Raw genomic sequence first — 72,089 nt, forward strand, 5'->3', positions numbered from 1 at the left:
TTTGCAAAATTTTTACTCCTCAAATAGACAGCCCTGAACTTCCAACCAAGCCGTGCTGTATTTTTATATAGTCTTTATTAGCATAACTATATTTTTATTCCGTTATGTCGCACTGTTTTCCTCGCTGTATCTCTCATACCGCGTACGTTGTCTGCACTAAGCAAACTAATGATGAACCGTGTAGTATTTCAGTGCTTACAGTTCTCAGAAAAACAGACTGTAACAAATTATAAACTTTGTGATGTATAATGTTATTAATGTTATATATTTTATTAAGGTTTGTATAAAATAGATTGGATTTTTATTTTTTATTATTCAAATAGTAAGGCAGACTAGCAAATGCGCCACCAACCTTGGGAACTAAGATGTTATGTCCCTTGTGCCTGTAGTTACACTGGCTCGCTGACCCTCAAACCACAAAAATACTACGTATTTGTGTTTGGCAAAATAATATTTGATGAGTCGGTGGTACCCAGACGGACTTGCACAAAGCCCTACCATCACGTTCTGTCCACATTGGTTTGTTCGTTTTAATTAAATAATTAAAATATAAATTTAGACTAACTTATAATTAATTATAAAAATGGACATCAGGTACATTTGAGAGTCGATTTTGAAGAAAATAATTATAAAAAATTATCTATTTCGAAGTACTGTACAATGGAATACTCCCTATTATCATTCAATTTCATATCTATTTTGAGTATAGCCCCGAACAAATATAGAGAAATATAAAAATAATAGTTGATTAGGTTTTGATAACATACAATACAAGAAAGAAATCATATGAAGTCACTACAATTTTATTTATTTGTATAGAGTAGATATATTTATTCTTTATTATCCTACACCTGAATTTTTTGATTAAATTCGTAGCTGCAAGAAATATATTGCCTGAAAACGGGTTATTCCAACACGGGACACGAGAGCCAAAGTCGCCTTTTGAAGTATGCCTTTGGGGATATTTTTGTGAAAATTCGAACCGATTTCTTTGAATGTTAAGACGACTAAAACTCTTCAACACTAAGTTACATGTAATTTAACAAATATTATTAGAAATGATACACTTGTAGGAAATATTGAACATAGAATTAATATTTTTTTATACATTTATTATATTAAGTATTTTTTTTACATTTATTATAGGTGGCTTGGCAAATGGGGCACTTGATAATAAGTCTGCCCACGGACATTGTCGCTGGAAGATCGCCAATGCATTACCAACCTTGGAAACTAAGAAATTTTATTGGACAGCACAAATACTTACACTTACATAAGTGATGCGGATTGGTGTGGAAGATGGTTGGATTATTGTAAGTTACAAAGTCAGCGCGTGTAATTGTGCAAAAAATATGGGTGAAGTATGACGTATTATAGTAGAATGTGACCTCGGTAATATAAGAAATATATGTATAAAAAACTAATAGCTTGCAAGTAAGTAACAAAATAATAATTATATATCATGTGCCTGTGATTACACTGCATCCAGAATAATACTGTAGTACTGTGTAGCGGTAGAACAAGTGGATGGTACCTTCCCCGTAAAGCCTTTACAAAGCCTTACCACCAAGTACATTCTAAGGTTACCATATCACAATAATATTGTTGTTATTATATAACCTTTATTCAGGTCTAGATATAAACAGATTAAAATTGTAAGTAGTGTTGAATTGTGGCAAGTATACACATGTTGAAATGCAATTCCGATCGGTGACAGAATGAAAAATGTACCAATTTAAAGAAAGAAGGCAGATCCTTTACGAATTATTAACTACAAAAGACACAAATATATTATTATTGTACAGATAGTATTTACCCGCCGCGACACTTTCCCATAAGCAAGTTCCAGAGATAGTGTTAATATATCAATGCTTGTGTTTATATAAATTAGTTTTTACTAACATTTTAAAATGGCTATATCATTGTATAATCAAGTTATTGATATTCATATTAAAGTAACCCAAAAAGGGAAACTCAGCCTCTCTAGATACTTGTCTAGCAGATATCGAACATTTTTGTTGACGAATAATTTCGCAATATGTGTTATAGATTTCATACATAATATTTTAGTTTCTATCTGCGATCATACCATTTTATTATTTTGCTCAACGCAACGTTTCGGTAGGTTAGTAAGATAACGAACTCTTTTTAGGGAGCTTGTTAAACAGGCAAATATTTACGCCAATACTCATTGTTTGTGTTTGTTTTTGTTTTATATAACAGGGGCTGTTTTTAAACACTTACATCGCTTTAAATATTGATTAATTATATATATATATATATATATATTGATTAATTATATCTATATAAATTCTAGATCGTACTCAATTAGTTGGGGCAGATATAATCCCGTAACTCGATTATATATCGGTCCGCGCGAAGTAAAATATTAGCGATATTATTTTGTAAAGCCTCTCAGTACTGGGATTATTCGATACTTACCTACATATGGTCTGGAGCGAGAAAATTGAATTAATATCATTTCTATCTGGTGCCAAGGTTGTAGTATTAGTTGTTCATATAAATGGAGCCGTTGCCAAGTGGTTAAAACACATGCTGAACTGAAGAATTGCGGCTTCAAGTCCAGGCAAACACTGTTTTCATGTTCATCGCATGATTTTGATTCATAACGTTCTCAGCGGTAAACGTGACGGTAAAGAAACTTGCACATGTTGAATGAAATCGGTCACGTGTGTAACTACCGACTAGGATTGGCAAAGTGCTATAAGCTCCAAATCTTCTTTACAATATAAGGCATTTGCCCTGCAATGAGATGGCTTACAATAAAACAAATGCCAATAATAAATCCATGATTTAGCAGTTATTGATAAGTAGTTAATGATAAGCAAAAAACATTCGTATTGACCATTTCGCCATTTTAGGTATTGCTGAACGTGGCTTGCGTGTAACACGCTATTCATGATAAAATCTAAATGATTTGCTTTATATGTTACACATTGAATTCAAATAAAAGTTTTATTAACACTATCATTAATGGATCCACTAAATATAAAAGTAATTATAGGTTTTTAAGACGTCATTACAGTAATAGAAAAACGAGAGAGGAATGGACTTAAGCAAATGTATTATTGTATTCAGGCTATATATGTATATTACTGCAATATTTACACTATCTGCATATTACTGCAAAGCAGCAGAACTTGATATTGTTGTGCTACAGTTTGCAGGGTGGTGATCACTTTTTTTTTCTTTTTTTTTTATAGAATAGGAAGGCGGACGAGCATATGGGCCACCTGATGGTAAGTGGTCACCAACGCTCTTAGACATTAGCATTGTAAGAAATGTCAACCATCGCTTACATATCCAATGCGCCACCAACCTTGGGAACTAAGATTTTATGTCTCTTGTGCCTGTAATTACACTGTCTCACTCACCCTTCAAACCGGAACACAACAATATCAAGTATTACTTACCATCAGGTGGCCCATATTCTCGGCCGCCTTCCAATTCTATAAAAAAAATCTACAGCACGGATTAGCCGCACTACTACAGTGTGGTGGAATAATTTACAAACTTTCTTTAGAGAACAGAAGGTGCTTGTCCCGCTGTGGGTCATAAACTGACTTTGAATAAAATTGCTATTCATAGCTACAAAATTTGTTTATTTAGCCAGACAGTCTTAAAAATATATATATTAATATCAACTTCTTTCTATTAGACTCTTGAGAGAACGTTTGAATAGTCATGTTGCAAGATTAAATTAAATTTTAAAGTGTCGGTTCGTAATGTAGATTTTACATATATTTTTCACGGCTTCTTTATTATTTTATATATATAACATTGTCTGCACTGTGTACTCAATTATACTAAAAAATTGACACTTAATCTCGATTTAATCGAAACGTAATCGTTGCCGTTTAAACGTTTTTCTGTTCTATTATTAATATAATTATAATAACTTAATTTAATAGTGCAAAACTTTTATTAACAATATCATACCTTGTCTTGTTGCCTGTACTTGTGACAGGAGAACTGATTCGTTTTTCACCCAGAGGATCGGGACTGCGATTCAAAGGGCTATGAAATGGATTGGTGGCAAAAATGCTGCTAGCATTTTTGCCACGATTCCATTTCATACTTTGTACAGTAGCTATTTTTTTCTATTTATTAGAAATTAGTAGATATAGCTCTCTGGTTTATATACATTTTCTATCTTTCTTTTGAGAGCAACCAGCATTATTTTCAGTTGTTATACTTCTCAAACAATAAAACCTAGGTATGTTATAAATTCATCTATTTATTGATTATCTTTATTGCACACAATTTATAAACATTATACAAAAGAACAGGTAGATTATAAAATATGCAAAGGTTGTTATCACTTACGGTATAATATCTTCCAGACGACCTCTATAAAAAGAAAGCTATGTTTTAAGTTTAATTATTATGTAAATGTAATATAGTAAGCCGAATTATATTATATTTATATTATTGTCTTTCACCTTTATACAGTTACGCGAAAAATAAAACGCGTCCCAGCACTATATAAATTATAATAACCCCCTCCATTAAGTGGACTTGTATAGAACACAAACAGAGTCAATTTTATTGGACGTCAAGTGTACTAGCGTTTAAAAATTCTAGTACGGTACGTGTATGGGTTGTTCTAAAAATGTCATTGAAAAAGAGGGTTGTAATGTAGTATAGGAGTTTGACTTATACTTTGAGTGAAACTCCCTTACGTTTCGTTACCGAAGAATTTTAGTTTTGTTGTTTATCGATATCAACACATAGTTAGAGCAGTAGTAACACATAACCTATTGTGATTTCATACTCTCTTGACACGATGCTCGTACTTGACAAAAGATATTACGACGATGATGAATATGACTTTGAATAAGATGAAGATGTCGATGACATTGACATTGACTATTACGCTGTCGATGTCAATATCGATGTTGACATAGACTATTATGCTGACGATGACGATGACGATGTCGATGACATTGACATTGATTATTATACTGTCGATATCCATGCCGACGTTGACATTGACTATAACGATGACGATGACGATGTCGATGACATTGACATTGACTATGACTATTATAATGTCGATTTCCATGTCGACGTTGACATTGACTATTACGCTGTCGATGACATTGACATTGACTATTATAACGTCGATTTCCATGTCGACGTTGACATTGACTATTACGATGACGATGACGATGTCGATGACGTTGACATTGACTATTATAATGTCGATTTCCATATCGACGTTGACATTGACTATTATGCTGTCGATGACATTGACATTGACTATTATAATGTCGATTTCCATGTCGACGTTGACATTGACTATTACGCTGTCGATGACGTTGACATTGACTATTATAATGTCGATTCCCATGTCGACGTTGACATTGACTATTACGATGACGATAACGATGTCGATGACATTGACATTGACTACTGCGCTGTAAGTTACAAAGGAAAGCGAGTTTCAATTAATATTTATCCGGTTCTCAATATGAACTTTAATAACGCTAAGCCGGAGAAATGTTATGTTTATATAGTATGTATGTATGTATTATTTGTGTGTTGAAAACGTTTCAATTAGAACTTGGTGAAATTAATCGTTTTATCTTAACTAGTTACGAGATCTTTCGTTCCGTGTTATTGTATATTTGGTAAGTTGACCTTTCGTTATTGACGGATTTGTAAGTAATCAGTAAACTTGACAATCCGATTTGGTTGAAATAAAAACCAAATCTAACTAAATCTTAGCTTGATATAATATTTGTATGATAAAATACTTAAAGATTACATGACAATAATGTTAATTTTTATATCAAATATAATAAATTATCTTTAGTATTATTAAACATATAATTACTCATAATTTTTACTGTCATTACTAAACATCACTTCTGATATTTTATAATCGTGGATCTGTTGTGGTTTCAAGTTTGTACTTACAGAATAAATAATACTTTAATCCCGATTGATAACAATTTCACTTAAATCGATAAAATAATTAAAAAAATATATTTCTTTTATATTTTATTGAGACCTTGTGTGTGTGTGTATGTGAATAGAAAATTGAATTGCTATAGAGTAAATATATCTACATTTAAAAATCTACGATTCTTTTTCAAATTTGTGGCCAAATTTCTGGTAATGTAGATTATTTTTTTTTATTTTTATTTTTTTTTTATATTCGCCGGGGGGGCAAATGACTCTACTCCACCTGATGGTAAGTGGTAGTAGAGTCCAAACGCGACGACGGCCAGTACAGACGGGAAAAACGTTCTGCACTAGCCGCCTTCGCCTTGCCGGCCCGCAAGATGCCTCTTCACGCCTCGTTTGAAGGAACCCGGGTTGTAAGAGGAGGGGAACACGTGAGCTGGTAAGGAATTCCATTTTTTGGAAGTGCGACAAAGAAAGGAGTTGCCAAATTTCTTTGTTCGCGATGGAATTGATGTCACAGTCAGGCGGTGACATCGAGAACCAGCTCGCGTGGACTTAAGAAGGAAGGGGGAAGCAGGAAGTAGAGAGAATAATTCCTCAGAGCACTCGCCGTGATACAGTCGATAGAAAGCGCTCAGTGCTGCTATCTCACGACGCAATTGTAAATGAATTGGTTCAAGGGTGTTTGTGACCTTTACGCCGCCAATAATGCGTACGGCACGTCGCTGCAACCGGTCCAAGGCCTCCAGTAGGTACTTAGCGGAGCCATCCCAAAGGTGCGAGCAATATTCCACGCAAGACCGTACCTGTGTTTTGTACAGCAGGCACAGTTGTTGTGGCGTGAAAAAACGCCGCACCTTGTTCAGAACTCCGAGTTTCCGTGAAGCTGTTTTTATAACAGCCTCGATGTAATCCCTTGGACTAAGGTCGCAGCGAACGTCAATCCCCAGCATGGCGATTTTACTTTGTATCACCAGCGGAGTACCACAGAGGGAGGGAAGAGGGGAAAATGCTGACTTTTTCGCTGTGAGAGCGCATACCTGTGTTTTCTTGGCATTAAACTCAACAAGATTATCAGAGCCCCATTTGGCGACGAGCTCTAATGTCCTATCGAGTTCAATGACAAGATCCTTCCGCCTCTCCTCAATTTCCGCTCGCCCAGCCACTGCGCGTCCGTGGTATCCACCATGCACTGTACTATCGTCTGCATAGCAATGTATGTTCCCAAGAGAGAGCATATCATTGATATGCAAAAGAAAGAGTGACGGAGATAGCACAGAGCCCTGGGGGACCCCAGCATTCACTACATAGAATTGTGAAGCGCAACCATCAACTAAAACATGAAGGCTACGCTTGTGTAGAAAGCTGGCAATCCAGGTGCATAGCTGAGCAGGCAGACCATATGCCGGCAGCGTGGAGAGAAGACTTCTGTACCAGACCCTGTCGAAAGCCTTGGAGATATCGAGGCTGACAGCCAACGATTCTCCATACTTGTCGATAGCTTCACCCCAGAGGTGTGTTACGTACGCTAGAAGATCACCTGTGGACCATTTTGGTCGAAACCCGTACTGACGATCATTAATTAGACAGTGATCTTCTAGGTAATGGATCAGTTGGTTGTTTAAAATCCGTTCCATCACCTTACAAAGTACTGAGGTGATAGCTATTGGCCGATAATTTGCCGGGTCAGACCGATCCCCTTTTTTGGGAACCGCTTGCACATTAGCTCTTCTCCAAGCATCATACGTCCCGCACATCCGGCACAGGAAACAGCTCCGCTGCGCACTTCTTCAGCACTATGGCTGGTATTCCATCGGGACCGCTAGCTTTCCGTACATCAAGTGATTGCAGCTCCGCACGCACATCACGTTGCCTGATTTTGATGTCAGGCATCGTATGGCCACATGAAAATGTTGTAGGTGGCAGCGCACTACAATCATCGATGACGGAATTATCGGCAAAGAGCTTAGCCAGGAGAGCTTGCTCTTGCGGACTATGAGCTAGCGATCCGTCCGGATTTCTGAGCGGTGGCAGCGAAGGTTGGCAGAAATTGTTTTGCACAGACTTGGTCAGACGCCAGAAGCTACGGGAGCCCCTAGGATACGAAACAAGGTCACGACCAATCTGTACAATGCGCTGTGCATCCGCTCTCATGTATGCCTTTCTACAGGACTTGGAATTCTTATTGTAGTTTGCAATAAATAAAATATATGTCACCTGCTTAGATGATACAGCATCGGTACATTCAGGTATTTCTGGCCGTTTGCATTTTACACCGTGGCACAGGAGCCGAATAATTAGTTATTAGTTACGCTGTCCTTAAATAAGAAACTGAAGAAAAATATACTAAGTAAGCCTGTATATAGTGTCAGATAAAAAAGGCCACGTGTGTATCCTTTTCTTTAAAATGGAGCGGAGGCCTTCCCATTCTTGGAACTTTTTATCAAGATCCCAAATCACGAAAGGCGAAACATCTCAAGCGACCCGTCAACGCGTTATGTGCCAACTTAATTGCCAACTCGTCTGGAAACTTGCTGCGAATGAATAATCCGTAAATTTATGTTGTGTCGAGTTAACTGTCATTACTCATAATTTGTTTGTATAATACAAAAGGTCAACATTAACTCCGTTAGGGTCATGAATAACTTATGTATGTAATACAAACAAACGATAAGTAAGACAAACGATAATTTAATATATTAAACTAAACTATAGTTCTAATATAATCTGCGACAATCATTGTATAAGCGAAAAGTAATAAGATCCTCCAGACCGATTTCGGCCACGGTGGCCAATCTCAAGAGAGATTAGCCAACTGCGCAGGAGATATTATAGTACACAAGTGTGTGCGCAAACACGGGTGCACTCTCTTTTCCCTCACTCTCATAATTCGATGGGACGACAATCCAACATGACCGGAAAGAGTTCAGATGCAGGACCAATGGCTTTACGTGCTTTTCGAGGCACGGAGTGTACACACTTCTAACTTCCAGACTCCGGGATGCTACTGAGAATTTTTTGACAGAATATCCCAGTAACTTTTTATTGGCCAGACCTGGGAAATGACCTCCGGCGTGAAAAGCACCAACCTACCAACTACACCAAACAGCCCGTCAAAATGTCTGCAATATGTGTTAATGTCAATTTTTTTTTTTCTAAGACACGGGAGTAATAATACAGTCAACTTCCACACATCGTGCCGCTACCGAGAATTTCTTAACAAAAAAACTCAGTAACTATTTATTCATTTTATTGTTAAGTAATTTTATATTTGAACCTGTCCCAACTTCGTACGTGTATATTTCATAAATAAGTATTTATTCCCTTCCCCCGCCCCCTGTTTAAGGTTAAAATCAGTAACAGTCTGTGAATGACCCACTGCTGGGCTAAGGCCTCCTCTCCCTTTTTGAGGAGAAGGATTTGGAGCTTATTAAGGTCAAAATATCAAAAAAAATATGGATGCTTACGTTATATATATAACCAAATATATTCCAAATTTAACCTTTAAGACTCACGCAAAATATAATACATATTGTGCGTTGATAATCATCAGTCAGAATAAACGATTTTATAAGCATAGATGAAAATTTTAGTAATAATAACAGAATATCAGAAGCGTATAGTGCTACACAACTCCTGTCAAGTTCCAAGACATCCAATTAAAACCAGAACCAACTGAGACAACATTCGTTCAATCTCTAATTCAGATCCAATTTTAGTCCTCGGACATCTTGTATTGGATCTCGCCTAAGCTTAACTAGTTTAGTACACAATAAGCAAAGATGGCGTCTAAGCCAAATTAACTTAGTATGAATTGGAAACATTTCTTAGTTTTGGAATAAAATAGGACAAGTGTTTTAAAGTATTTATTTTTTTATTATATTGTTTACCCAATTTTACCGAATTTTTAACGGAAAATTTTCATGCAAATCCGCTATTAAATGTTTAAAGTTTCTTGTACGGATAGGGCTTGTTGTGATGGGAATATAGCTAAGATAAAAATGCTTTATTAATCCGTCTCATTAATAAATTATTTATATCAATTATATATTTAAGTAGAAAATTTCTAATAAAAATTTAAGATTCTACCTGTTATTGTTTTAGCAGTTGGGTTGGGACCTGCCCTTTTATCGTACGTCTACGTAGATATAAAAAATCTCAAACAATAGACTTTTATATTCGTCCTTAAGCTCAACGACAAAAGTAAAACACTTACCTCCTTAAAATATTTGTATCAATATATATACATATATACTACATATTTATGTTAAGTCTCATAAGCTATTGCAAATCATACTAGTGTAGCAAAAGTAATTAAAATGTTATATTAAAACTCCCATGTGTGTATTTGATAACATACAGACGTATGCCCCGCAAATTACGCTGCGCCCCAAGGGCTTGAATAGCTCAAACAAATTATGTTCACGTGCTTCTGGGGCTTAGGAGTCACTGGAAGTGCTTTGGTAAAACTTCGTTAATTAATCTTGTTAATAGAGGATACCTCTATATAGAGATAGTTGGAAAGCACTTGTTTATGATGGAATCATTGCTATGTTGCAAGATGAACTTTGAGTAGAATACGATGGAACTCGGGATAAGCTAACGACTCTTAATATTATAAGTCAAGCGCAATTATGACTGAATATGACAATAATATACAATTTAGTGAAACACACGATAAATAATTCAACATCTAAATCAATAAAACTTCAAAGGAGTTTGTATTTCTTTCTTCTTCCTTAAAAATGTTTTATGTTATAAGTACATATATAAAACAAAGCTTTTCCATTTGAACTGCCAGACAGTCCTGACTTCGAACCGCTGATTGGTATAATAAAATGTTTTTCTGTTGAAGATTGTCAGTCTCGGGTGTGAAGTTGGAAAATACACGAAAAAAATACTAGATTATAAACATGAAATCTATTTATATTTCTGATATTTGGTATTATTTTGGCATCGTTTACTTGGAAGACACCCAGACCGAATCGATTCTCGATTAACGGAAGTTATATAACAGACTATAATACACGTTACTGGTGGTGGAGCTTTGTGCAAGCTCGTCTGGGTAGGTACCACCCACTCATCAGATATTCTACCGCAAAACAGCAGTACTTGGTATTGTTGTGTGTGTCAGTGTAATTACAGGCACAAGGGACGTAACATCTTAGTTCCCAAGGTTGGTGGCGCATTGGTGATGTAAACGATGGTTAACATTTCTTACAATGCCAATGTCTATGTGCGTTGGTGACCACTTAACATCAGGTGGCCCATATGCTCGTCCGCCTTCCTATTCTATAAAAAAACTATATTGATGGAGGATAATATATCTAATTTAAAAAAAAATGCAAATAGCTTGAGGTTAAAATTGATGGCGATTTGATTGATGCCTTCCGTAAAATAATAAATAAATTATTTAAATTGATAAGTAAGGCTCATTTATGCCCAGTTCCTATATTTAAGAGGTATTGCACCAGTCGTTCCTATAGTTTTTTATAAGGTCACTGTTGAACTACGCCTTATACAATATTGTATCATTTTTTAGCAAAATTAATCGTTATTAATAATAATAGGCCGAGATGGCCCTGTGGTAAGAACGCGTGAATCTTAAGCGATGATCGTGGGTTCAAACCCGGGCAAGCACCACTGAATTTTCATGTGCTTAATTTGTGATTATAATTCATCTCGTGCTTTACGGTGAAGGAAAACATCGTGAGGAAACCTGCATGTGTCTAATTTCACTGAAGTTCTGCCACATGTGAATTCTACCAACCCGCATTGGAGCAGCGTGGTGGAATAAGCTCCAAACCTTCTCCTCAAAAAGAGGAGAGGAGGCCTTTAGCCCAGCAGTGGGACATTCACAGGCTGTTACGAAAAAAAAAAAAAAAAAAAATCGTTATTATGTATAGTAGCCAGATAAGTCATGTGACAATATATCACATAAAATTACGAATTAGTAATTATAAGAAAATTATCTTCGAATATGTTCGTTTGTTATGCTATGTACTCACTACGTGGCTTATGATATAGTTTCACGTTGAACAACAAGTTCGCATACTCATAGAACATTCTCTATTATATATTTATTTATTATATCAACATCAACAAGAAGTACACTAATAAATACAATTGAGTCTTTAAACATGACGTTATACAAATCAAGTGTCTCCTAAATTATAGGTGTTGCAAAATATATCACATTTCGAGTTAACAAAAAATAATAATTTTAAAAATCAAAATATTTGTAACAAATAGAAGACATTAACAATTAAATTATTATAAAATTATCACTTGATTGGTATAAAATGAGTAAAATATAAATATCGGAGAACATTTAAATTTTTTGAATATTAATTATTTGATTAAAATCTGAAGTGGAGACCACGCCTTGGCAAACGTAGCGTAGGACGCCCTCCAGCTAGCAGCTCCAGCAGCAGTGGAGTGACGATATACGCAAGGTGGCTGGCAGCGGTTGGAGATTAAGAGCTGAAAATCGAGCTCAGTGGCGTGCCATTAGAGAGACCTATGTCCAGCAGTGGACGCGAAAAGGGTGATGGTGATAAGCAAACAAAATTAGGAGGTACATTAATACATAAAAAAAGATGGTAAAAACAAAAATTTATACAATATTTTACACATTATTATTAAGGAAAAAAAAAATATATTTTTTTACGAAACTGATTCAAATTGTCATTAAAAATATCAATTTTAAGAGCTTCGTTTGACACTTTTTTATTGAGCATTTTGTAAATATTATTATAATCGATGATTAGCCTGTTAATTGGAGAGTAGCGCCCCTGACGGGAGTGAGTAAGTTTTTCAACGAAGGGAGTATACACAGATGGTCTAGTGGTCTTTTTAGGAGCACGAATCATAATTTTAGAAAGGAGGTAACTACAGTCGATAGTTCCGTTCAATAACTTATTTAGGAAAATGTTATCGAGGACGCGTCTACGATCGTAAAGAGAAAGAAGCTTAATATGTGAGAGTCTATCTTCGTAACTTGGCAGCTTTTTAGCTAAATTTTGACTATAAGATAAATGCCATAAGAACCTTATTTATACACTTTCAAGTCTATTGTTGTAAATATCGTAGTGAGGATTCCATACAATGCTACCGTATTCTAAAATACTGCGAACTAAAGCAGTGTATAAAGTAATTTTAGTCTTAGCTTTTTAAAATTCCTACAATATCGCAAGACAAAATCCAAAACTCTGAAAGTCTTAATGACTATAGTGTCCACATGAAGATGAAATCGCAGTTTAGAGTCTAAAATGATGCTTAAATCACCCACATTGTCTACCTCTGCAAGCAAATGTCCGTTATTGGAGTACAATCTAACGAAAGTGGTTTTTTTCCTACTGAACCGTATAACGAAACATTTTTCAGTGTTTAGGCTCATATCGTTTATGTGACACCATGAGGCCAAACTATTTAAATCTCTCTGCAGAAGTATGGTATCTGAAATAGTGGATACGGGTCTAAACAACTTGAGTTCGTCAGCGAATAAATAGCATTTAGTATGTTTGAAACATGAACAAATGTCATTGAAGAGGATCGCAGCTTAACCACCAATTAAAAACTCCGGCAGACTTTAAAAGTTATTTATTGTGACAAGTCAACAATGTTTGCATTAGAGCGCACAGTAAAAATAGTTGAAATAATTAATTTATTAAAAATAAACAACAACAACAGTACTTATATAGGCATTCCCCTCTCACGATGACCACCACGCGTGCTTGCCACTTTTGGGACCTCCTCCTAGGCGAAAACAAAAGCGATGCATGCGGCCATCTTGCTGGGGGTGTGGTCAAGCGTGTGACGTCGCTGCGAGGACAATAGATGCGCATGCGACCATATTGCCGAAGGGGCGTATCCATACGTGTGACGACATACATCAGACCACTGCAACATCACCTGATCCATGACGTGGTTGATCAGGTGATGTTTGTGCTGCGTTTAGACGCATTGTGCACTCGCCACACTACTCCCCCGCCGAGACCGTGACTACGGGCGATAGTAGTTTGGGAATCTGACCACTCTACCACTCCTGGTTTTACTGGCAGGGATGGCATCAGACTTCTCCTGAACTTTGATATTCTGGTCTGTCTGGTCCTCAGCGAGTATGTAAGCTGGTTTCAGTCTGTCTATGCTGATTCGCTGCGTTTTGCCTTGTACGTCGATGTCAAAGGTTTTCTCCTCGCGTCGCAGCACCCTGTATGGACCTGAATAAGGTGCTTGAAGGGGTTTCCGATGGGGACCCTGCCGGATAAATACGTGCGAGGTAAGCATAAGGTCTTTTGGTATGTAAAAAGTTTGATTAGAACTTGTGTGCCAAGATGATGGTTGTGGCCTTAATTTATTGACATGTGTTCGGATTCTACCAATGAATTCGGTGATGTCCTCGATGGTTGGGGGTGCTGATGAGAAGAACTGTCCAGGTAACCGCAGTGGTTCCCCGTAGACAAGTTCGGCAGTTGAAGCTTTAATGTCATCCTTGTATGCGCTGCGTATACCTAGTAATACCCACGGTAACACTTCTACCCAGTTCGGAGTAGAATGACAGGCAATTGCGGCTTTTAATTGACGGTGTAGTCTTTCTACCATACCATTAGCTGTCGGATGATATGCCGTTGTGGTATGATGGTTGGCACCGATGAGCTTGACCAGTTCTTTGAAAGCGCCCGACTCAAACTGCCGGCCACGGTCAGTGGTGATGTGTTCGGGGCACCCGAACCGTGATATCCAACCACTGGAAAGGGCAGCAATGCAGCTTTCGGCGGTGATGTCTTGTAGTGGGTAGACTTCTGGCCACCTTGTGTAGCGGTCCACGATGGTTAGGCAGTACCTGTAACCTAAACATAAAGGTAAAGGACCTATCAAATCCAAGTGGATGTGTCGAAAACGTGCGGAAGGGCTTTCGAAGGCTTGTAGCGGAGCTTGAGTGTGTCTGGTCACTTTGCTTTGCTGACATTGTTGACACTCCTTTACCCATTGTCGACAGTCTTTGCGGATACCAGGCCAAATGTAGCGCTCTGTAACTAACTTGACCGTAGGCTTGGCTCCTGGATGGCTTAAATTGTGGAGCGAATCGAATACCTGCTTGCGATATGAAGGTGTGATGAATGGTCGAGGATTACTTTGAGAGACATCGCAGTATACCAGAAGAGCTGGCTCTGACTCTAATCGTATTTTCTTCAACCTAAGCGCAGACCCATTTTTCAGCAGGTCCTGTAGCTCGCTGTCCGCCTCTTGTGCTTTGACCAGGGAGTGGTAATCTAAGGGTATAGAAACTGCCTCGATACGCGAAAGGGCATCTGCAACAATATTGTCTTTACCAGCTACATATCTGAAGTCTGTGGTGAATTGGCTTATAAAGTCCAAGTAGCGAAACTGGCGTGGCGAACTGTTCTCTCGGTGATTAGCAAAGACAAACGTAAGTGGTTTATGGTCCGTGATGATACAAAATGTCCGAGCTTCCACCATAAATCTGAAATGTTTAATTGCGTCATACACTGCCAATAACTCTCGGTCATATGGGCTGTACTTTTTCTGTGATGGACTTAGCTTCCTCGAAAAGAATGCTAAGGGTTGCCATTCATTGTTCTTGAACTGTTGCAGCACAGCACCTATTGCTGTATCTGAAGCGTCCGTCTGTATGGACAGTTCTGCTTGAGGATCTGGGTGGACCAAAAGCGTAGCTTCTGAAAGTTGCTTTTTAGACAGTTCGAAAGACTCTAATAGGGCAGGCGTCATGTTAATAGGCTGCGATCCCTTTGTTTTAGGCCCAACGAGGAGTTGGTTGAGCGGTGCCTGAACTTTTGCAGCATTAGGTATAAAACGGCGATAAAAATTGATCATACCTAAAAATCTTCGTAATTCTTTTAGCGTCTTGGGTACCGGGAAGTTCTGAATGGCTTCAACCTTCGATTCTAACGGCTGTATTCCTGCTGCTGACACGTTGTGGCCCAGGAACTGGACTTGCGTTTTGCCGAAAGTACATTTGTTGGTATTTATTAGAACTCCATATTCTGCTAGTCTTTGGAACAACAACTTGAGATGCTCTTGATGAAGGGTACTGCTGCTGCTGAAGACTAGAATGTCATCCAGGTACCCATAACAAAAATCTAAGCCCCGCAGTACCTCGTCCATGAATCTTTGAAAGGTCTGTGCGGCGTTACGAAGACCGAACGTCATGAACGGGAATTCGTAAAGCCCGAAAGGAGTGGCGATAGCGGTTTTCGGAATGTCGTCTTCGTATACTGGTATCTGATGATAAGCTTTAACCAGGTCTATGGTTGAAAAGACCGTACTGCCTGTCAACTGGCACGTAAAATCATGCAAGTGCCTGATAGGGTACTTATCGGGAATTGTACGGGCGTTTAGGGCTCTGTAATCGCCGCACGGTCGCCAACCGTCGTTTTTCTTCTTAGTTAAATGTAGCGGTGATGACCATGGGCTGTCAGATCTTCTTGCTGTGCCACTCTGTAACATCTCATCGAACTCTTGCTTAGCAATTTTTAGTCTTTCCGGGTCTAACCGTCGCGGGCGGCTAGATACCGGTGGTCCATCGGTGGTACGGATATGGTGCACCGTAGAGTGTTTGGTGATGTGCGGCTTTCCAGCAGGGCGAGTGATTTCTGGGAATTCTCTAAGCAGGCGATGATAAGATGTATCCTCTAAAGTCGTACGGACTGAGGAAATTGTTTCCGTAGAACGTTGTTTCGGGAGTGCAACAGCAAGTGTGGTAACACCGTCAACGAGGCGCTGGTTGCGACAGTCGACTAGCAGGTTGTAGTAACTTAAAAAGTCGACGCCGATGATGGGCTTTGAGACGTCTGCTACGACGAAACGCCACGTGAAAGCGCGCCTAAGTCCTAGATCCAGCGTTAAGGGGAGGAAGCCATATGTGTAAATGATAGTCCCATTTGCAGCGAACAATTCGTATCCCATTTTGTTTCTAGGTTCCCGAACAGCGGATCTTGGAAAGACACAGAGGTCTGAACCGGTGTCAACTAAATATTGCACTTTGGTCTTGCGATCCGTGATGAACAGGCGGCCCGAAATTGTAAGGCAGTCGTCTACCGCCACTACTGGCTGCCTTGAGAGTTTCCCATCTTCTTGTAGCTACACGGTTGAATACATTTGCGTGCGCGCTCGCCGAATCTATAATGGTACCAACAGTACGGGTAGTTATTTGTTTGTGAGCGGGAACGTGCGCGGGAATGTCGTCGCGATCTGTCTATGTCGAATCGTGAGCGGGATCGTGGCTGTCTTCGGTTAAGTTGCATGCTAAGTATCTCCATCTGCTTGCTCAGCTCAGCTACGGTCTGATTCAGGCTTTCGAAACTAGTACTTGGTACTCCTAGAGTGGAACTAGATGCACTGGCTACTTGCCCGGCTACTCGACCGGCTACTGGCACGGCTACTTGCTCGGACACTTGCAATGTTGCTGGAACGATTTCGTTGATACGGTCGGCAAGCTCTGCCATGTCTTCAAGGCTCATCTTCGTATGCTGCGCTGCTATACACGTCTGCAAATGCGTTGGGAGTCGACTTGACCAGATGGTACGGATAAAATCGGTTGGAACAGTTGGCCCAGCTAGGTGTTGTAGATGCCGTAAAAATTGTGTGGGCTTTCTATCACCGAGTTCCTCGTGCATTAGCAGTTGTTTTATTTTACGCTCTTGTGAAGCTGACAGCCTCCGTATTAATTCGGCTTTTAATTTGTCGTACCTGCCGGTGGAAGGTGGAGCTACGACCAGGTCTCTTATTTCCGCCGTGTGCTGTGGTTCCAGTTGCGCTAGTACGTAATAGAACTTCGTGGAGTCTTCTCGGATGCCGGACAGGGTGAATTGGCCTTCGAGCTGTGCGAACCATAATTCTGGATCATCTGGGTTGAATACAGGTACTCTCACTCCAACTCGCATCGTTTCTCCAGTGGCCGGAAGGGCGGTAACAGCTGTGGCGTCACGTGATAATGGAGCGTCCGGCATTGACATCTTGAAAGGTCTTCTTCTTCTTCGTTCTTCAAACGTCGGGGTCACCAGTGAAGAGGATCACAGCTTAACCACCAATTAAAAACTCCGGCAGACTTTAAAAGTTATTTATTGTGACAAGTCAACAATGTTTGCATTAGAGCGCACAGTAAAAATAGTTGAAATAATTAATTTATTAAAAATAAACAACAACAACAGTACTTATATAGGCATTCCCCTCTCACGATGACCACCACGCGTGCTTGCCACTTTTGGGACCTCCTCCTAGGCGAAAACAAAAGCGATGCATGCGGCCATCTTGCTGGGGGTGTGGTCAAGCGTGTGACGTCGCTGCGAGGACAATAGATGCGCATGCGACCATATTGCCGAAGGGGCGTATCCATACGTGTGACGACATACATCAGACCACTGCAACATCACCTGATCCATGACGTGGTTGATCAGGTGATGTTTGTGCTGCGTTTAGACGCATTGTGCACTCGCCACATCATTAATAAAGATGTTAAGCAGTAAAGGTCCCAGGTGGGATCCCTGAGGTACTCAAGAGTAAGATATGAAGGGGTTAGATGCGTAACCATTAATAACCACATTTGATTTGCGATCGTTGAGATAAGACCCACACCAGTTAAGAAGAGTGCCCGTTATACTAATCGATTCAAGTTTTTGCAACAGCTTATGATGATTAACTTTATCAAAGGCCTTACTAAAGTCGGTATAAATAGCATCAATGGAATTGCCACTATCCACCGCCTCAGTAAGGTCTTCAACAAACGAAACAAGGTTAGTTGTGGTAGAACGGGCCCTCAAAAAACCGTGTTGTTGCGGTACAATGGTCTACTTTAGTTGTGATAAGATACACGGGTATACAAGAACTTCGAATATTTTACCAAACGCTGAGATTACAGATATCGGTCTATAATTTTGTACACAAGCCCTATCGCCTTTTTATGCAATGTTATAACTAAGGCTTCCTTCCAAGCTGAAGGGTAGACACCCGTACTCATTGATCGGTTGATGATTAAGGTAAGTGGCTTGACTAATTCATCAGTACACTATGTAACAAATAATGCTGCTATACCATCCGCACCAGGCCCCTTTTAAAGAGTCTAGACCTTTTAAAACTTTAAGGATTTAGCCGAAGGAGAATGATAGAGAGTAAAGGCAACTATTAACGGTTAAGGCCTTAACAGGATTAGGCTGAGTTGAAATAGATACAGACCGATTAAAGACTGAGGAAAAGTGTTTAGCAAAGAGATTACATATGTCTTCACCCTGGGTAGCCACATGAGAATTGCAATTTAATTTAGTTGGGTATGTGTTAATTGCCATTTTTCAGTTTAACATAGGACCAAATAAGCTTAGGATTAGACCTTAATGATAACTCAAGACGCTCCAAGTACTTTGAGTAGGAATCCTTTAAAAGTTTATTGCATCTTTTTTTTAATAAATCGAACGTTAGAATCACGTGGATTATTATATTTACGAATTTTGACTCTGCATTTATATTTTTTTTAATGCAGTTAATTAGCCCGTAACTAAACCAGAATGGATATTTATTACTACGATGACTTGATTTAGGTACATGTTTCCGAATTAGAACTTATAATTGTTCATAAAATACTTTATACAATTGATATTATTTAAATCATCTTGAATTTTAGAGTAAACGGCTCTGTTAAAAAACGGTACTTATTGATATTTTCATTGGGAGATAGGTTTGATGATGGTGTGCTTTCTAGAAAAATTTGAAAAGGGGGATGAAGCAAGTCAACTTTTATAAGAAGATTTGTGCTCGCAGATAGATTATGAATTAATTTGTTGCTAAGAATTAAATCCAGTATTTTATTTTTGTTATTTAATATGTTATTATACTGAGTTAAGTCGTTTAAAGAAAGACAATCTGACAACATATTATTTAACAAGCTGCTGGAATTACTCACCATTAGAGAGTTCTGAGGGCCCATAGTCCAAGGAATGTTACTCAAATTAAAGTCACCCAACACAAGTGAGGTGACAGTAAACGATTCCAAAGCTCGGTTAGTCTTGTTTATAAAATGCTCCAGTATATGGCTTTGTACTGGAGGAGGGATGTTAATAATATATATGTTAATAATATATATATATATTATTGTTAACTATTACAAACTAAGATAGCCCAGTGGTAAGAACGCGTGAATTTTAACCGATGATCATGCGTTAAAACCCGGGCATGCACCACTAAGAAAAAGGCACATGATGCATAATGTGTTATATTAATAATTATTTAATAATTATAATTCATCTCGTGCTATACCGCGAAGGAAAACATCGTGATGAAACCTGCATGTGTCTAATTTCACTAAAATTCTGCCACATGTGTATTCCATCAACCCGCATTGGAGCAGTATGGTGGAATAAGCTCCATACCTTCTCTTCAAAGAGGGAGAGGAGGCATTAGCCCAGGAGTGGGACATTTACAGGCTGTTACTACATACATCTCTCTCTCTCTCTCTCTCTTAATGCGCCTGATATCCAGTCATGTTGGCTTGGGAGTGGAATTTTGTTTTTCCTTGTACACTGAGTCCAAAACCTTCAGGAGCACATCATCACTATAATGGCATGGTTACTATAAATTTCCTAGATATCATAAATTTAAAGAATTAATAATATCTAAATATATAAATTTTCTGTAAACAATTATGAACCATTATATATATTATATTTTTATTCATATTCAAGCTGCATAAACGGTGCATTTTATTTACTTTGACATTGCATGTGGGAATAAAGTCTAAGTCAATGGAAATGAAGGCAGAACGTGAAAATTATCTGAATTTGTTTGAAATTCAAATGTGAGGCAAATTTTGCTAAGAATTTTTGAATTTAACCAGAAGATAAATAAAAAGGCTAAATATTCTTTGAGATATTTAAAGTTTCATGGCAAAAATAGCTGAAATTGTGCTAAGAAAAAATACGTTTACCACTTCAAAGGGAGATGCAAATTTTGGTCCCACCTCCAATAGCGATGAGTAATACATCGTTGGATAGGTATTTTTGAGCTGACCAAAAGTTCCTATTGTTGCAAGTTTTAAATATTAGTTCGTTCAGAGTTATGCATTACTAAACACATCAGTTTAACTATAGTCAAATATAATATTTTTCCCCAATACAATGCATTATTTTAATTAATGCTAGTATATTTACTTGGTGGTAGGGCTTTGTGTGAGATCGTCTAAATAAGTGTTCTGAAAAATCTGTTTATGAGAAGTATATGTATTATAAATCAGATATTCTATACAACCATTACTATTATGCAACACTATCACTACATCTTATAAAACAAAGTACCCCTACCGCGTCTGTCTGTCGGCTTGTTTAAACGCGGTAAAGTCAAAAACTTCCAAACGGTTTTCACCAGTAAACGGAATGATTCATGAGAAAAGTTTAGGGGTAAAATGCATTAATGTTTTGTATAACTTTGCTGAAATATGATTGTAGAAGGTGTCAAAAGAAATCATGGTGACTGGAAGCCTTACTTCGTGTGCCACACAAACCAATAGAGGTATATGTATGTATAATATTACTATATAAACGTTTCATATAGACATTTATTCAGTATTTAGTACAACTACTCGTATGAATAAAATTCGAGATAAATTATAAAAACAAATCAAGCTCATTAAAACGTGACAGTGAACGTATGACCTTCAGTTAACATCCACGTGTTTTATCCACTGAGCTCTTGCATATATTTAAATTTATGTTCAATAGTAAGAAATATTTTATTATAAAATATATTTGAAACTCCATAAACCTGAAGTACAAATCAAATACCGTTCTCGATCAAATTTTCGGCTCGGTAAATCTTTCCGCGCGAAATCCTACAAGCGTAGATTGTTTCAACTATTTCCAGTTCTTTTTCGGAAATCTATTGAAAATCAAACGTTGTTTTTTTATTTATTTTTTGTTCGAGAACTCGAACGCGCTTAGGATTTGTTGATATTCAACATTTAGCCGCACGGGATATTCGCATCGATGGCTCTTCCGTGTTATGCGTGAACATTTTTGTTCTATGTTAAAAGTGAATTATTTTTTTTACCGATGTAACTGAATTGCATTTTTTTTATATATTCGGGGAAATATTTCATAAATCAATATATAACTATTACCAGAACAATAATTTAGATTATTTCTATTCAATTTGATTATATAGTAGTATTTTATTATACCATAATAAAATATTTACGAGTCTTCTTCTTCTTCGTCGTGTCACTCTTGTCAGAGCGGTCGTGGTCGCCATGAAGTATTATAAATTATCCGGCGCAGATGTTATTCGCCTCACAAGCCTGCGCCATATGTCCCTGTTAGTGGTAAGCCTCGTGCATTCATGCAAAGGACCGCCAACAGTAACAGTAACAGCCTGTTAATGTCCCACTGCTGGGCTAAGGCCTCCTCTCCCTTTTTGAGGAGAAGGTTTGGAGCTTATTCCACCACGCTGCTCCAATGCGGGTTGGTAGAATACACATGTGGCAGAATTTCAATGAAATTAGACACATGCAGGTTTCCTCACGATGTTTTCCTTCACCGTTAAGCACGAGATGAATTATAAACACAAATTAAGCACATGAAAATTCAGTGGTGCTTGCCCGGGTTTGAACCCACGATCATCGGTTAAGATTCACGCGTTCTTACCACTAGGCCATCTCGGCTTTTAGGCCATCTCGGCTTTTAGGCCATCTCGGCTTTTATTATATATTAAAAAGGACCGCCAACAGTTGTTTTTATTTGGTCGGTCCATCGCATGGGCGTCCTTCCACGTGGTCTGATGCCATCCACCTTGCCTTGAATAACAAGGCGTTCAATGGAGTCATTTCCTTGCCGGGAGACGTGTCCAAAAAATGTTAATATGCGCTTTCGAACCAGCGCCGAAAGACGCTGTTTGATGCCGAGTTCTTGAAGAATGGAGATATTGGTGCGAAATTCGGTCCACGAAACTCTTAACATTCGTCTCCAGCACCACATCTAAAGAGCATCGATCTTCTTTTATACGTGTGATATATACGAGATATTTACGAGTGCAATATATATATTTATATACTATTAAGTATATGTATAACTTTGTAAAAAAGTGTGTATGTAAGTACCCAGATAATGTATTAAAATGTATCTCTCTCAGATCGGAGTGTTTAGAAGAAATAGCTAACTAAGCATTCGACCGCCGGCTGCATAGATATTAACAAAACTAATTTTTGTTAGTTTCAAGAAATTTCTTGTATTGCAACATTATATTATGTAATAAAAATTATAAAGATAAAATAATTAATGTTTGTATTTAAAGGTAAAAAAAATGTATTTCTAATACTTTTTTATTTACTTGGTGGCATAGCTTTGTGCAAGCCCGTCTGGGTATGTACCATCCTCATTACATTACTCATTACATATTCAACCGCCAAAAAGCAATACGTAGTATTGCTGCGTTCCGGTTGGAAGGGTGAGTGAGCCAGTGTAAATAGTTTAGATGTAAGGGAGATATCTTAGTTCGCAAGGTTGATGGCGTATTGGCAATGTAAGTGATGGTTAACATTTCTTACAATATCAATGTCTATGGACGTTGGTGACCACTTTCCACCAGGTAGCACATATGCTCGTCCTCCTACGTATTCCATAAAAAAATATCATATTTTAAGTATATTGGAATGGTAGAGACGAATACTAAATATACATTTCTGAATTAGGGCGCAAGTTCAAAGTAATAAATCGTATTAATTTTCACATAAGTATAAGTTTAAAACTTGAGCCAACGAATAACGTTGAAAATGGCAATTTATCAAGTCTTATCCAAAGCACTGAATTAAATTTAAATATAAAGGTAATTTAAAAATTTTAAATTGAGATAAATTTTGTAATTAACTTAACATTACAAAAATGCAAGAAAAATATAATTTCCAATATTGGAAAATTGTAACTTCGACTACTGAATCAATACTCAGACATTAATGTTACGACTATCATAATAATCTTTTTGAAAAACAAAATTATAATTCCCAAAATTTCAATTGTTTTCACCTTTGGGTAGAAAAAACTTTTTAGTCAAATAACTTTATTTTAAAATATCAACTTATAAGGAATATAATGAATCCTTTAGATTACAGGCTGTTTCTTGATTTCTCATTACTTTGCCCTATAATTTAGTTCAGAACAAAACAACAAACATACAAGTAAAGTTCCTTAACAGTAGAATTAATTATTCCTAAAGTGCCATCTACAAGGATATAGAGTACATCGCTTAGAACAAACTTGAAATTCGCGTTAAGGTTGGGTGAGTCAGTGTAATTAGAAGTGCAAGAGATGTAACATATTACTCATGGTTGGCAGCGCATTTATTTATTTCAGGGTTTCTCGATCAATATTATTCACATCTAACGAGCTATTCGCCGCGACGCGTCAAATTATTTTCATACATTATTTCTTATGTACATGATTAGGTTCGAAGTCGTGGGTTTTATTATATTGTTTATACTCTTAACGTGAAACCGAGCCGGACGAGCCGGTTTTCGTGGTTAGTAGATACTTGGCTTTCACGCCGAAGGTTGTGGGTTCGATTCCCAGCCAGGACAGACATTTGTGTGACATGTCTGTTTGTCCTGAGTATGGGTGTAATTATCTGTATAAGTATGTATTTTCAAAAGAAAAGTAGTATATTTAGTATATCAGTTGTCTGATTTCCATAGCACAAGCTTTGTACAAGCTTAATTTGGGATCAGACGGTCTCGTGTGAAAAATGTCCAAAAAAAAAAAACCGTTGGTACGCCTAAACTATTTCTGGTAACGTTGGGTTTTTTCATCTAACGGATTATGAGAGTAAAGAAATAAAGAGTGCATTTATTTTTGCACACAAATTTTTGTGTAGTCTCCCATGAATAAGACCCCCGCATTTAAATTCAGAAGACGTCTAGACTCTGAGACAAATTTAATAAGTTTCAGTTAAGTGAATTAATAATTACGATCAGGCGAAAAAGAGAGAGAGAGAGAGACAAGAGCTGCTTTCGCATTTATAATATCAGTGTACTTCAGTTTTTTTTATTAATACCTACTCTGTGTAATACAATATTCTCGTGTTAATTTATCTTTCCAGTAGGTATGAGATACGTGTAGTGCAATATGGACACAGCTGCGGTCAGGAACTTAAACGATATCTTAAAGCCACTACGGAACACGCAGCATGTGTCTCCCAATGTACTGTAGAAATTAACTTCGGTGTAGTGGAATGCTTCGTGTTATGAAGAATTTCATTTATTAAAACTTTAGATTAATTATAATTCAAACAAATTATATACCTAATGAAAATAATAATTGTATTTTTAAACAAAAAAATGTGATCATAACGGGACGCCACCTGGATATAAAAAATATCTAAATAAATAGTTATTATTTAAAATATGTATTCTTAAATGAAAACAATAAATAACTCAATATTTTTATTATTGTTTTAATAAATTACAGCATCCCCAAGCATTCACCAAGTAGTAGAGAGAGGTAGCGGAGTGGTGTTTAACCTTCGGATCAAGAGGAGAGAAAGCCTTTTGCAAGCAGTGGGCCATTAACGGTTTGTTTATTTAAGTTAAGAATATTGTTAAAAGGTTTGACGTTATTTTTAAATTCTAGTAAAATAGCTTTGTATACAATTAAAATTCATTGTACTAACAATTTGATAATAGTAATATCCACTGTAAATATTCGAATGCTAGCTCAAATTTAAAACACCCAATTTACGCTCAGCAAATTCTAATTCCAAAACTTAAAAGCAATATTTCCAAATTAATGTAATCCCTTTCAAGTTTTACTGGTGGTAGGGCTTTGTGCAAGCTCGTCTGGGTAGGTACCACCCACTCATCAGATATTCTACCGCAAAACAGCAATACTTGATATTGTTGTGTTCCGGTTTGAAGGGTGAGTGAGCCACTGTAATTACAGGCACAAGGGACATAAAATCTTAGTTCCCAAGGTTGGTGGCGCATTGGATATGTAAGCGATGGTTGACATTTCTTACAATGCCAATGTCTAAGAGCGTTGGTGACCACTTACCATCAGGTGGCCCATATGCTCGTCCGCCTTCCTATTCTATAAAAAAAAAAGTGAAGTTTCCCTATATTATTTAGTATTATATTTCAATAGAAACATTTGTTTCTAAATATCGACTTCAAAGCCGAAAGATCGAGAATTATGAGGTCTACTCTCCGACCTACCATGCTCCAAGCTGCTCAAGGCTCCGAAAATTTCCAAATGGAACTTCAAAATCAATTCACCGCGTTGGAAACCGTAAGCAGCATTGATGAGAAAACCGACACGCTGGTCAAAATACTGCAAAACACATCCCGCAAGTGTTTTCCGCCACAGAGAAGAGACAACGCACCAAAACTCTCTGCTGAGACACTCGAGCTCATGAGAAAACGACGAGAACTACCATCGTTTTTGTCAGATAAGGCCTTAAATCGAACAATAAAAACGCTGACGCGACGCGATCTCCGACGCTCCAATACCCGTGCCATCAAGGCTGCGATTGAGCAAAATCGGGGATCGAAGTGTTCGCTCGCAAGTTTGGAAGGCCGCATCTGACAAAACTTAAAACTGAAAATGGTAGGGTCGTTACCTCTAGGCCTGAGATTGTCGGAGAAGTAGAGAGGTTTTATGGGCAGTTGTTCTCTTCAAGATCGGATAAACCCGTGGGAATCAGTATTGATGACCAGCGCGCCCCTCTTACGCGCCATTACTCCGAGGAGCTCCCGGTCGTTGACCAAAGCGAGATTAGGGCGGCTCTAGAACAGCTTAAAAACAACAAAGCTCCGGAAGATGACGGAATCACAATAGAGTTACTTAAGGCAGCCGGGACTCGGTCCTGAAAGAGCTAGCAAGCCTCTTTAATTCCGTCATCCAACATGGCAAGACCCCGGAAACGTGGAGCGGGAGTGAGGTGGTACTGTTTTTCAAGAAAGGTGATAAAACCCTCTTGAAAAACTACAGACCAATCTCCCTCCTGAGTCACGTGTATAAGCTGTTCTCAAGAGTCGTCACGAACCCTCTCGCCAGTTGAATTGACGAGTTCAAGCCCCCAGAGCAAGCCGGCTTTTGATCAGGCTACAGCACCGTGGACCACATCCATACTGTTCGGCAGATTATGCAGAAGACCGAGGAGTACAATCAGCCGCTGTGTATGGCATTTGTGGACTACGAGAAAGCCTTCGACTCCATCGAAACCTGGGCAGCGCTCGACTCATTGCAGAGATGTCATATCGATTGGAGATATATCCAGTTACTGAGATGTCTGTACAACGCCGCTACAATGACTGTCCACATCCAGGACTGTAAGACGAAGGCGATCCAACTGCGCGAGGGGTGAGACAGGGGGATGTAATATCCCCGAAACTGTTCACCAACGCGTTGGAAGACGTTTTCAAGACGCTGGATTGGACTGGGTATGGAGTCAATGTAAACGGCGAGTACATTTCACACCTTCGATTTGCTGACGATATCGTCATCATAGCAGAGTCGCTGAAACAACTCACCGAAATGCTGCGTATCCTAGGCGAGTCTTCCTGGTGTGTCGGTCTCGGTATAAACTTGGACAAGACCAAGGTCATGTTCAATAGGCATGTCGTGCCGGGACCGATATACGTCGAGGGGAATAAGAAAGTTGTTAGTGAATATACCTACCTAGGACAGATAATACAAGTCGGTAGGAACAACTTCGAGAAGGAAGCCGATCGAAGAATTCGCTTGGGATGGATAGCATTTGGCAACCTTCGTCAAGTCCTCAAGTCATCTATACCGCAATGTTTGAAGACGAAAGTTTTCAACCAATGCGTCTTACCTGCCATGACATACGGTGCCGAAACGTGGACACTAACTGCGGGACTAGTCCACAAATTCAAAGTCACTCAGCGTGCTATGGAGCGAGCTATGCTCGGAGTATCTTTGAAGGATAAGATCAGAAATGAGATTATCCGGAAAAGAACCGGAGTCACCGACATAGCTTGCAAAATTAGCAGGCTGAAGTGGCAGTGGGCTGGTCACGTATGTCGTAGGACCGATGGCCGTTGGAGCAGACGAGTTCTAGAGTGGAGACCGTGAATCGGCGAGCGCAGCGTAGGGCGCCCTCCAGCCAGGTGGACCAACGACCTTAAGATAAGATCAAGATAAGGTGGCGGGTACCAACTGGATGCGGAAGGCGGAGGACAGGGAGCTTTGGCGCACCTTGGGAGAGGCCTATGTTCAGCTGTGGACAACGATTGGCTGTTGATTTGATTTGATTTGTTTCTATTATCTCATTACTTTTTGCTCTGTTTGAACTATACTTTTGTTAAAATTTCTGACTACGCAGGAAGTAAAAATCCCATAGCTGTGCCATCCTTAAGAAGAACGCATGGACCACGCTGAACAGCGTGGTCCAGTGGATACATATGTAGAAGATATAAGTCTTATCCATTAAACCATTAATTTGGGTGTTTTTACAATATAAAACAATTATTCAAAAATAGTAATATTTAGTGAACGCAAGAAATAGGCTTACAATACAATACATTAGCGCTTCATTTCACGGTAAATGTCAACAAAATAACAAGTAAGCTTGAAGAGGAGAATGAGAAAAAATTACTAGTAGAAATGTTTTCATTAATCTTTTGTTCGTCTTCTCTGCGCAAAAGCTTTATCGCTTAAAAGTATTTTTAAAGCAAAATTGTTTATAAAAACTAGTCTTAAGCACAAAGGTCCAGTCTACGACAGTGCTTATAAAAATTCAAAGTTACATTGTTAGTTAAATAATAAAAGCGTCGTTGAAACCTTTTGTCCACAGACTTAACCAAAGATGAAGCAACGCTTTCCGAGATGAGATACGGTTGGATTCATGTTATTATTACAGAAAATGATTAATTAATAGTAATATTTACCTTTTTTATTAAACGATGGACTAGCAAATTGGCCATCTGATGGTAAATGGTCATCATGGTACAGGCATTGTTATGTCCCTTGTGACTGTCGTTACACTTCTATGCAATACTAAATATTTCTAAATTATTATATATTATGTAAATAAAAAAATTGCGAACAAATTTCATTTGAGATGAATAGACTTTGACCGTTTGGCCAGTTACCTGGACAGAAGTCAGAAACCTGTATAAATCATTGATATTTTTTTTAAATATCCTCTTTGTTGTAATTCACCGCTAGTTGGCGATGCAGCACATTCACTACTTCCTTTCAACCGATTGCGATGACAAGTATTATATATAAATTGATTCATATTTGTATTAGTAAGTACTTATTATACAAGTAGTAGCAGTAACAAGTTTTGTATGTATCAGTGACGGAATAAAACTCATTATTCTTAACCGTTCGTAAATAACATTATCATGATGCGATTTTGTCTAACATATCTCACAATTCTGTTTTAAAGTCGAAAGATTTCATTAAAAAAGTTTGATTTATTAAGTAGCTATCACCCGCGTCAAATAAACGATTTATAATTACTTTTTCTAAATGTTTTTTGAATTTGTTTTATATTAAAAAATGACGATTTGCTTATTGGTGAATGTTGGTGGTGACTAAAGTGGTTAATTAGTAAATACAACTAATTCAAACTGGTAATGTAGAAAAGTTGAAAAGAACTTTTAGGACTTTGATTCTATGATATCACCAGACACGAGACTTTGAAGATGTTAAGTCTATGCGTCTGGACACTGTACATACAGGACTTCGTCCCCATTTTTTTTCTAACTTATGGTAGTTATAATTTTTACTGTAAGGACATAAGTTTCTCAAATTAATTATTGAATTTAATTTGCTTAATGACTTTTAGAAACCTTTGCGATTTTCCTGGTAATATGAATGTAATATAAAGTGTTCATTTATTCCTTTTGATTTATGCTTTGGGTGCTTTATAAATGGAGCATAGAAATAATTGCTAGCTTTTGACATAATCTTGCAAAATGTCAATTAAAGTGCTAGTAGGGGTCTTCTTGAATAAAGCATATTTCAATCAATAAGTAAGTGTGTGTACGCTTTTATATTGAATACAGATTTTTAACTTTATTTTTAACTTTGATTTTTGTCAAAAGATGATTGAAGTTTCAATGAAATGAAATAATAATTATCAGTTTAATAAGATGATCGTTAATATAATTATTCGTCTTAATTCTTGAAAAAATTAAAAAAAAGATGTGATGTGCAAATACGTAATTAAAAATAGTAATTTATAATAATATCCTATAATATCCTGGAACATTATTCACACACGGCCATCTGATCCCAAACTAAGCAGGGTTGGAATCGAACCCACAACCTTCGGCATGAAAGGCAAGTATCCACCAACCACGCCAACCGGCTCATCAAACATCGCTTTAATAATCTCCAGTCAGCAACATCTGAATCGTGGTAGCGACTTAATCATAGCTCAATGTACAGTCATGACCTGCACGAATCGGTGATTCTTAATACCTTATAAATAAGGTTTAAAATAAATTAATGTTCGGGGAATTGTACGATATATTTTTCGTATTTCGTTTGCTCGTTTTCTCCAATATGATCTTTTGTTTCCTTTATGATAACGTTCGCGTTTACAAAGACTACAAAGAACGAACGGTATAATTTCATAATACAAAATCATTGAGCGGATAATGTACTTAAGTTTTTTTTGTGAAACGAATAAAGAAATATGAAAAATAATAATGTTACAAATTGAAAATACATATGAAGAAAACTAACACGAACAGTTCACGAAGATTATCGTGAACTGTAGAAGTGATGTATTAATCAAATGATAAAAAAGATAGGTGACAAAAGTTAAATGCGTTTTGTTACGTGGCGATTGAAAACCAGCGTTAAGATAGCATCCTCAATATTGGTATCGATATTCGATTTGTTGCAACACATTATATATGAAATATTAACCATCCATTAGATCTCCAATACACCATCGACCTTGGGACCTTAGATGTTCTTTCCCTTATGCGTGTAGTTACACTGCCTAACCACCTTTCAAACCGGAACACAACAATACTTAATATTGCTGCTTGGCGGCATATGTGATGAGTAAGTGCTAAATACGCAGATAGGCTTGTACAATACCAGATAGCCCTTCCAAGTAGAACAGTATGTATAACAGTTACCGTAACAGCCTGTGAATGTCCCACTGCTGGGCTAAAGACCTCCTCTCCTCTTTTTGAGGAGAAGGTTTGGAGCTTATTCCACCACGCTGCTTCAATGCGGGTTGGTGGAATACACATGTGGCAGAATTTCAGTGAAATTAGACACATGCAGGTTTCCTCACGATGTTTTCCTTCACCGTAAAGCACGAGATGAATTATAATCACAAATTAAGCACATGAAAATTCAGTGGTGCTTGCCCGGGTTTGAACCCACGATCATCGGTTAAGATTCACGCGTTCTTACCACTGGGCCATCTCGGCTCAGTTAAAACAGTCATAATTATTATAATAATTATAAATGCATTGAATATTATTTAACATCGGTCCCCTATTGTTTAACATTTTCATTAATGATATACTAAAAAATTTTCAAAATCCTGACATACTTCTATATGCCGATGATACAAAACTATTCAAAATCATAAAAAGAAGTGATGACTGCTCAAACTTGCAATATGATTTGGATATTTTAGTGCAATATTGTTCATCTAATGGCCTACATCTTAACTTTGAAAAATGCAATGTAATAATATTTTCTAGAAAAAAAAAATCCAATTTTATTTGATTACACAATTTCCAATCATTTAATTAAGAGGGTAACCGAGGTTAGGGACCTAGGAGTGCTTCTAGATTCTAATTTATTATTTGACAGGCATGTGAATAAAATTATCGCAAAAGCTTACAGTATGATGGGTTTCATATTTCGCCAGGGAAGAGACTTTAAGCATATCAATACATATAATGTGTTGTATAACTCGTATGTAAGATCTAATTTGGAATTCGCTTCAACGGTTTGGAATCCACAATACTCTAAGTATGTTATGGCTATCGAAAATGTTCAGAATAAATTTATTAGAAGATTAACGCGTAAATTTGGGTCCAATGCTATTAATAAGCTTAATATTTTGTCGCTTGAGAAACGCAGGGAATGCAAAGATCAGGTTTTTCTTTACAAAATTGTAAATAATTTTGTCGATTCAATGTACTTAGTCAACAACATTTATATCAAGTGCTCACATTCCATTGCCCGTTCAAAACATACCTTTTATGTCCCAATGTGTAGAACGAACTATGCTAAAAATCGCTTTTTAGTAAGAGCATGTGACAATCATAATAAACGCTACACTAGTATAGATATATTTAACGAAAATTTATTTAAGTTCAAAGAAGCTCTAAAAAACTGTATTTGTCAGTAATATACTTATCGTTTTTTTTTTTTTTTTTCTGTTTTAAATTATTTTTAATACTTTATTCATATATCTTAATAAATTGTTAAATAACTTGTTATCGTTAGGTTCACTCCATGTTTGTTTGTATAAGTGGAAACTTTGTTGGCTTAAGTGAAATTTATTTTGTTACTAAATTTTATGTATTATATTATGCTGTATGTTTCCCAAATAAATAAAATAAAAAAAAAAAATATATATTCTTTTCTTATATATTTCATTTCAATTCATTATATTAGGTCCGTACATATGAAATTAGCGTTTTGTCGTACTGACCACTTTGATATGAAATATCTCCTCTTTGGTTAAGAATTCCAAATTTATAAATTCACTTAGCTGGTACATTTGAGTTTTAAAAACAGTCATTCATTTGTTTTTTTCCTCATTATTTTTTTCTCTGGCGTCAAATTATAAAATTATACCCACGGCATGTATACGCGGAGTGTAATTGGACCTAATAACAAAAACAGCCGGATGGACTAATCGATAAGTCATTTACGCAGTTTTATAACCGAAAAGTAATACCCGACAACAACTTTGCCAAGTCCGTTTTCTTACCAAACTAATGTGATATTTACAATGTCACGCTTTGATTTACATATTAAATTATTAGATTATTTTTTTATTTATTTTATTATTAAATTATTAGATTTATTTATTAAATAAGTTTTATTTGAACACAAAATTTTCAACTCAAAACATCTACGGTATATATTAATATTAAAGAATGAAGCGTACGTAATATAATATACGACCAAACGTACTTACAAGGTGAAGTTCGATCGATATTATATGAGTACGCTTCATTCGAAGATATATTTTAAAACCTGCCCCACCTAAATCCCAAAAGAAAATTTTTGAATTTATAATTATCTCTAAATAATGACAAGCTCAATAGCACCATGCTATGTTGATGGAAGGGGAAAAAGTCAAATCAGTCTCTTTTATCCCCAAACAACCGTACGAAGTTGCCAATACAATAAAAGCACTACAATATATATTGATATCTTCGAATTAAGCGTATTCATATAATGTCGATCGAACATCACCTTGTAAGTTCGTTTGATCATATACTATATCATCAATTTGGAGAACTAAGATTTTTTTTCTTTTTGTGATTGTAGTTAAATGCCCCCAAAAAAAAAAAAATGGCCCGAAAGATGCAAATGCAAAGCATTGATATTGCTAGTTTTTTAAATGATTTAGAATTAAACAAACTGCCTCGTTGGTCTAGTGGCTTAATGTAAGGCCGTTAAGTAAGAGGCCGAGTTTTGATGCATGTTCTCAGTAGCAGCCCGGAGTCTGGAAGTTGGAAGTGTGTACATTCCCGTCCGTCGAAAAGCACGTAAAGCCGTTGGTCCTGAGTCTGAACTCTTTTCAGTCGTATCGGATTGCCGTCCCATCGGATTATAAGAGCTAGAGAAGAAAGAGTGCACCAGTGTTTGCGCATACACTTGTGCCACTATAATATGGCAGTTAGCTAATCTCTTTTGAGATTGGTTGCCGTGGCCGAAATCGGTCTGGAGGATATTATTAATTAAAGAAAACAAATATATTAATATGTAAAATAAATAAAATATTTTTTTTTTTTAAATATACCACATTTTCCTTTTTATAATAATATTTAATGAATTATATACGCGCAAGAAGGAACTAAAGAGCGATGGCGGCATGACAGCATAAGAGCAACGTGCTGTTTGCCAAAACTGCATACGGCACGTATATACTGACATAGGAGTCCAATTAGTAAGTTACCAGTAATTCTACTGGTACTATTCGGAGACTTCTATTGACATTTATTTATTTCTATAATAGAAAATTTCAGAGTTGTTTGGGGATCATATAATTAAATAAATAAATATTTAATATAAAATACTATATTTTAATTTTGGTTTACGAATTAAAAACAAAAAAAACCTGTATAAATTTTGAATGAAGACTATCAGACACCTATTTTTCATTTTCGTTGTTATTCAAGATAGTGGTTTAAGATTCGGTTTTAATTTTTTCTTCACGCTTACTCCTGACTGCAAAAAAAAAACAATATTTTGTATGTTATCAAAAAGTAAAATTACACAGTACCTAAAATATTCAGTTTTATTTATTCAATTAATAACAACGATTTTTCTAGTGGTAGGATTTATATCCCGCCTATTTTATAAATCGTTCGTCTATTAAATAGCAAAGCTTTCGAATTGTTTTTATTTTATTTTATGGAATAGGTAGGCGGACGAGCAAATGAGCCACCTGATGGTAAGTGGTGACCGCCCATAGACACTGGCATTGAAATAATGTTAACCATCACTTACGTCGCCAATGCACCACCATACTTGGGAACTAAGATGTTATGTCCCTTGTGCCTGTTATCACACTGGTTCACTCACCCTTCAAACCGGAACACAACAATACCAAGTACTGCTGTTTTGTGGCAAATATCTGATGAGTGGTTGGTACCTACCCAGACGAGCTTACACAAAGCCCTACCACCAGTAATGTGTTTTATATCCCCTTTTTTACAAATCGTTCTTCTATTAAATAGCAAAACTTTCGTATTGTGGCTTAAAATGCTAAATCAAATCTCAACGTGCATTATATATTTAATCATGATTCCGCTTCATGGGCTTATGTTTGCTTACAGTATAAGTGTTTATGAGGAAGGTAATCAAATAATACTAAGTGGCGTTTTATTCTTTTTGATATGAATTTTAAACTGAATTTATAAAAATAAAATTTTCATCGTGTAAGCATCGCATTGGAACAGAAACTTCGATTTTATCCATCACTTTGCTCCAATATATGCAGATTTCCTTCACGTGCACGAGATGAATTATAAACACAAATTAAAAGCACAAGTCATTTAGCTCTTAAATAAAATTATAAAAGAATACAACTAACCTCTCTCTAGAAGTAACTTCTGAATTATGGAAAATGGAGCATCAATGATGAGACAGAGGACAAAGGCAGCAACGACTGCGAATGCTAGGTTACTCATACCACGATACATCTACAAAAATGTATAACTAATCTTCAGATGATATAATTTTATTAAAATCTAGTTTATTCCAAAACAAAATTTTAACAATATGATATTAACAGATATAATGTAACATAACATACATAATAAACCATCGTCTAATTTTATTTCAATGCTTGGTATTATTGGTTACATATGTAAGTACAATAATAAAATTAAAAGTAAATTTGCACAGCAACAATATAAATTTTCAAGAATAAAGGACATTAAAAACTACCAATTAAAATACAAAACTAAAACATGGTTAAAACAACTTAATTATAAAGACGTTGAGAAACTATTAACTACTTGATAAATGAACATCCAAATCAAACTCATATAACATAAAGCACACACACACACACACACACACACACACACACACACGGTTTGGATTAACTTATAATAATTAGTAATAAGACCCTTTGTAATACTTTGAAATAATTTAATGGGAAGGAACTGACTTCTGACGCAGGGGTAACACCAGTTCAGGAGTCAGGGCTACTTTTCTTATAATATGTATGTAATGGATGACTAAAGTATTATTATTATTAAGTAAATCAATACTGGTTTTTTTTTCTAATTATTTATAACAAAGTTAAGAATGAACATTAACTAGATTAACGATTCCAGCAGTAAAAGTCAATCTATGAGTAATTAATAAGAGTAACAGTAAACAGAGAAGCTTTGGAACTCATTCCAGCACTATGGATTTGTGGATGTAACTGAAATATACAAATAGATTTTAGAACTACGTGAATTAATAAAATAAATAGTTATATTAGCTTTTACTTACAGTGTTTGAATCGCTGAAGTGGTATGTACTGGTCATGCTACCATTTGCAATCAGGATCAGAGGAAAGTGTATAAGATACATGGCGTACGAGAGACGAGCTGGGAGCTTCCATATTTGCAGAGAGAGAAACCAATTAATCGGTCCTGTGCCATGAAAAATGAATAATTCCTACTCTTACATACTTGTCAATCAATGGTTATGGCCACCGCCATAAATATATAAGCATTGTTCGTTTACATATATAATTATTAATCAATATTTATTGCTTATCAATAAGCTTAGCAATGTTAGAACTCGGTTTTCATAATTCTAGAGCTCATTGAGTACGTTTCAATTATTTTTTTAATCTAAGCTATATAATATACGAAAAGGAAAAAAATGTCCTTATAATATTATTATAATTGATGGACACTTGATTAAATAAGATAAAGAACATATTAAAAAAAGGAACGTAATATTTACGCACCCTTGTCTTTTCTGAACTAAATTAAACTGCCTCCATTATTCATGTATTTCAAAGAAAATAGACTTGAATAGTACAATAAATTACCTCCATAACCGTGAACGCAAGCAAAGATCAGCCAACCCAAGGTCATTGCCCAGATACCTCTCATGAAAGCGTTGAGGAAATTGTCAAACATTTGTTCATCGTAGTCCGCTTGCATGATAGGGTATATACTGAATATACAGAAAGCCATCAGAGAGAATGATAATATCCATAATATTGCTACAAGACTCTGTAATAAATAATGGTTTTCAAAGATTACTATCGGCTTCTGATAAAGTTTACAATTTAATCGTCAGATTTGTGTTTAAGGAGCTTTACGACTTTTCTATTCGATAGTACTTACTAAAATTTCTAATATATATATTTGTCTGTGCGGAGGAAACTGAAGTTCTTTTTTTTAAGAAAATCTCGTATGTATATTGCAGTATTTGACACGTACTCGACACGTAAATTAAATTTAAATATACATATATTATTATTATGTTATACATCATAAATAAATATTATTTTCTTTATATTGTTCTTTATTTTTATTTAAGAAAAAATATATAAGTAAAAAAAATCATTTCATTACTGAAACGTTCACTTTTATATATATCAGTGAATGGGGAAAATGTGTCCAAAATTGTGTCTATAATTGTATAATATTAATAAATAATACCTTTTGCATACGAAGTGTTTTTCCTTTAAATTTATGCAACAAGTATCCATACATCATTCCGATGAAAAAAGGCGACGCCCTAGTCAATGTGTTCATGTAATAGTTCATAAAATAATCACTCAGTTGATCTGCACGTCTACAATAAAATAAAGTGGATTAGTGGACATATGACGTAGAATTTAGACACATGCCACAGGTTTCCTTACGAGGTCCTTCACCGTCAAGCAAGAGATGAATTATACACACAAATTAATTACATGAAAATTCAGTGGTACTTGCTCTGGTTTGGACCCACGATCATCGTTTAAGATTCACTACTGTTCCATCTCAGCTCTACAATTAAATATATTAAATTATTATTAAATCGAATACGTAATTATATTCATTAATTCGTAGTTACTCATTACTACGTTATTACTACTCGTATAATTGTTATACTAAATGTAACAATCATATGAGTTATATTATTGTATCGTTGCCGAGATGACAAAGTCGCTGAAATCTTGATTAAGAATTACGTTTTCCAGTCACTGGTCTACCTCGACTTTATTTAATTGTAATACTTTCATAATTATAAATTAATAATAAAAATACGTTTTAAATTACCTTGGATTAGCAATAGCAGCGGAATAATTATACATGAAACTATACACACTAGATATAGCTAAGGATACAATAACGCTGGTCGCAAGCGAACACCAAGCGACCAAAGCACTTCCAAACAACCAAACCAGAACTACAGGGCTGATAATATTGGTATCGATATTCGATTTGTTGCAACACATTATATATGAAATATTAACCATCCATTAGATCTCCAATACACCATCGACCTTGGGACCTTAGATGTTCTTTCCCTTATGCGTGTAGTTACACTGCCTAACCACCTTTCAAACCGGAACACAACAATACTTAATATTGCTGCTTGGCGGCATATGTGATGAGTAAGTGCTAAATACGCAGATAGGCTTGTACAATACCAGATAGCCCTTCCAAGTAGAACAGTATGTATAACAGTTACCGTAACAGCCTGTGAATGTCCCACTGCTGGGCTAAAGACCTCCTCTCCTCTTTTTGAGGAGAAGGTTTGGAGCTTATTCCACCACGCTGCTTCAATGCGGGTTGGTGGAATACACATGTGGCAGAATTTCAGTGAAATTAGACACATGCAGGTTTCCTCACGATGTTTTCCTTCACCGTAAAGCACGAGATGAATTATAATCACAAATTAAGCACATGAAAATTCAGTGGTGCTTGCCCGGGTTTGAACCCACGATCATCGGTTAAGATTCACGCGTTCTTACCACTGGGCCATCTCGGCTCAGTTAAAACAGTCATAATTATTATAATAATTATAAATGCATTGAATATTATTTAACATCGGTCCCCTATTGTTTAACATTTTCATTAATGATATACTAAAAAATTTTCAAAATCCTGACATACTTCTATATGCCGATGATACAAAACTATTCAAAATCATAAAAAGAAGTGATGACTGCTCAAACTTGCAATATGATTTGGATATTTTAGTGCAATATTGTTCATCTAATGGCCTACATCTTAACTTTGAAAAATGCAATGTAATAATATTTTCTAGAAAAAAAAAATCCAATTTTATTTGATTACACAATTTCCAATCATTTAATTAAGAGGGTAACCGAGGTTAGGGACCTAGGAGTGCTTCTAGATTCTAATTTATTATTTGACAGGCATGTGAATAAAATTATCGCAAAAGCTTACAGTATGATGGGTTTCATATTTCGCCAGGGAAGAGACTTTAAGCATATCAATACATATAATGTGTTGTATAACTCGTATGTAAGATCTAATTTGGAATTCGCTTCAACGGTTTGGAATCCACAATACTCTAAGTATGTTATGGCTATCGAAAATGTTCAGAATAAATTTATTAGAAGATTAACGCGTAAATTTGGGTCCAATGCTATTAATAAGCTTAATATTTTGTCGCTTGAGAAACGCAGGGAATGCAAAGATCAGGTTTTTCTTTACAAAATTGTAAATAATTTTGTCGATTCAATGTACTTAGTCAACAACATTTATATCAAGTGCTCACATTCCATTGCCCGTTCAAAACATACCTTTTATGTCCCAATGTGTAGAACGAACTATGCTAAAAATCGCTTTTTAGTAAGAGCATGTGACAATCATAATAAACGCTACACTAGTATAGATATATTTAACGAAAATTTATTTAAGTTCAAAGAAGCTCTAAAAAACTGTATTTGTCAGTAATATACTTATCGTTTTTTTTTTTTTTTTTCTGTTTTAAATTATTTTTAATACTTTATTCATATATCTTAATAAATTGTTAAATAACTTGTTATCGTTAGGTTCACTCCATGTTTGTTTGTATAAGTGGAAACTTTGTTGGCTTAAGTGAAATTTATTTTGTTACTAAATTTTATGTATTATATTATGCTGTATGTTTCCCAAATAAATAAAATAAAAAAAAAAAATATATATTCTTTTCTTATATATTTCATTTCAATTCATTATATTAGGTCCGTACATATGAAATTAGCGTTTTGTCGTACTGACCACTTTGATATGAAATATCTCCTCTTTGGTTAAGAATTCCAAATTTATAAATTCACTTAGCTGGTACATTTGAGTTTTAAAAACAGTCATTCATTTGTTTTTTTCCTCATTATTTTTTTCTCTGGCGTCAAATTATAAAATTATACCCACGGCATGTATACGCGGAGTGTAATTGGACCTAATAACAAAAACAGCCGGATGGACTAATCGATAAGTCATTTACGCAGTTTTATAACCGAAAAGTAATACCCGACAACAACTTTGCCAAGTCCGTTTTCTTACCAAACTAATGTGATATTTACAATGTCACGCTTTGATTTACATATTAAATTATTAGATTATTTTTTTATTTATTTTATTATTAAATTATTAGATTTATTTATTAAATAAGTTTTATTTGAACACAAAATTTTCAACTCAAAACATCTACGGTATATATTAATATTAAAGAATGAAGCGTACGTAATATAATATACGACCAAACGTACTTACAAGGTGAAGTTCGATCGATATTATATGAGTACGCTTCATTCGAAGATATATTTTAAAACCTGCCCCACCTAAATCCCAAAAGAAAATTTTTGAATTTATAATTATCTCTAAATAATGACAAGCTCAATAGCACCATGCTATGTTGATGGAAGGGGAAAAAGTCAAATCAGTCTCTTTTATCCCCAAACAACCGTACGAAGTTGCCAATACAATAAAAGCACTACAATATATATTGATATCTTCGAATTAAGCGTATTCATATAATGTCGATCGAACATCACCTTGTAAGTTCGTTTGATCATATACTATATCATCAATTTGGAGAACTAAGATTTTTTTTCTTTTTGTGATTGTAGTTAAATGCCCCCAAAAAAAAAAAAATGGCCCGAAAGATGCAAATGCAAAGCATTGATATTGCTAGTTTTTTAAATGATTTAGAATTAAACAAACTGCCTCGTTGGTCTAGTGGCTTAATGTAAGGCCGTTAAGTAAGAGGCCGAGTTTTGATGCATGTTCTCAGTAGCAGCCCGGAGTCTGGAAGTTGGAAGTGTGTACATTCCCGTCCGTCGAAAAGCACGTAAAGCCGTTGGTCCTGAGTCTGAACTCTTTTCAGTCGTATCGGATTGCCGTCCCATCGGATTATAAGAGCTAGAGAAGAAAGAGTGCACCAGTGTTTGCGCATACACTTGTGCCACTATAATATGGCAGTTAGCTAATCTCTTTTGAGATTGGTTGCCGTGGCCGAAATCGGTCTGGAGGATATTATTAATTAAAGAAAACAAATATATTAATATGTAAAATAAATAAAATATTTTTTTTTTTTAAATATACCACATTTTCCTTTTTATAATAATATTTAATGAATTATATACGCGCAAGAAGGAACTAAAGAGCGATGGCGGCATGACAGCATAAGAGCAACGTGCTGTTTGCCAAAACTGCATACGGCACGTATATACTGACATAGGAGTCCAATTAGTAAGTTACCAGTAATTCTACTGGTACTATTCGGAGACTTCTATTGACATTTATTTATTTCTATAATAGAAAATTTCAGAGTTGTTTGGGGATCATATAATTAAATAAATAAATATTTAATATAAAATACTATATTTTAATTTTGGTTTACGAATTAAAAACAAAAAAAACCTGTATAAATTTTGAATGAAGACTATCAGACACCTATTTTTCATTTTCGTTGTTATTCAAGATAGTGGTTTAAGATTCGGTTTTAATTTTTTCTTCACGCTTACTCCTGACTGCAAAAAAAAAACAATATTTTGTATGTTATCAAAAAGTAAAATTACACAGTACCTAAAATATTCAGTTTTATTTATTCAATTAATAACAACGATTTTTCTAGTGGTAGGATTTATATCCCGCCTATTTTATAAATCGTTCGTCTATTAAATAGCAAAGCTTTCGAATTGTTTTTATTTTATTTTATGGAATAGGTAGGCGGACGAGCAAATGAGCCACCTGATGGTAAGTGGTGACCGCCCATAGACACTGGCATTGAAATAATGTTAACCATCACTTACGTCGCCAATGCACCACCATACTTGGGAACTAAGATGTTATGTCCCTTGTGCCTGTTATCACACTGGTTCACTCACCCTTCAAACCGGAACACAACAATACCAAGTACTGCTGTTTTGTGGCAAATATCTGATGAGTGGTTGGTACCTACCCAGACGAGCTTACACAAAGCCCTACCACCAGTAATGTGTTTTATATCCCCTTTTTTACAAATCGTTCTTCTATTAAATAGCAAAACTTTCGTATTGTGGCTTAAAATGCTAAATCAAATCTCAACGTGCATTATATATTTAATCATGATTCCGCTTCATGGGCTTATGTTTGCTTACAGTATAAGTGTTTATGAGGAAGGTAATCAAATAATACTAAGTGGCGTTTTATTCTTTTTGATATGAATTTTAAACTGAATTTATAAAAATAAAATTTTCATCGTGTAAGCATCGCATTGGAACAGAAACTTCGATTTTATCCATCACTTTGCTCCAATATATGCAGATTTCCTTCACGTGCACGAGATGAATTATAAACACAAATTAAAAGCACAAGTCATTTAGCTCTTAAATAAAATTATAAAAGAATACAACTAACCTCTCTCTAGAAGTAACTTCTGAATTATGGAAAATGGAGCATCAATGATGAGACAGAGGACAAAGGCAGCAACGACTGCGAATGCTAGGTTACTCATACCACGATACATCTACAAAAATGTATAACTAATCTTCAGATGATATAATTTTATTAAAATCTAGTTTATTCCAAAACAAAATTTTAACAATATGATATTAACAGATATAATGTAACATAACATACATAATAAACCATCGTCTAATTTTATTTCAATGCTTGGTATTATTGGTTACATATGTAAGTACAATAATAAAATTAAAAGTAAATTTGCACAGCAACAATATAAATTTTCAAGAATAAAGGACATTAAAAACTACCAATTAAAATACAAAACTAAAACATGGTTAAAACAACTTAATTATAAAGACGTTGAGAAACTATTAACTACTTGATAAATGAACATCCAAATCAAACTCATATAACATAAAGCACACACACACACACACACACACACACACACACACACGGTTTGGATTAACTTATAATAATTAGTAATAAGACCCTTTGTAATACTTTGAAATAATTTAATGGGAAGGAACTGACTTCTGACGCAGGGGTAACACCAGTTCAGGAGTCAGGGCTACTTTTCTTATAATATGTATGTAATGGATGACTAAAGTATTATTATTATTAAGTAAATCAATACTGGTTTTTTTTTCTAATTATTTATAACAAAGTTAAGAATGAACATTAACTAGATTAACGATTCCAGCAGTAAAAGTCAATCTATGAGTAATTAATAAGAGTAACAGTAAACAGAGAAGCTTTGGAACTCATTCCAGCACTATGGATTTGTGGATGTAACTGAAATATACAAATAGATTTTAGAACTACGTGAATTAATAAAATAAATAGTTATATTAGCTTTTACTTACAGTGTTTGAATCGCTGAAGTGGTATGTACTGGTCATGCTACCATTTGCAATCAGGATCAGAGGAAAGTGTATAAGATACATGGCGTACGAGAGACGAGCTGGGAGCTTCCATATTTGCAGAGAGAGAAACCAATTAATCGGTCCTGTGCCATGAAAAATGAATAATTCCTACTCTTACATACTTGTCAATCAATGGTTATGGCCACCGCCATAAATATATAAGCATTGTTCGTTTACATATATAATTATTAATCAATATTTATTGCTTATCAATAAGCTTAGCAATGTTAGAACTCGGTTTTCATAATTCTAGAGCTCATTGAGTACGTTTCAATTATTTTTTTAATCTAAGCTATATAATATACGAAAAGGAAAAAAATGTCCTTATAATATTATTATAATTGATGGACACTTGATTAAATAAGATAAAGAACATATTAAAAAAAGGAACGTAATATTTACGCACCCTTGTCTTTTCTGAACTAAATTAAACTGCCTCCATTATTCATGTATTTCAAAGAAAATAGACTTGAATAGTACAATAAATTACCTCCATAACCGTGAACGCAAGCAAAGATCAGCCAACCCAAGGTCATTGCCCAGATACCTCTCATGAAAGCGTTGAGGAAATTGTCAAACATTTGTTCATCGTAGTCCGCTTGCATGATAGGGTATATACTGAATATACAGAAAGCCATCAGAGAGAATGATAATATCCATAATATTGCTACAAGACTCTGTAATAAATAATGGTTTTCAAAGATTACTATCGGCTTCTGATAAAGTTTACAATTTAATCGTCAGATTTGTGTTTAAGGAGCTTTACGACTTTTCTATTCGATAGTACTTACTAAAATTTCTAATATATATATTTGTCTGTGCGGAGGAAACTGAAGTTCTTTTTTTTAAGAAAATCTCGTATGTATATTGCAGTATTTGACACGTACTCGACACGTAAATTAAATTTAAATATACATATATTATTATTATGTTATACATCATAAATAAATATTATTTTCTTTATATTGTTCTTTATTTTTATTTAAGAAAAAATATATAAGTAAAAAAAATCATTTCATTACTGAAACGTTCACTTTTATATATATCAGTGAATGGGGAAAATGTGTCCAAAATTGTGTCTATAATTGTATAATATTAATAAATAATACCTTTTGCATACGAAGTGTTTTTCCTTTAAATTTATGCAACAAGTATCCATACATCATTCCGATGAAAAAAGGCGACGCCCTAGTCAATGTGTTCATGTAATAGTTCATAAAATAATCACTCAGTTGATCTGCACGTCTACAATAAAATAAAGTGGATTAGTGGACATATGACGTAGAATTTAGACACATGCCACAGGTTTCCTTACGAGGTCCTTCACCGTCAAGCAAGAGATGAATTATACACACAAATTAATTACATGAAAATTCAGTGGTACTTGCTCTGGTTTGGACCCACGATCATCGTTTAAGATTCACTACTGTTCCATCTCAGCTCTACAATTAAATATATTAAATTATTATTAAATCGAATAAGTAATTATATTCATTAATTCGTAGTTACTCATTACTACGTTATTACTACTCGTATAATTGTTATACTAAATGTAACAATCATATGAGTTATATTATTGTATCGTTGCCGAGATGACAAAGTCGCTGAAATCTTGATTAAGAATTACGTTTTCCAGTCACTGGTCTACCTCGACTTTATTTAATTGTAATACTTTCATAATTATAAATTAATAATAAAAATACGTTTTAAATTACCTTGGATTAGCAATAGCAGCGGAATAATTATACATGAAACTATACACACTAGATATAGCTAAGGATACAATAACGCTGGTCGCAAGCGAACACCAAGCGACCAAAGCACTTCCAAACAACCAAACCAGAACTACAGGGCTGATAATATAGAGCTGAACATCCACAGATAAGTACCAAGTATGTTGTAAGCACTGAAAAGAATCAACAATTTAATATTTAAACAGACAATTATATGCCTATTCAGCTTCAACCGTGTAGATTTTATTTTTCTAGCGACTTAGTTTCGAATATTGAAATTTCAAACAGAAAAAATGTTAATATTATAATATATTTATATATAATAATTTAATTTTAAGGTTAATTGTTCTAGAGATTTGTCCAAGTGTTTTACTATTTTTATTATCATTAGTTTAGAATTTGATACGGTTTCTTAATTTACCAGCATCTTATACTTTTTAATACATAAATACCATTAAAAATAAACTAATACACTACACTATGTAAATACATCTAATGACACACGTTTAAAAATGGCGTAGTTCTAATCCATTCTAAGCTTGAACATAAATTGAGGTGAGAAAAAATAATGAATTGATGACAAAAAACTTACTACATTAATAGGTTTCACGTAATTCTGCACATGCAACAACGCTGACCACCATCGCCTTCTGCATGATTCTGCTGAATATCCTACGTTTATCCACATCGGCCCATCAGACACTCGATGAAATAAAGAAGCTTGGAGCAGAATCACAGCAGCCAACAGTGGAAATATTCGGAGAAGACGGTATAAGTAAAACAGATAAAGAGATCTGATGAATTTGCCTGTAATAACGATCAATATTTTAATATTATAATTAAAAGTTGTTACGATTCTCTGTTACTTATATATCGAATTAATAACTATAAGACTAATAAGTGCAATAAGACATTTTTGTTCAAAGTTAAGACCGTGATGCATGAACGATCTGTTTAGACCAATCGTTTACTCCCGATGTAATCGGAGGGACCAAAACATAATAAACGAATTACACACTACTTTAACAAATTTGATCAATTATATAACATGGACATTACGTATACGTACTATTACAAAAAAAAACATATACAGCGTGATTCAGAAATTTCAAAAAATGAATCAACGCCATCTAGTGACAAATAGTAATAAACATGTTTAATAATCATACTTATATATATAATATATCGAATCGAATATATATATTGAGATTATTCTCTGAATATTCTCGTGTTATATTCGGTGAGATAATTGTGTATATAAGTCGTGCCATCTCTCCTTTTGGACATCCCCCGCTCCCCGCAACGACCCCTCCGGTGCCAGTTGTACTCGCCGCGTCCTCCGACGTCGGCTTGAGGAAACGGCCGGTGCTAGTTGCCAGGAGTCTGCCTGCTCAAAGAAGAGAAGCGAACGAGTGGATCCTGTACTTTTTTGGTAACCAAAAAATCCTGCAGGATCCATACAATATCGGACAGCTGAAGACCATAATTACCGGTGTGCGCGGACCGAACTTCCGCTCGCGGGCGCTTAGCTGGGCCTCCCCTAGGGGTCTCACCTGGCTTGGTTGCACGCGCTGAGGTCGTGGTGCCCGTGCATATCCACTAGAGCAGCAATCCGACACCACCATCATATCTGAAGGGGCCCCCCCCCCCTTAGACCAACGCAAGCGTGGCCGAGGCAGGTCCGGCATCGCGCGGTCAGTTGTTCGAAGAGACATCTTCGACAACTCGACCGTGCCTGTCACCCTCACCCCTGCCGCCGCCCCACGTATTCGCATACTGCATGCGGAAACCGGAGGAGAGGAAGTTCACCGGGCTGCTGAAGCAGACTTCGCTGCCACTGTAGCTGTGTCTACAGCAGGCACGGAAGGAGCCAAGCGGCCGAGACCGGACTCTTCTGCGGAGTCTATAGAAGGGGAAGACAAGCGCCCCAAGACCGACGTCTCCACTGCATCACCGCCGTACGGATCGCCGCAGGATTCGGCATCTTCATCGCGCGCGGCATCGCCTACAACGGGCGAAGCAAGCGCAGAAGAACGGCCAAGGGAATTACCACCGCCCCCCCCGATCCCCCTCCCCGATGGAGGGGGGGTCGCAAAACACCTGGCCGCGAGACTCGACGAGCTACGCGGCCCTGCCATCGACGGTCGAGGAGAGGACAGCCTCCCGTCCCACTTCACCACAACCGGGGCCGTCAGGGGTCTCCTACGCGGCGGCCGCTGCCGCTCCAGCGTCGCCCAGGAGTCGGGCCCCTGCACCGGTACCAGCCCCAAGAACGACGCCTCGTTCCAGCTACCCGCCGATTACGGCGGAACGCTTACCGAACTGGACGAGGCACTTTGAGGTGCTGAAGAGCAAACTTGGACACGCCCCGAACGCACGCCCTTTGGGAAAGGGAGTGCGCTTCTTGCCCGGATCCACGGAGGAGTTTCGGGTCATTCAGCGCCATCTGACTGAGGCTATGAACCAGGATAAGACTATATCCTGGTTCTGCTATAGCCCAGCCGCGGAACTGCCAACCAAGGTGGCCATTAGGGGGCTGCCACTCGACACACCCCCGAAAGAGGTGATCGCCGCCCTGCGCAGTTTAGGGTTCCCTGCGCAGAGCGCGAAGGCGATCCCAGGCGGAAGAGGTCGACATGGGTGCACCTATTTCGTCCAGTTGGTGCACCTGAAGGAGCAGGAGCTCATAAGTTTATATAAAACAACTGAGCTCCTGTGCATGCCCGGCCTGCTGATCGAGGCCTGGAGAGGCGCGAAGAGCCCACCTCAATGCCACCGCTGCCAGGCAATTGGCCACTCCTCGGCCAATTGCCACAGGCAACAGAAGTGTGTTCGTTGCGCCGGCGAACACCTGGCACGGGACTGCCCGAGACCAATTACAGAACCACCAACGTGCGCAAACTGTGCAAAGGCGCACACAGCAAAGGACCGGAGGTGCCCGGTCTTCAAAAAAGAAGCACGAAGGAGGGGCATTAACGTGCCCACCCCTCGCCCGAACGGACCAAGAGCACAGCCAAAGGGGGACAGGGAGCGTGTCCCCCCGGTAGCACCTAAGCAGGTGGTCGGTCGCCCTATCGTCGCAGAACCCAGAGCGACGATAGTAGTCGACCAGCGAACAAAACGGCCACCTCCTGTGAAGAAAGCCACGGAGGTGCGAGCTAAGCTTGCGCCCCCAACAACTCTGGCGCCTCCAGCCAACCAGCCGACGGCCAGGGACCAACCCCTAAAGGCGCCTAGCAAAAAGAGGAAGAAGAAGAGGGCAGCTAGGCCACCCAGGACTGAGCCTGTGGCGGCATCGACGCCGCAGCCCAGGAAGGCAGCGACGGAGCCAAAGTCCGCTCCGGCTGCCGCCACGCGGCCGGTGGTGAGGCAAGAAGTGTCTCCCCCTGTGCAGATGACAACCTCGGCCAGTGCGAAAGGCCCGGACACCACCATCATCGTCCGGGTCTTCATGGAGGCACTGACAGCGATCCTGGTCGCCTATACACAAGGCCAGGACATTATACCTGCCATCTCAGCTGGAATCGCCACGCTTGCGAAACTTAATTCCAGCTGAGAATTTTATATTGGAACCCAGGCGGCATACGAGGCCATGTCCGGGAGCTGACCCTACTCGCCCAGTCGCAGGATATACATGTAATACTCCTGGGCGAGACGAAGCTCTCGGCCGAAATCGAGCTCCGAATCCCGAACTTCTTCGTGTATCGGCGAGATGAAGTCTCTCCCCGGGGCTGCCCATTCAGAGGAACTGCAGCCCTGGTGAGGAGGGATATCATACACGAAGAACTTGCACATGCACCGTTTGTGAGCCTACGTACGCAGGGGGTGCGTGTGCATGCTGGTGAGACGGAGCTGCTGCTGTATGCCGCCTACAAGCCACCCGGACAGATTTTCTGCAGCACCGATGTCCAATCGCTTATCGACTCGCCGATGCCTACACTGATCGTGGGTGATCTGAACGCGAAGCACCACGCTTGGGGCACGCGCGTCATCACCCAGGCGGGTAGGCACCTGCTCGAGGATAGCAAACGACAGGGTTACGATGTGTTGGGTCCAGGAGCGCCGACCCACATACCGACTAACCCTACGTACCAGCCGGACGTCCTGGACATCGTGCTGCACCACCGACTAGACGCACCCATCGATGTTGAGGTGAACTACGACCTCAACACACAGCATCTACCAATTGTGATCACAATCGCCCTCCAGCGCAACTTCACAGTGCCCCGCTCCCCACGTTTGCGGGTCGACTGGGGGCGCTACTCATCAGAGCTCTCGGAGTTTGAGCTCACGGTCCCGATCGCGACGACTGAAGATGTAGAAGGAGCTGCTTCTAAAATTTCTGAGGCGATCCAGAAAGCCAAAGAAGCAGCCACCTCTCAAGGAAACACGCCGAGAAGTCGTCAGGACCAGCTGCCGAGCTCGCTCCGAGTGAAACTGAGGAAGAAACGTAATCTTCGCCGACTATGGGCGCGAACGCGCTGCCCGAGGGTGAAGCGTGACCTCAACAGGATTGCAGAGGAAGTGTCGCGTGCGATCGTGGCTCTCGAGGATGACTACTGGGAGGCCACCATCGATCGAGCATCCGAGCACGACACTACGCTGTACCACCTCTGCAAACAACTTACCGGACATGACTCGCCTGTCTACCCGCTCCTAGATCGAGTAGGTAACAGAAGATATTCCGCCAGCGACAGAGCAGAGATCCTGGCGGAATATTTGGAGGGTCAATTTACCCCCAACCCACCGGACTTGTCTAAGATCGATGTCGTCCATCATCACGCGGCGATCCAGAGTCAAGTGGAGGTATTCCTGTCGGCCCCAATCCCGCCGCTCCAGGGAGACGATTATATCTCTCTGTCCGAGCTGCGGAAGGCCGTCTTCCGACTACCGAAGAGGAAGGCGCCAGGCCCCGACGGAATTACCAACGCCGCGTTGATGCAGCTACCCAACAACTGCCTCGTAGCGCTCGCGAGTGCATTTAACGGAATACTCCGGACCGGACACTTCCCCGAGGCGTGGAAGATAGGGAAGGTTATCGCCCTCCCAAAACCCGGGAAGGATCGTCGCTTCCCGGCAAGCTATCGGCCTATCACGCTACTCTCGCACATCGCCAAGCTGTTCGAGCGTCTGTTGCTGCGGAGACTCGCGCCTCACCTGCCCCTGCGCGAGAAGCAGTTCGGATTCCGCAGCGACCACTCAACGACGCTCCAGCTGGCGAGAGTTCTTAGCCACTTAGCCAGTGAGCGAAACAAAGGGCATCCCACCGTCGGGGTCTTTCTCGACATGGAGAAGGCCGCCTTCGACCGGGTGTGGCATGCCGGACTCCTGGCCAAGCTCTTAAAAACCTCGGCGCCTCTCGCGTATGTGCGAGTAGTGGCGTCGTTTTTGGAAGGCCGAAGTTTTTATGTCTCGGTGGAAGGCGCGGATTCTCAGCCGCGCCCCATTCGAGCCGGAGTACCCCAGGGTAGCTGCCTGTCACCGCGTCTATACGCGGTGTACACGGACGACATCCCTACCCTTCGCGACCATCTGCGAGAGGGTGAAGAGGATGTGATGCTGGCCCTGTACGCGGACGACAGCGCATTCTTCTCATCGTCCTACCACCAGATCGTCGCCATAAACAGGATGCAACGTGTGTTGGATCTGATACCGGATTGGCTAGACAAGTGGAGGATGGCTGTCAACGTTGGTAAGACGGCCGCTCTGCTTGTCGGTGCTGATAAGCCGATGCGTCGGCTCACCTTCCGAGGCCAGGACGTGGGATGGCACTGGTGGTAGGGCTTTGTGCAAGCTCGTCTGGGTAGGTACCACCCACTCATCAGATATTCTACCGCAAAACAGCAATACTTGATATTGTTGTGTTCCGGTTTGAAGGGTGAGTGAGCCAGTGTAATTACAGGCACAAGGGACATAAAATCTTAGTTCCCAAGGTTGGTGGCGCATTGGATATGTAAGCGATGGTTGACATTTCTTACAATGCCAATGTCTAAGAGTGTTGGTGACCACTTACCATCAGGTGGCCCATATGCTCGTCCGCCTTCCTATTCTATAAAAAAAAAAAAAACCTCAGTCTGCTACTTGGGGTGTCACTTGGACCGCAGGCTGCGCATGATACCCACCGTTAACAAGGTGGTGAGTCATGCCGCGGCTGCCCGGTCTAAGCTGCACACCCTCTTCACGTCGCGGCTTCCTTTGAAGACCAGACTGAGGGTCTACGGTGCCTACGTCCGCTCGCGCCTGACGTATGCGGCCCCCGCCTGGTACGCACTCTGCTCAGCGTACCAGAAGCGGAGGATTCAGATCCAACAGAACCGATGCCTACGCTTGATTGTAGGAGCTCCGAGGTACGTCAGAAATGATGTAATCCATCGTGACACCAGGACGCCCACCGTGGAGGAGTTCGTCCGCAAGCTCGCTCGCTCGCTATTTGCTAAGGCAGATAGCAGTGCGAGCGTACACCTCCACGGTATAGCACCGCTTCATGCCAGACCACCTGAGGGGCGTCCGTTACCTCGTGAGCTCCTACTGTCGCCGACCATCAGCGCCGATGCGGGCATCGGTGAAGAGGACGACGACGATCTGGAGACACGGTAGGACGACATCACCCGTGAACAACAGCAAACCAAGTAAGAAAGTCAGCCGCTGGGTCACAACGACCCTGGCCCTCTGGGCCAAAACGTAAGGACACGACGGAAGAACCGTCGGGGAGGACCATCCCGGGTAGGGAGGTCAACCCCGAGGCCCGTACCCAGACTGGCCTAGGCCAGCCAGGAGGACCATTGATTGACCAATCATACTTCGAATAGCTTGCGGCTGAAACTAGTTTTATGCACTAAGCTCTATTCTCATTAATTAAAACTACGCAAACATTTCGCTTCAACAAACTTTAAATAACAACGCGCTGGCTCGCCCGTGTGTCGGAACTAACGAGCTGAAGGTAAAGTCGTTGTAATCTTTACTGGAAACTTATGGCTTCAATTTTTCTTTTTTCTTCAGTTTTAAGATAGCCGATATTAATAAACTTTTCAAATACATTTTCAATATACTCAAATAGTTACATAAATTTACAGCATCAAAAATATAATAATTGAAAATAAAATTATACATTCTTTCAATGAGCAATGCTGAGCTAAATAAATTATGATTAAAGTAGGTTTGATTAAAAAAAAACAATTTCGAAACCGGCCAATTGCAAATGGAACTTGTTCAGTAAGTGTTCGTTACCGTAACAATGATTGTGAAATAATTGAAGTGTTATATCCTACACATCTGAATCACTTATCGATGTGGAAATCCAGTAGTATCAAATATTTGATAAGATATCATCCATAGTTACACATATTTTGTAAAAAAACATCTCACTATCTAAGAAATAATCCTATTTTCGACAGATATGCAGACGGCGCGGCGAGACTAACAGCGTAAACTTCCGAGACTCGTATAAGATGCTTCCACCGCTTACAACGGAACCATAATAATGAAGAAAGAACTTTATTACTTGGTGGTAGGGATTTGTGCCGTCTGGGTTAGTACCACCAAGTCATCGAATATTCTACTGTCAAACAGCAACACTCAGTATTATTGTGTTCCAATTTGAAGGGTGACTGAGCCAGTGTAACTACAGACTCAAGGGACATATCTTTGTTCGCCACATCGATTGATGATGCATAATCAATATTTCTTAAAGTTCCAATGTCTATGAGAAGTGGTGATAACTATATAAAATAACATTAAAATATCAAATTTGGCAAAGAGCAAAACTATGACTACATTACTTACATCTGTTTATCTTTCCGATGACAGTATAAACACAGAGAATACCACTGAGCACAAAAAATGTATCAACTGAGATCGGCGCGGAATTCATCCAAATACTTCTAAATGATGTTAACCACTGTTAAGAAAAGAAAATTTATTACATTTAAAATAAAAAAAGACGAAAACGTTAAATTTATAATGATTTAAAAGAACCTACGAAATGTAGTTTACTGATTTTAAATTTTATTTTATTTTAATATCTTATTAAAAATAATATTGCTCATATTTTATATAATTACGGGCATACTTATAAGCGATTAGCTAAAGACTGATTTCGCTCTTTCTGTCATTTTCTGGCATTCGGAAAAAAGACAACTAAACAATGTTCATAAGTGAGGCTGTTAGTTATTAATTAACCAAAGTGTATAAAGTTGTTGTTTAAATTGTTAAAATTGTGATTAGAAAACGCGCTAAGCATTCGAAAATAACAAACGATGGTGGAAACGAAATGGTGATATAACTAACGTTAAAAAATTGCGTAGCATTTGAAATGAAAGTCATAGCGGTCAAGAAGTACGTGTGACCGAATATGACCCACAGCATCGAAATGGCTCGGATGCCGTCGACGCATTCCAGAGCACCAGGACCATTGTTGAAAGACAGCAACCTCTTAGCGTTAGTATGGATTGAAAAGCATCGATAAACTCTATTGATTTGGGTATTATCTGAAAAATTGAAGAAATATTTAATGAAGTAAATAAAAACATAATAATAATGTGAATAAAACATGACCGGAAAACTAGATTATATGCTATCTACATTATAAGAACATAATAACTCATTTCGTTGGATTGCCAAAAACTACAACTTACTCTCAAGAAAAATTGAGAAAGAAAATCGTTTATTATTATACATAATAAATATCATAATCAAATTATTATTTTCAATAAGATGGTTAGTATGAAAGATCATATCTATTAACAATAAAATTGCCTCTCGCTACACTTTTTTGGGCCTTTTTAGCACCGTGTCTAAATTATATAAATTCTAAAGAATATAAGCTGGGTAATAAATAAGTAGTACCTTACATAAGAAGTACCAAGCTTATATATGTTGCTCAATCGTTGATGATAATTTTCACTTGATTTATTGCAATTCATACCGAAATGCTTAATAGATTTTTAATGAATTTAAAAGCAAAAAAATAAGAAAGATTTGATCTATCTTATAAAATTATTGTAAATATATTCTTACCTTTTTTTAATAAATATGTTTGATACAGATCGTATGAAGTGCTTATTATTGTTACAATTAATATAAATGAGAAGAGTGAACTGAAACATACGAATGAACCATAATAAACCTATGCTGAGGAAAATAAATATAGTTATAGTAAGTATCCTTAAATATTAAATATGTATATATTATAATTGTGCACAAATTCGTGCGCAAAAACATTATTCAATGGGAAGGTGAGGCACAGAGAGAACTACAACATTCTGAACTTTCTATTTGGATGCATCTGTAATGTTTTTATTTTTGACCGCCTCGTTGGTCTAGTTGATGTAAGGCCACAGACCCGGAGGTCCTGGGTTCAATTGCAAGGTCGGGCTAGTAAAAGCCGAGATGGCCTAGTGGTTAGAACGCGTGCATCTTAACCGATGATCGTGGGTTCAAACCCGGGCAAGCACCACTGAATTATCATGTGCTTAATTTGTGTTTATAATTCATCTCGTGCTTGACGGTGAAGGAAAACATCGTGAGGAAACCTGCATGTGTCTAATTTCATTGAAATTATGCCACATGTGTATTCTACCAACCCGCATTGGAGCAGCGTGGTAGAATAAGCTCCAAACCTTCTCCTCAAAAGGGAGAGGAGGCCTTAGCCCAGCAGTGGGACATTAACAAGCTGTTACTACTATACAAAGTAACACAATATTTTGTTTTAACAGCTTCTAAGAGTTGCCTGTGGAATAATAAAAACGAGTTAAATTCAAGTCGTCGCCACGGCACAAGGGATTACAATTTATGCAACTTTATGTTTCCCAATAATTTATTGACGATAGCAATTTTTTTAAACAATTCAATACTTTTAAAAATTCGATACTCTTAACTTATCGTTATTTCTATATTCTAAAAATAATATATTTTGTACTTACATGCTTATATAATCTGCAATGCTAACAGGCTTATCATTGGGTAATCGACAAAAATATTCGTTGAAAGTTAAATTTATGTTATTTAATGAACCAATGAAATTAATTACTTGTTTTGGTCGACATACTTTAGGAACGCAAACAGCCAATGTGATTGTCATATCAGATCCGAAGCTAGGTACAACTGCTCTAAAAAAATATATATATATTTAATTTTTTTTTAATCTAGTAAAGTTATTAATTACTATAAATATATACTATAAGTAATTTTATAAAATTTATAGGCATATGATTTTTTGTTGGGCAAATTTTGGATTGTAATAAGAATTTGGACCTAGTTTTGCTTGCTAAAATAGTTATCTGAAGAATTTTTTTATCTCTTGTACAATTTTTAGCTAAAATATAAAACACATATGTATGTTAGCATTATTATTTTAACCTTTACCTAGAAATCATTGAGTTTTTTGACGTTGATATGAAGGTAGCTATTTTTTTTAGAATAAAACTTTTTTTAACATTTCCAATGGTAGAGTTTTGTAATCTTGGCCATATTTTGTTTACATCCGAAAAGTCTCGTGCTTGTGTGTTTTCAATATTTATGTTTTGCTTTAGAGGTACATGGATCAAGCAATATTTCCCTTCGATATCTAAATCACCTTCCAAATACTGAATACTTAAACATTGATCATAACTTCCAAGATCTGCCAAGTTACCCATAAGAATTCCATTTGAGTTTATGATATCTTGGTATTTTATCTATGAAGTATGCGTGAAGCGCCCAATTAAAGGTAAGTGCAAAGATATCATTAAAGATTAATTGTTTTATTACAATTTTTTTTTAGGTTGTTGGTAGGCGGACGGGTAAATGGAATACCTGATGTTAAGTGGTCACCACCGTTCATAGACATTGGTGATGTAGTATGTACTGTAGTTACACTGGTTCACCCATCCTTCCAATCGGAAAGTAACAATATCAAATATTGCTGTTTAGTGGTAGAATATTTGATGAGTGGGTGCTATAAGCCCAGACAGGATTGCGCAAAGCCCTACCTCCTAGTAAAGGCGTGGTTGGTTTGGTATTCCATCAGGACGGCTAGCTTTCCGTACATCAAGTGATTGCAGCTCCGCACGCACATCACGTTGCCTGATTTTGATGTCAGGCAACGTATGGCCACTTGAAGGTATCGTTGGTGGCAGCGCACTACAATCATCGATCACGGAGTTATTGGCAAAGAGCCAGGAGATTCGCTTTCTCTTGCGAACTGTAAGCGATCCGTCTGGATTTCTAAGCGGTGGCAGCGAAGGTTTGCAGAAATTGGCAGAAAAAGGTACCTGGCTCACTTAGGGGGAGAACTAGTTATTGGGATTGTGTTGATATAATGCATCCGCGGCCTCTCCCTTGCTGTGCTCCACTCGTGACGTGGCTCTCCTCAGGGGGTATTGAAACCACTAGACTGTCTCGGTTGGGTTTAAAGTAAGTATTTATTATAATTATTTTCTACTTACATTGCATTGCAACAGATATGTTATTTGCCAAATAATCTAATTGTTCTTCACATTTCATTGGATTTAAAACACGTTCGTAGAGATCTTGGTCGAAGGCACTTGTGTATTTTAATGTTTCGTCTATAAAATATGCACGTTTCGCCAAAATTAGTAAAATTAAAATAAATAAATATTTTTTTTGATACATTTCAGTAACCAACGTTCTAATAACTACTTATCTTAAGTAAATAAGGTTTCTACTCAAAAATAAAGTCAAATAGTCTTGCTCTGTATGTATAAGGTAAATAGTGAGTTTTGGTACAACATTTTAAGTGATATCGGTTTAATCTATAACTATTGATTAGATAATTAGTTTCACAATGCTTTATCCTCTTCTGTCGAATGTCAAATCAATGATGACCATTGAGAGAAACCATTATTTAACCAAACAATGTTTTTAAGCGAGACCGTATGTAATTTACCTATAGACAATCCGAAGGGGATGTTTTAAATTACTTTTATTCTTAGTTATTGGAGTTAGAGAATGCAACTATATTGGTTAACAAAATAAGCGAATCACCTATTGTCAGGCTTTAGGGCTGTTTTTCCTAATGGGTATAACGTTGGTGTCCTTAAATCCAGAGTAAGCAAGTTTCTTCTAGGCAAGCGTGCTACACCCTAGACGTGTCAATGCTTAACATCAGGCAAGGTAACAAGTCAAATGCTGGCCTATTAAAGAGTAAAAAAAGGGCTAAGACAGCCTTGTATACCATTACGGCAAACGACCTACTTGTGTTTGGGGCACTTATAATATATACTGATGCTATATAATTATTGTAAAAATAAGATGACAATGTTTATTTTATTAAAGAAACTATGTTTATTTTTTATTTTACTCCATATTTATTTTTTGGGTTCAAATATATCCTATATTAAACATCAATTTCAATATTTCACATTTGCATGCGTGTGGGTCAACAATCACATTTTCTTTATACAATCATTTAGCTGAAAAGTATCTCTTCCGGAACCAACCCTACCTTGAATCACTGATCTTTATTTAAACTATTTTCTATCCGAAACTTTGCAAGTGTGGGGGGCGTCAGCGTTAGAAACCATAATATGTACTTTACAATACTTCTTACAACGTGTATGTACAATTTCATGATAATTGGTTGAACAGTTAAAACTTTTAAGCGTAACAAACAAACAAAGAAACAAACTCACTTTCACCGTTTTTAATTATTTTTTAAAATTAAACACTTACCTGATAACACTACCATGATGATTACCAAAAACACTTGAACGATATAGACACGTTCATCAATTTGATAAATAAATTATACACATAAATAAATACAATTGAAGTATCTGTCTGTGATTTAATCATAACGTTATAAATTATTACCGCTATTTACGAGTTACTAAAACAAATACAATCAATTTAGAGTACCGCCTTTACCTAATAATTGGAATATTTTATATGTATAATTCAAATACGCATTATGTACGTTGAAATAGCGTATTTTGAGAGATTCTCGTCATTTATACATAACGTTATAACTCGAGGTTCATGTATGGAACACTTCGATCTAAACCAAATATTTCCGTTTTCAATTTCAAAAGCAATTATTATTATTGCAGTTATGCAATCATATGAATACATACACAATAATACAAGGTAGGTAAAATACTAAAAGATCAAATACATTATCGGTATACCATTTTATCAGTAAATACAACAATTTGGTCTATTTGTGTGTGTGTGTGTTACAGTGAAAGATGCCAGCAAGACGCAAGGGAGCCCATTTGGGCCGTTGAACTAATAAAGCATCAAGCATGCGTAATAATAGAATAGAAATAACAGACGAACAAATCCATCAAAATAACGAAAATGTGCGTGTGAGCATGTCACCATTAAACGGTTTGCTCATCGGCACGTTTCCAGTAGCAAGGCTGTTCCTGAAGTCCATTCGCACACGAAAAAATATCGCAAATGACTTCGTTCCTCCCTGGGTCTCTTCTTCCCCAACCGTAGATTGTTTTTTTTATCGTTTTAATTTACACGGGACTTATATCGTGTCTTCATCGCAATTTTATGGCGGAAAGTCAAGAAACCGAAATTGTAGCACGTGTAAATAATGCAATCTTGAAAAATAAGTTAATATAACATGTAAATTAATTCAAGTATACATACATTACATACATTCAATATACACATGATTTGAGTGCTTACTATTGACAGTATAATCAGAGAAATTATTGTATAATCATATGCTCAGCGTCAAAAAAACTATCGAAGTAAAAAAAAACAACAAAATCAATTACCATTATTTATCAAGCTATTATAACAGTATTTAATTTATAGTAGACTCTGTTTTGATTGTTTGAATCTTTTAAAGACATTTTTGATGTTTTATTTATTGTAAATGGGTTTAAATTACTTTGACAACATTCAAAATAAAATACTTTAGAAATACTATCATTATTCTGAATCAAATTTAATTATTTAATGCAATAAGGAAAACTTAATTCCATATGAACTCTGTTAGCAACGCTACCTTTGAACAGACTATGTTTGTTTATATAGTTTGTGTGAAATAAATCATCTCGAGTTGTGTAAAATAATAAACTATATTTAAAAAAATAGCAAAAATTTAATTTGTCTGTTTTAATAGAAACTTTTAGTTGCTAATAATTGAATCGATTGAAAGGTAATAAAAAGACGCAGTTGCCTCACTGGAATTATAAAAGTATTAGTTTAAATGAATATCTTAGGAGTCACGGCAACATTAAAATTCGCAAGAAGAAAAATTACGGTGATGGCCAACGACGCGGCAGCAAAATAACCAGTGCAAAGATTATGTTCCATTCGTATGTATTAGGTCCTTTCATATGAAATTAGCATTTTGTCGTACTGACCACTTTGATCTGAAATATCTTCTATCTCTTTGGTTAAGAGTTCCAAATTCAAATTTATAAATTCATTTAGCTGGTACATTTGAATTTTGAAAACAATCATTCATTTGTTTTTCCTCATTATTTTTTCTTTGGCGTCGCTTATTACCGCACAATGGGAAACATGAAATATCGGTATACTTACGAGTACGAATTCTACCGTGGCACCAATGCTGCAGAAACAGCTCGAAGGATTAATGATGTGTACGGCGAAATTAATTAATAAAATTAAAATTTCAACCTTTAGAACCAATCCCGTGGACGGCCGGAGACCAAAGTAGAAAATGAAGAATTAAAGGCTATTGTGGAAGCGGATCCAAAACTTCAGAGATAGCTGCAGGCTTCGGGGTAAGTGATAAAACTGTATTAATTCACTTGAAGCAAATCGGGAAAGTAAATAAACTTGAACGATACCTCATGAATTGACTGAGTCGAACTATCAAACATGCGTCGACTGCTGTGTTACTTTGCTCAGACGACAATAATGAAGGGATTTTAAATCGAATCATTACTTGTGATGAAAAGTAGATACTGTACGATATTTGGAAGCGCTCGTCGCAATGGCTGAACCTTGGAGACCCAGCCAAATCCTGCCCTAAATGAAAATTGACTCAGAAAAAATTACTTGTGAGTAATTGGTGGACTAGCGCTAGTGAAGGAAGAAATAGCTGCTAAACAACCGAGATTGGGCTCTAGGCCACTGCTGCACACACTGCACAACAAAAAAACCACTAAGTTAGATAAGTTACAATTGGAATGTCTGCGACATTCAACGTACTCCCCGGGCCTTGCTCCAACAGATTACCATTTTTCCTGAATTTGGACAACTTCTTACAAGGAAAAAATTCAACTCCGATGAGGCAGTCCAAACCGCCGTCTAAGAGTTTATTGATTCTCGCCCCCATGGTTTTTTTAGTAAAGGGATCAATGAACTACCTATGAGATGGCAAAAGTGCATAGATAACAATGGTGCATACTTTGATTAATTAAATATATTTTATAAAAAAATAATTGTCTTTATATTCCTCCCGTACAAAATGCCAATTTCATATGTAAGGGCCTTATACTATTTTTATCCCATATTCTATCTCCAAATAGAAATATTTAGTATTGTTGTGTTCCGGCTTAAAGGGCGATAGATCCAGTGTAACTATAGGCACAAGGGACACTTTAGTTGCCAAGGTTGGTGGCGCATTCGCGATGTATGGTTAATATTATTATAATGCCAATGTATATGGGTGGGGGTGACCATTTACCAATATTATAAATAAAACAATAACGGCCCACCTTTTTCAAAAGTTCTGTCTAATAATGTGGGATGAATGTATGATGAGCGACCACTCACACACAAAATCCGTAGACATAACCTAAGAAAACAATAATAAATAAACGCATGAAAAAATTCGCAGGGTAGTGCTTTATGCATATATGTATAATAACAATCAATAAGTCGCAAGGCCAAACGATGTCCGTTTGTGGCTTAGGTTGGGCACACCACGTTTATCACACGGTCAAGTATACGTGGCATGTTCTCGGGTGGGCAAACCATCGAGCTAATTTGTGTTGGCTAAAGACGGACCAACAAAAAAATCGAACACTCAATTGCTCTTAGAAATTAATTAACTGCTTTAGGATAAAAAAATTATTTTTTTTTCATTTTACATTTATATTTTAATCAAACAATGAATTTGTCCTTTACAATAATGAAATAAATTGAATTGAGAAAATGAATGGTTGGTGTTTTTTTATTTTCATCGGCGGTCATCATCTACAGCGCTCCGCTCCGATTTCTGTCATAGATCCCATCCCCACACACTGAATTAATCTGCATTAGACTGGCGTGGTCGAACCCAAAATGCTTTTAAGGAAACGCCTCTGTCCAACAGTGAAACAGTCAACAGTCTTTGTTGCTTTATCTTGCCTTTTTTAAACTCTATCACAGTTTGAACATGAACTCTACAAGTTCATCCATTATCCAGTTTTCCATAACTCCACTGTTCAACAATTTCCTCAAAAAAATACAAAACAAAACCTGTAATGAGTGATGGCACAATATTTGGTAGCTGCCAGTTATTCCCATGACGTCATCAATCGACGCTCTTCATCAATTTTGCGCGGACTCATATTGACGAGTCGTTCTTTGTTTGTTCCATTTTCATGTCCATTTTACGATTATTTTGTTTTTTTTTTAAAAAAAATCTACCCGTCCACCAATCCGTCCAATATTACCTATATAAGAAAAGGTAAAATTCGTTAATGCTTTCAGGTTATTGAGGATATTGTATCTTGATTCTTCCACTTATATATTTATAATATATATTAAAATTTTATTATACAATTATTAAATATAGTACGTTTAATCCTAGTCATTAATTTAGTCAGGAAATTATTTCATTTTCCTTTACCCACTGGTTACTGGTTGCTCACCAGTTTTATTAATTCTCCAAACATCACTTTATTTTGCTGCATTTTGTATGAAAGTCCACTTGCCTTTCATACCAAATGCAACAAAATGTAGGTTAATGTTATAAGCACAAATATATAACATCTCGTGATCGGTAGTGCATTGTCAGTGGATGGAATGATTTAGTCTTCTTGCAGTTTCTATAAGTGAAAGTTACCACTTAATTTCAGGTGGCACATTTGCTCATCTGCTTTACCATTATAACATTATATATAATTAAAGTTTTAGCTTACAAATAGTTTATAGTAATTAGATTAAAATAATTAATAATTTATAAATTATTCAATTATAAATATTAAGTATTACATAAAAGACAAAATATATAAAAAAACACGATAGCATAAAAGTGATCTAACAATGTTAGTCCTTTACAAATTTATAAATCAGTAATTTTTTATTTTTAAGTTAAACGAATATGTCGTTTTTAGTAATACTCAACTTTGTTGGTCTTGTATTTGATTTTATTAAAACTAAAATATTACCAATAAATATATCAGATATATTATTCTTTGGTAAATAATCCATTAATAATATTTTATTAATAGCCTAGCCAATATTATACAAGCAGCACGGTCGATTAGGATATCAATGATCGCAGCGAACTCTCATAAAATTCTAATCAAACGCCAGCCGAGTGGGTTTGTCGTCAAATTACTGAAACAGCCTTAAACCCTTGGACACATTTCTAGTTGCTTAATTTAATCCAAACATAAATTTATTGTATTATATTTAAGAAAAGTCTGCATTATTCAATGTATTTTAATAGGTCCTGTTGAAGACAGGGATAGTGAATTATTATTTATTTAGATTTAGTTTACATTTGTTACCAATATACCATGTATGCTCATATTATAAATACGATAATAACTCTGTTGGTCTGTTACATTTCAGGTCTAAACTACTGAACCAATTTTGATGAAATTTGGTAAGAAGCAAACTTGGCCCCGAGGGAGGCCATAGGCTACTGTTTCATATCTGTCCTAACACGCAGATGAAATCGTAAATGAAAATTAGTTTACTGGTAGTAGGGCTTCATGAAAACTCGTCTGGGTAGGTACCATCCACTCATTAGGTTTTCTACCGCAAAACAGCATTTCTTAGCGTTATTGTGTTCCGGTTCCAAGGGGGAGTGAGCCAGTGTCATTACAAGCACAAGGGACATATAATCTTAGTTCCCAAGGGTGGTGGCGCATTGGCGATGTAAGCGATGGTTAACATTTATTACATTGATAATATCTATGGGCGTTAGTGACCATTTACCATCAGGTGGCCCAAATGCTCGTCCGCCTACATATTCTATAAAAAAATCTATATGTAACACTGTATGTATAATTTTATGGGACCAATTCTCTCTTTCATTTATTATTAAATAATTTAACTTATGGTAATAAATCGCTCATAAAGAGACGAAGGTATTTTGTGAAAACACCTTTTTCTCAAAAAACACACCAACTATCACAGGAATAAAATAATAGAAAGTTGTTAAGCTTTTTTCCGTCTTAATTTGAAATTCGTCTAAAATATATAGATTACATGAATATCCCCAAAAGTAGCAGACTTAAATCTGTTCAAACATCTGTGATTGCAATTCATCTCGTGTTGAACTGCAAAGAGAAATGTGAACACATCTGCACGACTTGGAAGAAGTTATACATATCTTACAATATTAAATGGGACATTTTTGTATATAAATCTATATTATATATCTCGCAAATGCCTCTTATATTTTTTATCAAATTATATATTTAATCGTTCTGGTACTATAATTTATTGTGTAGGCTAATTAAAATGAGTAAACATTTTAATCTTGATATATTATATTTTATAGAGCTATTAATTGTATTGATGATGATGTAATGTGAGAAGGTTTGAAACTGCTTCAATGCGAGATGGTGTAATACACATGTGGCAGAATTTCAGTAAAATTAGACACGTGCAGGATTCCTCACGATGTTTTCCTTCACTGTCAAGTACGAGATGAATTATAAACACAAATTAAGCACATGAAAGTTCAGTTGTGCTTGTCTGGGTTTGAGCTCACGATTATTGGTTAAGATACATGCGTTCTAACCACTAGGTCATCTCGGCTTTATGATTCAATTGAATAATTCATGAAGTAATCGATTTGTCACTAACGGTATACATGTAAGCATTTTTTTTATTTCAATGAAGGATTACAAATAAATAAACTTAAGGTTGCTCTGTAACCAAAGAACATTTAAAGTTTATTATTCCACATGTCTTATCCTTCACAATCCCTTATTACTTTTTAGCTAAAAAAAACTTTTTAAAACATCATATATCTTAACGTCATTCCGATTTGTTTTTAATTAGCACAGATAAACTATTACCGAAACTAAAATGCCAGCGCGAAGGTAATCATAGCAAACATTAAAGAAATATTACGATTATTTCTTTACATACATGTATACAAAAATATATTTAAAGACTCTTTTTAGAGTGATAGTTCTATATAGATTTTATTTTTATTTCTAAAACATTCAACCGCTTGCCTAATAATAATACCATGAATAGTCATCGTTCTCATTCTGGCTATTTAAGCATAGACCTTTGCCCAGCGGTTGACTAATTATAATGGAGTATTTACGTTTACATGTCAGAATGAATACCTAAAAAGGTACCGTCAAACAATAAAATAAATTTATTAATATAGTATTTTATAACACATCTATTCATGTATTCGTCCCTTAAAACTCTAGGGAAACAGGATCCCTTTATCTGTGATCTTATCAATAAGCCCTCGATCGGGTATTCACATTCAAGCATCCGTTGCGGATAAAATATTCCTTCGTTTATGTAATCATTTATAATCTTGTTGATAAAATCTGATTTCAGTAAACGTGTACTAAGCTATTCAATTATTTTATTATTTGTTTCATTTACTGTCTAGACGACTGAGTAGCTTGATTAAATAGCTATTACTTGGTGGTAAGTTGGTAGGTACCACCCACTCATAATTTATTCTACAGCTAAACAGCACAATTTAGTATTGTTAGGTAGGTTTGAGGCGTGAGCGAACCAATGTTTAACCACATACTACCACAGGCATACACATGACTTCTTAGTTGGTTATTTGTTGCCTAGTTTGGTGGCGTATTAACGGTTGGTACAGTCGGTACCACCTTGGTAACCACTTACCATAATATAGTTTATTTCCTGCCTGCGTACTTAATATTTTTTTTATCATGAATAGAAATGAAACGCTGGCGCGTTTGGCCGTTGTCTTGCCTTATGTTAAGCATCAACGCATCGTTAGAGCAATCCTGCCAACCTTCGAAGCCTGGATGAGACGAAAGCGACACCTTCCGATTTACGCAGGTAATGACCGGTCACGGTTGTTTTGGATAATACCCGTGTAAGATCGGACGCGAATTGACGGTGATATGTCACCACTGTGGTGCAGATTGGGACGCCGCTCAGCATACGTTGGAGGCGTGCCCCGCGTGGAGTGCGGAGAGGGAGATTCTGATCCGTTTAGTCGGATAAGACTTGCGAATATCTGATGAGTGGGTGGTATCCCTCCCTTAATGGCAGATGCGCCCAAAAAAAAGCTCGTCTGGGTAGGTACCACCCACTCATCAGATATTCTACCGCAAAACAGCAATACTTGATATTGTTGTGTTCCGGTTTGAAGGGTGAGTGAGCCAGTGTAATTACAGGCACAAGGGACATAAAATCTTAGTTCCCAAGGTTGGTGGCGCATTGGATATGTAAGCGATGGTTGACATTTCTTACAATGCCAATGTCTAAGAGCGTTGGTGACCACTTACCATCAGGTGGCCCATATGCTCGTCCGCCTTCCTATTCTATAAAAAAAAAGGCCCCCAGTTACCGGCAAGCCCGCTAGGCCCGACCAAGGTAGCGGTCGCGGTATCGGCAGGGCAGGGGGTGCTAAGAATCACCGGTTCACGGCAGGCTACCGTATAAAACGACTGCACATGGCAACGTATAATGGACGTATAATGAGGCTGGACCATCACCTCGCCGAATTAGAAGTAGAGTTAAGTCATATAAACTGGCATATACTGGGGTTATCTGAAGTCCGAAGACAGGGGGAGGACACGATAACTCTAGAGTCCGGTAACTTACTCTACTTCCGCGAAGGTGATAACCTCTCCCAGAGTGGTGTCGGTTTTCTAGTCAAAAAGGATCTCATTAGCAGCATTGTGGAAATCAGTAGTGTGTCGAACCGGGTAGCGTACCTTGTCCTAAAACTTTCCGACAGGTACTCCCTGAACACAGGTTGTACAGGTATATGCGCCAATTTCGGCATACTCTGATGATGTGGTAGAAGCGATTTACATGGACATCGCAAAGGCCCTCAACAACGCCTCGAAGGCCCACTACAATGTTGTTATGGGAGACTTTAATGCTAAAGTGGGAGTACAAGATAGCGGTGAATCGAAAGTCAGACCTTACGGCTTGGGCTGCAGAAATCACAGGGGGCAAATGCTGGTAAACTTTCTCGAAGCGCAGGGGCTTTTTTTGATGAATTCTTTCTTTCAAAAGAAGCCTCAGAGGAGGTGGACCTGGCGAAGCCCCGATAACGTGACAAGGAACGAGATAGACTTTATCATTTCGAATAAAAGGTACATATTTAGAGATGTTTCAGTGATCAACAGGTTTAATACCGGAATTGATCACCGCTTGGTTCGAGGCACTCTAAATATCAACTTAAAAGCCGAAAGATCGAGAATGTTGAGGTCTACTCTCCGACCTACCATGCTCCAAGCTGCTCAAGGCTCCGAAAACTTCCAAATGGAACTTCAAAATCAATTCACCGCGTTGGAAACCGTAAGCAGCATTGATGAGAAAACCGACACGCTGGTCAAAATACTGCAAAACACATCCCGCAAGTGTTTTCCGCCACAGAGAAGAGACAACGCACCAAAACTCTCTGCTGAGACACTCGAGCTCATGAGAAAACGACGAGAACTACCATCGTTTTTGTCAGATAAGGCCTTAAATCGAACAATAAAAACGCTGACGCGACGCGATCTCCGACGCTCCAATACCCTTGCCATCAAGGCTGCGATTGAGCAAAATCGGGGATCGAAAGTGTTCGCTCGCAAGTTTGGGAGGCCGCATCTGACAAAACTTAAAACTGAAAATGGTAGGGTCGTTACCTCTAGGCCTGAGATTGTCGGAGAAGTAGAGAGGTTTTATGGGCAGTTGTTCTCTTCAAGATCGGATAAACCCGTGGGAATCAGTATTGATGACCAGCGCGCCCCTCTTACGCGCCATTACTCCGAGGAGCTCCCGGTCGTTGACCAAAGCGAGATTAGGGCGGCTCTAGAACAGCTTAAAAACAACAAAGCTCCGGAAGATGACGGAATCACAATAGAGTTACTTAAGGCAGCCGGGACTCGGTCCTGAAAGAGCTAGCAAGCCTCTTTAATTCCGTCATCCAACATGGCAAGACCCCGGAAACGTGGAGCGGGAGTGAGGTGGTACTGTTTTTCAAGAAAGGTGATAAAACCCTCTTGAAAAACTACAGACCAATCTCCCTCCTGAGTCACGTGTATAAGCTGTTCTTAAGAGTCGTGAATGATGAATTGACGAGTTCAAGCCAGAGCAAGCCGGCTTTTGATCAGGCTACAGCACCGTGGACCGCATCCATACTGTTCGGCAGATTGTGCAGAAGACCGAAGAGTACAATCAGCCGCTGTGTATGGCATTTGTGGACTACGAGAAAGCCTTCGACTCCATCGAAACCTGGGCAGCGCTCGACTCATTGCAGAGATGTCATATCGATTGGAGATATATCCAGTTACTGAGATGTCTGTACAACGCCGCTACAATGACTGTCCACATCCAGAACTGTAAGACGAAGGCGATCCAACTGCGCAGAGGGGTGAGACAGGGGGATGTAACATCCCCGAAACTGTTCACCAACGCGTTGGAAGACGTTTTCAAGACGCTGGATTGGACTGGGTATGGAGTCAATGTAAACGGCGAGTACATTTCACAACGGTATAATTTCATAATACAAAATCATTGAGCGGATAATGTACTTAAGTTTTTTTTGTGAAACGAATAAAGAAATATGAAAAATAATAATGTTACAAATTGAAAATACATATGAAGAAAACTAACACGAACAGTTCACGAAGATTATCGTGAACTGTAGAAGTGATGTATTAATCAAATGATAAAAAAGATAGGTGATAAAAGTTAAATGCGTTTTGTTACGTGGCGATTGAAAACCAGCGTTAAGATAGCATCCTCAATATTGGTATCGATATTCGATTTGTTGCAACACATTATATATGAAATATTAACCATCCATTAGATCTCCAATACACCATCGACCTTGGGACCTTAGATGTTCTTTCCCTTATGCGTGTAGTTACACTGCCTAACCACCTTTCAAACCGGAACACAACAATACTTAATATTGCTGCTTGGCGGCATATGTGATGAGTAAGTGCTAAATACGCAGATAGACTTGTACAATACCAGATAGCCCTTCCAAGTAGAACAGTATGTATAACAGTTACCGTAACAGCCTGTGAATGTCCCACTGCTGGGCTAAAGACCTCCTCTCCTCTTTTTGAGGAGAAGGTTTGGAGCTTATTCCACCACGCTGCTTCAATGCGGGTTGGTGGAATACACATGTGGCAGAATTTCAGTGAAATTAGACACATTCAGGTTTCCTCACGATGTTTTCCTTCACCGTAAAGCACGAGATGAATTATAATCACAAATTAAGCACATGAAAATTCAGTGGTGCTTGCCCGGGTTTGAACCCACGATCATCGGTTAAGATTCACGCGTTCTTACCACTGGGCCATCTCGGCTCAGATAAAACAGTCATAATTATTATAATAATTATAAATGCATTGAATATTCTTTTCTTATATATTTCATTTCAATTCATTATATTAGGTCCGTACATATGAAATTAGCGTTTTGTCGTACTGACCACTTTGATATGAAATATCTCCTCTTTGGTTAAGAATCCCAAATTTATAAATTCATTTAGCTGGTACATTTGAGTTTTAAAAACAGTCATTAATTTGTTTTTTTCCTCATTATTTTTTTCTTTGGCGTCGCTTATTACCGCACAATGGAACATGAAATATCGGTATATTTAGGAGTACGAGTTCTACCGTGACACCAGTACTTCAGAAACAGCTCGAAGGATTAATGATATGTACGGCGCTGATGTCGCAAAATAAAGCACGGTACGTTTTTGGTTTCAACGTTTTCGTTCTGGAAATTTCGATCTTCAGAACCAACCCCGTGGACGGCCGGAGACCAAAGTGGAAAATGAAGAATTAATAAAACTGTATTTATCTACTTGAAGCAAATCGGGAAACAAACTTAAACGATGGGTACCTCATGAATTGAGTGAATCGAATTTGCAAACACGCGTCGACTGCTGTGTTACTTTGCTCAACCGACACAATAATGAAGGGATTTTAAATCGAATGATTACTTGTGATGAAAAGTTATATTATAATGTACGATAATCAAAAGCGCTCGTCGCAATGGCTGAACCCTGGAGACCCAGCCAAATCCTGCCCTAAACGAAAATTGACTCAGAAAAAGTTCAAGTAACTTTTTTTTGAGTGTTTGGTGGACTAGCGCCAGAGTCGTTCACTAAAGCTTTCTAAATCTGGCCAAACGATTACGGCAGATATCTATTGTCAGCAACTGCAAACCATGAAGCAAGAACTAGCTGCTAAACAACCGAGATCAGCCAATCGCTCTAGGCCACTGCTGCTTTACGACAACGCAAGACCACACACTGCACAACAAACAACCAATAATCATCTAACGAGCTACAATTTGAATGTCTGCGATATCTACCACACTCCCGGGATCTTGCTCCAACAGATTACCATTTTTTCCGGAATTTGGACAACTTCTTAAAAGGAAAAAAAATCAACTCCGATGCGGCAGTCCAAATCGCCTTCAAAGAGACTATTGATTCTCGCCCCCATGGTTTTTTTTAGTAAAGGGATTAATGAACTACCTATGATATGGCAAAAGTGCATAGATAACAACGTTCACACAAACAAAATCTCAGGATATCATATTGTGGTTTCAAATCCAATCACCATTGAATTTTAATATACTTAATATGTGTTTATACTATATCGTGTGCTCGGCAAAGATGGAAAACATCATGAGAAAACCTGTATGAGTCGAATGTCTTTGACATTCGACCACCTGTATATCCAGAACCCCGTATTGGAGGACCGTGGTGGAACAAGCTCCAAACCTTCGCCTCAAAGTGACCACATTGCATACCTGACCCCACCCCCACTCTCATACAGTCAAGTGTTTTTCGATTTTAACTTCTATTTGATAATAAACATATATTATATACACGATACAAAAGCCGAGATGGCCAACTGGTACGAACGCGTGAATCTTAACCGATGATAGTGGGTTCAATCTGCATGTGTATTCTACCAACCCGCATTGGAGCAGCGTGGTGGAATAAGCTCCAAACCTTCTTCTCAAAAAAGGGAGAGGAGGCCTTAGCCCAACAGTGGGAAATTCACAGGCTTTTACGGTTTATACACCATGCCTTATTTTCCACGCTCTTGACTTTACTAAGGTCGAAACAAATGAAAATAATTTAAAAATCTTTTTTGCTTTTCTGTGATATCGGACCGTAATAAAAAAAAAGAAAATTGCTTCCAAGTCCAGAAGTTAAGTAAACTTAAGTAAAGGGAGCGAGAGTCAGAGACTAATGACCTAATCCTGGTGACCATAAAACCTAAGTTAGAACGGTCGGTCTCTGAAAAAACAACGAGTAATTTACTTACTAGCAATAATTTGCACGAGATGAAATATCGTGATCATTATTTACGAATGTTGTAACCTAAAACTGAATATATTAATTATTTTAACACTGTATTTAGAATTTGCGGTTAATATATATATATTTTTTTAATTTATTTAAGGATAAGATAATTTAATTTAATTAACATACATTTAATTTAGCGAAAAATAATGTTGAGTTTCTTGCCGGTTCTTTTTGGTAGAATTGCCATTCCAAAACGGTGTAATTATCTTTCTTAATACGAAAGCGAAAACTACCCCATGGAAAATAAGAGTTAAAGAATTAAGAATGTATGTATATTACTGTAAAGGTGAATTGAAAAATATATCATAATATAAAATATAACTAGAAATGTAACAAAGGGTAACCAAGAACTATTAATTATTTTGAGAAAGGACAATTTTATTCTTTATAGTACTTACCTTAAATATACAATGAACTTGACTATGGAGCGTATCCTCAATAAATTAATGTACTTTTCAAGGCCCTTGTAATTAAATTGAAATTTATGTAGTAGTAACATATGTAATATATTATATTTTTTTGTCATTTAGTTTTAATCTAATATACATATGAAAGAATAACTGACTGACTGACATAATAACGCACAATCTTAACTACTAGGGCTTGCACCTTGACATATTGCATACGGGTTTCTGTTACATAGTAGGTTAGTACTAAGGAAAGATTTTTAAAAATATAACCCTTAATGTAATGATAGATGGAAGCTTGTATAAAAATCCTTCATTATTGAAGAAAGAGCTATGAAAATTGGTACTTAGCAATTCTGAATTATGACGCGAACAAAAACCGCGGGTAAAGGTATTATATACATATATAGTGATGCAGGCATTTTAAAAATAGATGAGCAGTCCGTTGCCTGATGAATTAAAAAAATAGTTTGTCGAGATGGTATTTTCTAAAAAAAATTCACTAAACACACACACACACACACACACACAAAATTTTGATACATGTAATACTGAAAACTAAGGTAGGGTTTTTTTTCGATTTGACTAGGAATAATATCAAAGAAAAGATTTCCAAGACGAAATGTCTCGGAATAAATTCTCGTCTCATTCGTCAGCGTCTTCCTTTATTATCTTCCTACATGAAGACCAAAAGGTAGATTATGGATTCAATTACATGAAATGTCTGCGGTTTGACAGAAAGTCAGGAATGAAATTAAAATCGATAAATTGAACTCGATAGAAGATGGTTTGTAGAATCAGACTAATACTATA

The 72,089-nt window shown here is 37.3% G+C and overlaps 3 protein-coding genes across 8 annotated transcripts; 1 reads left to right on the plus strand and 2 right to left on the minus strand.

The window, feature by feature from the left end:
• Positions 1–4,617: 4,617 nt before the first annotated feature.
• LOC126773956 (coiled-coil domain-containing protein 1-like) lies at positions 4,618–10,506 on the plus strand. Its single transcript, XM_050495217.1, has 3 exons — positions 4,618–4,651; positions 4,863–5,443; positions 10,429–10,506. Exons 1-3 carry the CDS (start codon positions 4,618–4,620, stop codon positions 10,504–10,506), a joined length of 693 nt encoding a protein of 230 aa, XP_050351174.1.
• A 6,515-nt stretch (positions 10,507–17,021) lies between these two features.
• Positions 17,022–17,933, minus strand: LOC126773957 (uncharacterized). Its single transcript, XM_050495218.1, has one exon. The coding sequence runs from the start codon at positions 17,931–17,933 to the stop codon at positions 17,022–17,024; it is 912 nt and encodes a 303-aa protein (XP_050351175.1).
• A 16,268-nt stretch (positions 17,934–34,201) lies between these two features.
• LOC126773789 (nose resistant to fluoxetine protein 6-like) lies at positions 34,202–55,842 on the minus strand. 6 transcript variants are annotated; one of them, XM_050494948.1, is made up of 12 exons: positions 55,563–55,842; positions 55,121–55,306; positions 54,216–54,295; positions 53,487–53,686; positions 52,983–53,097; positions 45,793–46,007; positions 45,183–45,373; positions 37,313–37,448; positions 36,694–36,880; positions 36,144–36,286; positions 35,230–35,338; positions 34,202–34,361 (listed from the first exon to the last, which is right to left on the minus strand). In XM_050494948.1, the coding sequence occupies exons 1-12, from the start codon at positions 55,832–55,834 to the stop codon at positions 34,321–34,323; spliced, it is 1,875 nt and encodes a 624-aa protein (XP_050350905.1). In that variant the 5' UTR covers positions 55,835–55,842; the 3' UTR covers positions 34,202–34,320. The 6 variants fall into 6 exon arrangements, with proteins under 6 accessions (XP_050350905.1, XP_050350906.1, XP_050350904.1 ...); XM_050494949.1 differs by lacking the exon at positions 37,313–37,448 and adding an exon at positions 44,577–44,712; XM_050494947.1 differs by lacking the exons at positions 36,694–36,880; positions 37,313–37,448 and adding exons at positions 43,958–44,144; positions 44,577–44,712.
• Positions 55,843–72,089: the final 16,247 nt, after the last annotated feature.

The sequence above is a fragment of the Nymphalis io genome, chromosome 15 (genome assembly GCF_905147045.1).
Source record: "Nymphalis io chromosome 15, ilAglIoxx1.1, whole genome shotgun sequence".
Lineage (NCBI taxonomy): Eukaryota > Metazoa > Arthropoda > Insecta > Lepidoptera > Nymphalidae > Nymphalis > Nymphalis io.

Excerpts from the sequence above, each read along its gene's own strand:
- LOC126773956 (XM_050495217.1), top strand. The coding sequence starts at position 4,618 with ATGGGTTGTTCTAAAAATGTCATTGAAAAAGAGG. Across the intron at positions 4,652-4,862 it reads AAATGTCATTGAAAAAGAGG|ATGAAGATGTCGATGACATT; the intron begins GTTGTAATGTAG and ends ACTTTGAATAAG. Across the intron at positions 5,444-10,428 it reads TTGACATTGACTACTGCGCT|AGGATACCTCTATATAGAGA; the intron begins GTAAGTTACAAA and ends TCTTGTTAATAG.
- LOC126773957 (XM_050495218.1), bottom strand. The coding sequence starts at position 17,933 with ATGTCAATGCCGGACGCTCCATTATCACGTGACGCCACAGCTGTTACC.
- LOC126773789 (XM_050494948.1), bottom strand. The coding sequence starts at position 55,834 with ATGGGTAACTTGGCAGATCTTGGAAGTTATGATCAATGTTTAAGTATT. Across the intron at positions 37,449-45,182 it reads GCTGCTATTGCTAATCCAAG|ACGTGCAGATCAACTGAGTG; the intron begins GTAATTTAAAAC and ends ATTTTATTGTAG. Across the intron at positions 36,881-37,312 it reads AAACACTTCGTATGCAAAAG|AGTCTTGTAGCAATATTATG; the intron begins GTATTATTTATT and ends TATTTATTACAG.